Source organism: Petromyzon marinus, chromosome 49 (genome assembly GCF_048934315.1).
Source record: "Petromyzon marinus isolate PM22_M1 ecotype Great Lakes invasive population chromosome 49, UKy_Petmar_22M1.pri1.0, whole genome shotgun sequence".
NCBI classification, from domain to species: Eukaryota; Metazoa; Chordata; class Hyperoartia; order Petromyzontiformes; family Petromyzontidae; genus Petromyzon; species Petromyzon marinus.
In genome coordinates this window covers 13,072,937-13,145,025 of record NC_133715.1, presented here as the reverse complement: position 1 = coordinate 13,145,025, position 72,089 = coordinate 13,072,937, and positions in this window count along the sequence as shown.

The following is a 72,089-nucleotide window of genomic DNA, read 5'->3' as shown; positions in this document are numbered from 1 at the left end:
GGGAGTCTCATTGATTAACACTGAACCCTATGGGAGTCTCACTGATTAACACATGAACCCTGTGCGAGTCTCACTGATTAACACTGAACCCTATGGGAGTCTCACTGATTAACACTGAACCCTATGGGAGTCTCACTGATTAACACCGAACCCTATGGGAGTCTCACTGATTAACACTGAACCCTATGGGAGTCTCACTGATTAACACCGAACCCTATGGGAGTCTCACTGATTAACATTGAACCCTATGGGAGTCTCACCGATTAATACTGAACCCTGTGGGAGTCTCATTGATTAAAACTGAACCCTGTGGGAGTCTCACTGATTAACACTGAACCCTGTGGGAGTCTCACTGATTAACACTGAACCCTATGGGAGTCTCACTGATTAACACTGAACCCTATAGGAGTCTCATTGATTAACACTGAACCCTGTGGGAGTCTCACTGATTAACACTGAACCCTGTGGGAGTCTCACTGATTAACACTGAACCCTATGGGAGTCTCACTGATTAACACTGAACACTATGGGAGTCTCACTGATTAACACCGAACCCTATGGGAGTCTCACTGATTAACACTGAACCCTATGGGAGTCTCACTGATTAACACCGAACCCTATGGGAGTCTCACTGATTAACATTGAACCCTATGGGAGTCTCACCGATTAATACTGAACCCTGTGGGAGTCTCATTGATTAAAACTGAACCCTGTGGGAGTCTCACTGATTAACACTGAACCCTGTGGTAGTCTCACTGATTAACACTGAACCCTATGGGAGTCTCACTGATTAACACTGAACCCTATAGGAGTCTCATTGATTAACACTGAACCCTGTGGGAGTCTCACTGATTAACACTGAACCCTGTGGGAGTCTCACTGATTAACACTGAACCCTATGGGAGTCTCACTGATTAACACTGAACACTATGGGAGTCTCACTGATTAACACTGAACCCTGTGGGAGTCTCACTGATTAACACTGAACCCTATGGGAGTCTCACTGATTAACACTGAACCCTGTGGGAGTCTCACTGATTAACACTGAACCCTGTGGGAATTTCACTGATTAACACTGAACCCTATGGGAGTCTCACTGATTAACACTGAACCCTATGGGAGTCTCACCGATTAATACTGACCCAATGGGAGTCTCACTGATTAACACTGAACCCTGTTGGAGTCTCACTGATTAACACTGAACCCTGTGGGAGTCTCACTGATTAACAATGAACCATGTGGGAGTCTCACTGATTAACACTGAACCCCATGGGAGTCTCACTGATTCACACTGAACCCTGTGGGAGTCTCACTGATTAACACTGAACCCTGTGGGAGTCTCACTGATTAACACTGAACCCTGTGGGAGTCTCACTGATTAACACTGAACCATGTGGGAGTCTCACTGATTAACACTGAACCCTGTCGGAATCTCACTGATTAATACTGGACCCTGTGGGAGTCTCACTGATTAACACTGAACCCTGTGGGAGTCTCACTGATTAACACTGAACCCTATGGGAATTTCACTGATTAACACTGAACCCTGTGGTAGTCTCACTGATTAACACTGAACCCTATGGGAGTCTCACTAATTAACACTGAACCCTATGGGAGTCTCACCGATTAATACTGACCCAATGGGAGTCTCACTGATTAACACTGAACCCTGTGGGAGTCTCACTGATTAACACCGAAACCTATGGGAATCTCGCTGATTAACACTGAACCCTGTGGGAGTCTCACTGATTAACACTGAACCCTATGGGAGTCTCACTGATTAACACTGATCCCTGTGAGAGTCTCACTGATTAACACTGAACCCTATGGGAGTCTCACTGATTAACACTGAACCCTGTGGGAGTCTCACTGATTAACACTGAACCCTATGGGGTCTCACTGATTAACACAGAACCCTGTGGGTGTCTCACTGATTAACAATGAACCCTGTGGGAGTTTCACTGATTAACACTGAACCCTATGGGAGTCTCACTGATTAACACTGAACCCTATGGGAGTCTCACTGATTAACACTGAACCCTATGGGAGTCTCCCTGATTAAGCTATGGGAGTGGGAGTCTCACTGATTAAAACTGAACCCTATGGGAGTCTCACTGATTAAAACTGAACCCTATGGAAGTCTCACTGATTAACACCGAACCCTGTGGGAATCTCACTGATTAACACTGAACCCTGTTGGAGTCTCACTGATTAATACTGAACCCTGTTGGAGTCTCACTGATTAACACTGAACCCTATGGGAGTCTCATTGATTAACACTGAACCCTATGGGAGTCTCACTGATTAACACATGAACCCTGTGGGAGTCTCACTGATTAACACTGAACCCTATGGGAGTCTCACTGATTAACACTGAACCCTATGGGAGTCTCACTGATTAACACCGAACCCTATGGGAGTCTCACTGATTAACACTGAACCCTATGGGAGTCTCACTGATTAACACCGAACCCTATGGGAGTCTCACTGATTAACATTGAACCCTATGGGAGTCTCACCGATTAATACTGAACCCTGTGGGAGTCTCATTGATTAAAACTGAACCCTGTGGGAGTCTCACTGATTAACACTGAACCCTGTGGGAGTCTCACTGATTAACACTGAACCCTATGGGAGTCTCACTGATTAACACTGAACCCTATAGGAGTCTCATTGATTAACACTGAACCCTGTGGGAGTCTCACTGATTAACACTGAACCCTGTGGGAGTCTCACTGATTAACACTGAACCCTATGGGAGTCTCACTGATTAACACTGAACACTATGGGAGTCTCACTGATAAACACTGAACCCTGTGGGAGTCTCACTGATTAACACTGAACCCTATGGGAGTCTCACTGATTAACACTGAACCCTGTGGGAGTCTCACTGATTAACACTGAACCCTGTGGGAGTCTCACTGATTAACACTGAACCCTATGGGAGTCTCACTGATTAACACTGAACCCTATGGGAGTCTCACTGATTAACACCGAACCCTATGGGAGTCTCACTGATTAACACTGAACCCTATGGGAGTCTCACTGATTAACACCGAACCCTATGGGAGTCTCACTGATTAACATTGAACCCTATGGGAGTCTCACCGATTAATACTGAACCCTGTGGGAGTCTCATTGATTAAAACTGAACCCTGTGGGAGTCTCACTGATTAACACTGAACCCTGTGGGAGTCTCACTGATTAACACTGAACCCTATGGGAGTCTCACTGATTAACACTGAACTCTATAGGAGTCTCATTGATTAACACTGAACCCTGTGGGAGTCTCACTGATTAACACTGAACCCTGTGGGAGTCTCACTGATTAACAGTGAACCCTATGGGAGTCTCACTGATTAACACTGAACACTATGGGAGTCTCACTGATAAACACTGAACCCTGTGGGAGTCTCACTGATTAACACTGAACCCTATGGGAGTCTCACTGATTAACACTGAACCCTGTGGGAGTCTCACTGATTAACACTGAACCCTGTGGGAATTTCACTGATTAACACTGAACCCTGTGGTAGTCTCACTGATTAACACTGAACCCTATGGGAGTCTCACTGATTAACACTGAACCCTGTTGGAGTCTCACTGATTAACACTGAACCCTGTGGGAATCTCACTGATTAACACTGAACCCTGTTGGAGTCTCACTGATTAATACTGAACCCTGTTGGAGTCTCACTGATTAACACTGAACCCTATGGGAGTCTCATTGATTAACACTGAACCCTATGGGAGTCTCACTGATTAACACATGAACCCTGTGGGAGTCTCACTGATTAACACTGAACCCTATGGGAGTCTCACTGATTAACACTGAACCCTATGGGAGTCTCACTGATTAACACCGAACCCTATGGGAGTCTCACTGATTAACACTGAACCCTATGGGAGTCTCACTGATTAACACCGAACCCTATGGGAGTCTCACTGATTAACATTGAACCCTATGGGAGTCTCACCGATTAATACTGAACCCTGTGGGAGTCTCATTGATTAAAACTGAACCCTGTGGGAGTCTCACTGATTAACACTGAACCCTGTGGGAGTCTCACTGATTAACACTGAACCCTATGGGAGTCTCACTGATTAACACTGAACCCTATAGGAGTCTCATTGATTAACACTGAACCCTGTGGGAGTCTCACTGATTAACATGAACCCTGTGGGAGTCTCACTGATTAACACTGAACCCTATGGGAGTCTCACTGATTAACACTGAACCCTATGGGAGTCTCCCTGATTAAGCTATGGGAGTGGGAGTCTCACTGATTAAAACTGAACCCTATGGGAGTCTCACTGATTAAAACTGAACCCTATGGAAGTCTCACTGATTAACACCGAACCCAATGAGAGTCTCAGTGATTTACACTGAACACTATGGGAGTCTCACTGATTAACACTGAACCCTGTGGGAATCTCACTGATTAACACTGAACCCTGTTGGAGTCTCACTGATTAATACTGAACCCTGTTGGAGTCTCACTGATTAACACTGAACCCTATGGGAGTCTCATTGATTAACATTGAACCCTATGGGAGTCTCACTGATTAACACATGAACCCTGTGGGAGTCTCACTGATTAACACTGAACCCTATGGGAGTCTCACTGATTAACACTGAACCCTATGGGAGTCTCACTGATTAACACCGAACCCTATGGGAGTCTCACTGATTAACACTGAACCCTATGGGAGTCTCACTGATTAACACCGAACCCTATGGGAGTCTCACTGATTAACATTGAACCCTATGGGAGTCTCACCGATTAATACTGAACCCTGTGGGAGTCTCATTGATTAAAACTGAACCCTGTGGGAGTCTCACTGATTAACACTGAACCCTGTGGGAGTCTCACTCATTAACACTGAACCCTATGGGAGTCTCACTGATTAACACTGAACCCTATAGGAGTCTCATTGATTAACACTGAACCCTGTGGGAGTCTCACTGATTAACACTGAACCCTATGGGAGTCTCACTGATTAACACCGAACCCTATGGGAGTCTCACTGATTAACACTGAACCCTATGGGAGTCTCACTGATTAACACCGAACCCTATGGGAGTCTCACTGATTAACATTGAACCCTATGGGAGTCTCACCGATTAATACTGAACCCTGTGGGAGTCTCATTGATTAAAACTGAACCCTGTGGGAGTCTCACTGATTAACACTGAACCCTGTGGGAGTCTCACTGATTAACACTGAACCCTATGGGAGTCTCACTGATTAACACTGAACTCTATAGGAGTCTCATTGATTAACACTGAACCCTGTGGGAGTCTCACTGATTAACACTGAACCCTGTGGGAGTCTCACTGATTAACACTGAACCCTATGGGAGTCTCACTGATTAACACTGAACACTATGGGAGTCTCACTGATAAACACTGAACCCTGTGGGAGTCTCACTGATTAACACTGAACCCTATGGGAGTCTCACTGATTAACACTGAACCCTGTGGGAGTCTCACTGATTAACACTGAACCATGTGGGAGTCTCACTGATTAACACTGAACCCTGTCGGAATCTCACTGATTAATACTGGACCCTGTGGGAGTCTCACTGATTAACACTGAACCCTGTGGGAGTCTCACTGATTAACACTGAACCCTATGGGAATTTCACTGATTAACACTGAACCCTGTGGTAGTCTCACTGATTAACACTGAACCCTATGGGAGTCTCACTAATTAACACTGAACCCTATGGGAGTCTCACCGATTAATACTGACCCAATGGGAGTCTCACTGATTAACACTGAACCCTGTGGGAGTCTCACTGATTAACACCGAAACCTATGGGAATCTCGCTGATTAACACTGAACCCTGTGGGAGTCTCACTGATTAACACTGAACCCTATGGGAGTCTCACTGATTAACACTGATCCCTGTGAGAGTCTCACTGATTAACACTGAACCCTATGGGAGTCTCACTGATTAACACTGAACCCTGTGGGAGTCTCACTGATTAACACTGAACCCTATGGGGTCTCACTGATTAACACAGAACCCTGTGGGTGTCTCACTGATTAACAATGAACCCTGTGGGAGTTTCACTGATTAACACTGAACCCTATGGGAGTCTCACTGATTAACACTGAACCCTATGGGAGTCTCACTGATTAACACTGAACCCTATGGGAGTCTCCCTGATTAAGCTATGGGAGTGGGAGTCTCACTGATTAAAACTGAACCCTATGGGAGTCTCACTGATTAAAACTGAACCCTATGGAAGTCTCACTGATTAACACCGAACCCAATGAGAGTCTCAGTGATTTACACTGAACACTATGGGAGTCTCACTGATTAACACTGAACCCTGTGGGAATCTCACTGATTAACACTGAACCCTGTTGGAGTCTCACTGATTAATACTGAACCCTGTTGGAGTCTCACTGATTAACACTGAACCCTATGGGAGTCTCATTGATTAACACTGAACCCTATGGGAGTCTCACTGATTAACACATGAACCCTGTGGGAGTCTCACTGATTAACACTGAACCCTATGGGAGTCTCACTGATTAACACTGAACCCTATGGGAGTCTCACTGATTAACACCGAACCCTATGGGAGTCTCACTGATTAACACTGAACCCTATGGGAGTCTCACTGATTAACACCGAACCCTATGGGAGTCTCACTGATTAACATTGAACCCTATGGGAGTCTCACCGATTAATACTGAACCCTGTGGGAGTCTCATTGATTAAAACTGAACCCTGTGGGAGTCTCACTGATTAACACTGAACCCTGTGGGAGTCTCACTGATTAACACTGAACCCTATGGGAGTCTCACTGATTAACACTGAACCCTATAGGAGTCTCATTGATTAACACTGAACCCTGTGGGAGTCTCACTGATTAACACTGAACCCTGTGGGAGTCTCACTGATTAACACTGAACCCTATGGGAGTCTCACTGATTAACACTGAACACTATGGGAGTCTCACTGATAAACACTGAACCCTGTGGGAGTCTCACTGATTAACACTGAACCCTATGGGAGTCTCACTGATTAACACTGAACCCTGTGGGAGTCTCACTGATTAACACTGAACCCTGTGGGAGTCTCACTGATTAACACTGAACCCTATGGGAGTCTCACTGATTAACACTGAACCCTATGGGAGTCTCACTGATTAACACCGAACCCTATGGGAGTCTCACTGATTAACACTGAACCCTATGGGAGTCTCACTGATTAACACCGAACCCTATGGGAGTCTCACTGATTAACATTGAACCCTATGGGAGTCTCACCGATTAATACTGAACCCTGTGGGAGTCTCATTGATTAAAACTGAACCCTGTGGGAGTCTCACTGATTAACACTGAACCCTGTGGGAGTCTCACTGATTAACACTGAACCCTATGGGAGTCTCACTGATTAACACTGAACTCTATAGGAGTCTCATTGATTAACACTGAACCCTGTGGGAGTCTCACTGATTAACACTGAACCCTGTGGGAGTCTCACTGATTAACAGTGAACCCTATGGGAGTCTCACTGATTAACACTGAACACTATGGGAGTCTCACTGATAAACACTGAACCCTGTGGGAGTCTCACTGATTAACACTGAACCCTATGGGAGTCTCACTGATTAACACTGAACCCTGTGGGAGTCTCACTGATTAACACTGAACCCTGTGGGAATTTCACTGATTAACACTGAACCCTGTGGTAGTCTCACTGATTAACACTGAACCCTATGGGAGTCTCACTGATTAACACTGAACCCTGTTGGAGTCTCACTGATTAACACTGAACCCTGTGGGAATCTCACTGATTAACACTGAACCCTGTTGGAGTCTCACTGATTAATACTGAACCCTGTTGGAGTCTCACTGATTAACACTGAACCCTATGGGAGTCTCATTGATTAACACTGAACCCTATGGGAGTCTCACTGATTAACACATGAACCCTGTGGGAGTCTCACTGATTAACACTGAACCCTATGGGAGTCTCACTGATTAACACTGAACCCTATGGGAGTCTCACTGATTAACACCGAACCCTATGGGAGTCTCACTGATTAACACTGAACCCTATGGGAGTCTCACTGATTAACACCGAACCCTATGGGAGTCTCACTGATTAACATTGAACCCTATGGGAGTCTCACCGATTAATACTGAACCCTGTGGGAGTCTCATTGATTAAAACTGAACCCTGTGGGAGTCTCACTGATTAACACTGAACCCTGTGGGAGTCTCACTGATTAACACTGAACCCTATGGGAGTCTCACTGATTAACACTGAACCCTATAGGAGTCTCATTGATTAACACTGAACCCTGTGGGAGTCTCACTGATTAACACTGAACCCTGTGGGAGTCTCACTGATTAACACTGAACCCTATGGGAGTCTCACTGATTAACACTGAACCCTATGGGAGTCTCCCTGATTAAGCTATGGGAGTGGGAGTCTCACTGATTAAAACTGAACCCTATGGGAGTCTCACTGATTAAAACTGAACCCTATGGAAGTCTCACTGATTAACACCGAACCCAATGAGAGTCTCAGTGATTTACACTGAACACTATGGGAGTCTCACTGATTAACACTGAACCCTGTGGGAATCTCACTGATTAACACTGAACCCTGTTGGAGTCTCACTGATTAATACTGAACCCTGTTGGAGTCTCACTGATTAACACTGAACCCTATGGGAGTCTCATTGATTAACACTGAACCCTATGGGAGTCTCACTGATTAACACATGAACCCTGTGGGAGTCTCACTGATTAACACTGAACCCTATGGGAGTCTCACTGATTAACACTGAACCCTATGGGAGTCTCACTGATTAACACCGAACCCTATGGGAGTCTCACTGATTAACACTGAACCCTATGGGAGTCTCACTGATTAACACCGAACCCTATGGGAGTCTCACTGATTAACATTGAACCCTATGGGAGTCTCACCGATTAATACTGAACCCTGTGGGAGTCTCATTGATTAAAACTGAACCCTGTGGGAGTCTCACTGATTAACACTGAACCCTGTGGGAGTCTCACTGATTAACACTGAACCCTATGGGAGTCTCACTGATTAACACTGAACCCTATAGGAGTCTCATTGATTAACACTGAACCCTGTGGGAGTCTCACTGATTAACACTGAACCCTATGGGAGTCTCACTGATTAACACCGAACCCTATGGGAGTCTCACTGATTAACACTGAACCCTATGGGAGTCTCACTGATTAACACCGAACCCTATGGGAGTCTCACTGATTAACATTGAACCCTATGGGAGTCTCACCGATTAATACTGAACCCTGTGGGAGTCTCATTGATTAAAACTGAACCCTGTGGGAGTCTCACTGATTAACACTGAACCCTGTGGGAGTCTCACTGATTAACACTGAACCCTATGGGAGTCTCACTGATTAACACTGAACTCTATAGGAGTCTCATTGATTAACACTGAACCCTGTGGGAGTCTCACTGATTAACACTGAACCCTGTGGGAGTCTCACTGATTAACACTGAACCCTATGGGAGTCTCACTGATTAACACTGAACACTATGGGAGTCTCACTGATAAACACTGAACCCTGTGGGAGTCTCACTGATTAACACTGAACCCTATGGGAGTCTCACTGATTAACACTGAACCCTGTGGGAGTCTCACTGATTAACACTGAACCCTGTGGGAATTTCACTGATTAACACTGAACCCTGTGGTAGTCTCACTGATTAACACTGAACCCTATGGGAGTCTCACTGATTAACACTGAACCCTGTTGGAGTCTCACTGATTAACACTGAACCCTGTGGGAATCTCACTGATTAACACTGAACCCTGTTGGAGTCTCACTGATTAATACTGAACCCTGTTGGAGTCTCACTGATTAACACTGAACCCTATGGGAGTCTCATTGATTAACACTGAACCCTATGGGAGTCTCACTGATTAACACATGAACCCTGTGGGAGTCTCACTGATTAACACTGAACCCTATGGGAGTCTCACTGATTAACACTGAACCCTATGGGAGTCTCACTGATTAACACCGAACCCTATGGGAGTCTCACTGATTAACACTGAACCCTATGGGAGTCTCACTGATTAACACCGAACCCTATGGGAGTCTCACTGATTAACATTGAACCCTATGGGAGTCTCACCGATTAATACTGAACCCTGTGGGAGTCTCATTGATTAAAACTGAACCCTGTGGGAGTCTCACTGATTAACACTGAACCCTGTGGGAGTCTCACTGATTAACACTGAACCCTATGGGAGTCTCACTGATTAACACTGAACCCTATAGGAGTCTCATTGATTAACACTGAACCCTGTGGGAGTCTCACTGATTAACACTGAACCCTGTGGGAGTCTCACTGATTAACACTGAACCCTAAGGGAGTCTCACTGATTAACACTGAACACTATGGGAGTCTCACTGATAAACACTGAACCCTGTGGGAGTCTCACTGATTAACACTGAACCCTATGGGAGTCTCACTGATTAACACTGAACCCTGTGGGAGTCTCACTGATTAACACTGAACCCTGTGGGAATTTCACTGATTAACACTGAACCCTGTGGTAGTCTCACTGATTAACACTGAACCCTATGGGAGTCTCACTGATTAACACTGAACCCTATGGGAGTCTCACCGATTAATACTGACCCAATGGGAGTCTCACTGATTAACACTGAACCCTGTTGGAGTCTCACTGATTAACACTGAACCCTATGGGAATCTCGCTGATTAACACTGAACCCTGTGGGAGTCTCTCTGATTAACACTGAACCCTATGGGAGTCTCACTGATTAACACTGAACCCTGTGAGAGTCTCACTGATTAACACTGGACCCTATGGGAGTCTCACTGATTAACACTGAACCCTGTGGGAGTCTCACTGATTAACACTGACCCCTATGGGAGTCTCACTGATTAACACAGAACCCTGTGGGTGTCTCACTGATTAACACTGAACCCTGTGGGAGTCTCACTGATTAACACTGAACCCTATGGGAGTCTCACTGATTAACACTGAACCCTATGGGAGTCTCACTGATTAACACTGAACCCTATGGGAGTCTCCCTGATTAACACTGAACCCTATGGGAGTCTCACTGATTAAAACTGAACCCTATGGGAGTCTCACTGATTAAAACTGAACCCTATGGGAGTCTCACTGATTAACACCGAACCCAATGGGAGTCTCAGTGATTTACACTGAACACTATGGGAGTCTCACTGATTAACACTGAACCCTGTGGGAATCTCACTGATTAACACTGAACCCTGTTGGAGTCTCACTGATTAATACTGAACCCTGTTGGAGTCTCACTGATTAACACTGAACCCTATGGGAGTCTCATTGATTAACACTGAACCCTATGGGAGTCTCACTGATTAACACATGAACCCTGTGGGAGTCTCACTGATTAACACATGAAACCTGTGGGAGTCTCACTGATCAACACTGAACCCTATGGGAGTCTCACTGATTAACACTGAACCCTATGGGAGTCTCACTGATTAACACCGAACCCTATGGGAGTCTCACTGATTAACACTGAACCCTATGGGAGTCTCACCGATTAATACTGAACCCTGTGGGAGTCTCATTGATTAAAACTGAACCCTGTGGGAGTCTCACTGATTAACACTGAACCCTGTGGGAGTCTCACTGATGAACACTGAACCCTATGGGAGTCTCACTGATTAACACTGAACCCTATGGGAGTCTCATTGATTAACACTGAACCCTGTGGGAGTCTCACTGATTAACACTGAACCCTGTGGGAGTCTCACTGATTAACACTGAACCCTGTGGGAGTCTCACTGATTAACACTGAACCCTGAGGGAGTCTCACTGATTAACACATGAACCCTGTGGGAGTCTCACTGTTTAACACTGAACCCTATGGGAGTCTCACTGATTAACACTGAACCCTATGGGAGTCTCACTGATTAACACTGAACCCTATGGGAGTCTCACTGATTAACACCGAACCCTATGGGAGTCTCACTGATTAACACTGAACCCTATGGGAGTCTCACCGATTAAACTGAACCCTGTGGGAGTCTCACTGATTAACACTGAACCCTGTGGGAGTCTCACTGATTAACACTGAACCCTGTGGGAGTCCCACTGATTAACACTGAACCCTGTGGGAGTCTCACTGATTAACACTGAACCCTGTGGGAGTCTCACTGATTAACACTGAACCCTGTGGGAGTCTCATTGATTAACACTGAAACCCTGTGGGAGTCTCACTGATTAACACTGAACCTTATGGGAGTCTCAGTGATTAACACTGAACCCTATGGGAGTCTCACTGATTAACACTGAACCCTATGGAAGTCCCACTGATTACCACTGGACCCTGTTGGAGTCTCACTGATTAACACTGAACCCTGTGGAAGTCTCACTGATTAACAATGAACCCTATGGGAGTCTCACTGATTAACACTGAACCCTGTGGGAGCCCCACTGATTAACACTGAACCCTATGGGAGTCTCACTGATTAACACTGAACACTGTGAAAGCCCCACTGATTAACACTGAACCCTATGGGAGTCTCACTGATTAACACTGAACCCGATGGCAGTCTCACTGATTAACACTGAACCCTATGGGAGTCTCTCTGATGAACACTGAACCCTGTGAGAGTCTCACTGATTAACACTGAACCCTATGGGAGTCTCACTGATTAACACTGAACCCTATGGGAGTCTCACCGATTAATACTGAACCCTATGGGAGTCTCACTGATTAACACTGAACCCTGTGGGAGTATCACTGATTAACACTGAACCCTGTGGGAATCTCACTGATTAACACTGAACCCTATGGGAATCTCGCTGATTAACACTGAACCCTGTGCGTGTCTCACTGATTAACACTGAACCCTATGCGAGTCTCACTGATTAACACTGAACCCTGTGGGAGTCTCACTGATTAACACTGAACCCTGTGGGAGTCTCACTGATTAACACTGAACCCTGTGGGAGTCCCACTGATTAACACTGAACCCTGTGGGAGTCTCACTGATTAACACTGAACCCTGTGGGAGTCTCACTGATTAACACTGAACCCTGTGGGAGTCTCATTGATTAACACTGAAACCCTGTGGGAGTCTCACTGATTAACACTGAACCTTATGGGAGTCTCAGTGATTAAAACTGAACCCTATGGGAGTCTCACTGATTAACACTGAACCCTATGGAAGTCCCACTGATTACCACTGGACCCTGTTGGAGTCTCACTGATTAACACTGAACCCTGTGGGAGTCTCACTGATTAACAATGAACCCTATGGGAGTCTCACTGATTAACACTGAACCCTGTGGGAGCCCCACTGATTAACACTGAACTCTATGGGAGTCTCACTGATTAACACTGAACACTGTGAAAGCCCCACTGATTAACACTGAACCCTATGGGAGTCTCACTGATTAACACTGAACCTGATGGCAGTCTCACTGATTAACACTGAACCCTATGGGAGTCTCTCTGATGAACACTGAACCCTGTGAGAGTCTCACTGATTAACACTGAACCCTATGGGAGTCTCACTGATTAACACTGAACCCTATGGGAGTCTCACCGATTAATACTGAACCCTATGGGAGTCTCACTGATTAACACTGAACCCTGTGGGAGTATCACTGATTAACACTGAACCCTGTGGGAATCTCACTGATTAACACTGAACCCTATGGGAATCTCGCTGATTAACACTGAACCCTGTGCGTGTCTCACTGATTAACACTGAACCCTATGCGAGTCTCACTGATTAACACTGAACCCTGTGGGAGTCTCACTGATTAACACTGAACCCTGTGGGAGTCTCACTGATTAACACTGAACCCTGTGGGAGTCTCACTGATTAACACTGAACCTTATGGGAGTCTCACTGATTAACACTGAACCCTATGGGAGTCTCCCTGATTAACACTGAACCCTATGGGAGTCTCACTGATTAAAACTGAACCCTATGGGAGTCTCACTGATTAAAACTGAACCCTATGGGAGTCTCACTGATTAACACCGAACCCAATGAGAGTCTCAGTGATTTACACTGAACACTATGGGAGTCTCACTGATTAACACTGAACCCTGTGGGAATCTCACTGATTAACAATGAACCCTGTTGGAGTCTCACTGATTAATACTGAACCCTGTTGGAGTCTCACTGATTAACACTGAACCCTATGGGAGTCTCACTGATTAACACATGAACCCTGTGGGAGTCTCACTGATTAACACTGAACCCTATGGGAGTCTCACTGATTAACACTGAACCCTATTGGAGTCTCACTGATTAACACCGAACCCTATGGGAGTCTCACTGATTAACACTGAACCCTATGGGAGTCTCACTGATTAACACCGAACCCTATGGGAGTCTCACTGATTTACATTGAACCCTATGGGAGTCTCACCGATTAATACTGAACCCTGTGGGAGACTCATTGATTAAAACTGAACCCTGTGGGAGTCTCACTGATTAACACTGAACCCTGTGGGAGTCTCACTGATTAACACTGAACCCTATGGGAGTCTCACTGATTAACACTGAACCCTATGGGAGTCTCATTGATTAACACTGAACCCTGTGGGAGTCTCACTGATTAACACTGAACCCTGTGGGAGTCTCATTGATTAACACTGAAACCCTGTGGGAGTCTCACTGATTAACACTGAACCTTATGGGAGTCTCAGTGATTAAAACTGAACCCTATGGGAGTCTCACTGATTAACACTGAACCCTATGGAAGTCCCACTGATTACCACTGGACCCTGTTGGAGTCTCACTGATTAACACTGAACCCTGTGGGAGTCTCACTGATTAACAATGAACCCTATGGGAGTCTCACTGATTAACACTGAACCCTGTGGGAGCCCCACTGATTAACACTGAACCCTATGGGAGTCTCACTGATTAACACTGAACACTGTGAAAGCCCCACTGATTAACACTGAACCCTATGGGAGTCTCACTGATTAACACTGAACCTGATGGCAGTCTCACTGATTAACACTGAACCCTATGGGAGTCTCTCTGATGAACACTGAACCCTGTGAGAGTCTCACTGATTAACACTGAACCCTATGGGAGTCTCACTGATTAACACTGAACCCTATGGGAGTCTCACCGATTAATACTGAACCCTATGGGAGTCTCACTGATTAACACTGAACCCTGTGGGAGTATCACTGATTAACACTGAACCCTGTGGGAATCTCACTGATTAACACTGAACCCTATGGGAATCTCGCTGATTAACACTGAACCCTGTGCGTGTCTCACTGATTAACACTGAACCCTATGCGAGTCTCACTGATTAACACTGAACCCTGTGGGAGTCTCACTGATTAACACTGAACCCTGTGGGAGTCTCACTGATTAACACTGAACCCTGTGGGAGTCTCACTGATTAACACTGAACCTTATGGGAGTCTCACTGATTAACACTGAACCCTATGGGAGTCTCCCTGATTAACACTGAACCCTATGGGAGTCTCACTGATTAAAACTGAACCCTATGGGAGTCTCACTGATTAAAACTGAACCCTATGGGAGTCTCACTGATTAACACCGAACCCAATGAGAGTCTCAGTGATTTACACTGAACACTATGGGAGTCTCACTGATTAACACTGAACCCTGTGGGAATCTCACTGATTAACACTGAACCCTGTTGGAGTCTCACTGATTAATACTGAACCCTGTTGGAGTCTCACTGATTAACACTGAACCCTATGGGAGTCTCATTGATTAACACTGAACCCTATGGGAGTCTCACTGATTAACACATGAACCCTGTGGGAGTCTCACTGATTAACACTGAACCCTATGGGAGTCTCACTGATTAACACTGAACCCTATGGGAGTCTCACTGATTAACACCGAACCCTATGGGAGTCTCACTGATTAACACTGAACCCTATGGGAGTCTCACTGATTAACACCGAACCCTATGGGAGTCTCACTGATTTACATTGAACCCTATGGGAGTCTCACCGATTAATACTGAACCCTGTGGGAGACTCATTGATTAAAACTGAACCCTGTGGGAGTCTCACTGATTAACACTGAACCCTGTGGGAGTCTCACTGATTAACACTGAACCCTATGGGAGTCTCACTGATTAACACTGAACCCTATGGGAGTCTCATTGATTAACACTGAACCCTGTGGGAGTCTCACTGATTAACACTGAACCCTGTGGGAGTCTCACTGATTAACACTGAACCCTATGGGAGTCTCACTGATTAACACTGAACCCTATGGGAGTCTCACTGATAAACACTGAACCCTGTGGGAGTCTCACTGATTAACACTGAACCCTATGGGAGTCTTACTGATTAACACTGAACCCTGTGGGAGTCTCACTGATTAACACTGAACCCTGTGGGAATTTCACTGATTAACACTGAACCCTGTGGTAGTCTCACTGATTAACACTGAACCCTGTGGGAGTCTCACTGATTAACACTGAACCCTATGGGAATCTCGCTGATTAACACTGAATCCTGTGGGAGTCTCTCTGATTGACACTGAACCCTATGGGAGTCTCACTGATTAACACTGAACCCTGTGAGAGTCTCACTGATTAACACTGGACCCTATGGGAGTCTCACTGATTAACACTGAACCCTGTGGGAGTCTCACTGATTAACACTGACCCCTATGGGAGTCTCACTGATTAACACAGAACCCTGTGGGTGTCTCACTGATTAACACTGAACCCTGTGGGAGTCTCACTGATTAACACCGAACCCTATGGGAGTCTCACTGATTAACACTGAACCCTATGGGAGTCTCACTGATTAACACTGAACCCTATGGGAGTCTCCCTGATTAACACTGAACCCTATGGGAGTCTCACTGATTAAAACTGAACCCTATGGGTGTCTCACTGATTAACACTGAACCCTGTGGGAGTCTCACTGATTAACACCGAACCCTATGGGAGTCTCACTGATTAACACTGAACCCTATGGGAGTCTCACTGATTAACACTGAACCCTATGGGAGTCTCCCTGATTAACACTGAACCCTATGGGAGTCTCACTGATTAAAACTGAACCCTATGGGAGTCTCACTGATTAAAACTGAACCCTCTGGGAGTCTCACTGATTAACACCGAACCCAATGGGAGTCTCAGTGATTTACACTGAACCCTGTGGGAGTCTCATTGATTAAAACTGAACCCTGTGGGAGTCTCACTGATTAACACTGAACCCTGTGGGAGTCTCACTGATTAACACTGAACCCTATGGGAGTCTCACTGATTAACACTGAACCCTATGGGAGTCTCATTGATTAACACTGAACCCTGTGGGAGTCTCACTGATTAACACTGAACCCTGTGGGAGTCTCACTGATTAACACTGAACCCTGTGGGAGTCTCACTGATTAACACTGAACCCTGAGGGAGTCTCACTGATTAACACATGCACCCTGTGGGAGTCTCACTGTTTAACACTGAACCCTATGGGAGTCTCACTGATTAACACTGAACCCTATGGGAGTCTCACTGATTAACACTGAACCCTATGGGAGTCTCACTGATTAACACCGAACCCTATGGGAATCTCACTGATTAACACTGAACCCTATGGGAGTCTCACCGATTAAACTGAACCCTGTGGGAGTCTCACTGATTAACACTGAACCCTGTGGGAGTCTCACTGATTAACACTGAACCCTGTGGGAGTCCCACTGATTAACACTGAACCCTGTGGGAGTCTCACTGATTAACACTGAACCCTGTGGGAGTCTCACTGATTAACACTGAACCCTGTGGGAGTCTCATTGATTAACACTGAAACCCTGTGGGAGTCTCACTGATTAACACTGAACCTTATGGGAGTCTCAGTGATTAACACTGAACCCTATGGGAGTCTCACTGATTAACACTGAACCCTATGGAAGTCCCACTGATTACCACTGGACCCTGTTGGAGTCTCACTGATTAACACTGAACCCTGTGGGAGTCTCACTGATTAACAATGAACCCTATGGGAGTCTCACTGATTCACACTGAACCCTGTGGGAGCCCCACTGATTAACACTGAACCCTATGGGAGTCTCACTGATTAACACTGAACACTGTGAAAGCCCCACTGATTAACACTGAACCCTATGGGAGTCTCACTGATTAACACTGAACCCGATGGCAGTCTCACTGATTAACACTGAACCCTATGGGAGTCTCTCTGATGAACACTGAACCCTGTGAGAGTCTCACTGATTAACACTGAACCCTATGGGAGTCTCACTGATTAACACTGAACCGTATGGGAGTCTCACCGATTAATACTGAACCCTATGGGAGTCTCACTGATTAACACTGAACCCTGTGGGAGTATCACTGATTAACACTGAACCCTGTGGGAATCTCACTGATTAACACTGAACCCTATGGGAATCTCGCTGATTAACACTGAACCCTGTGCGTGTCTCACTGATTAACACTGAACCCTATGCGAGTCTCACTGATTAACACTGAACCCTGTGGGAGTCCCACTGATTACCACTGAACCCTGTGGGAATCTCACTGATTAACACTGAACCCTGTTGGAGTCTCACTGATTAATACTGAACCCTGTTGGAGTCTCACTGATTAACACTGAACCCTATGGGAGTCTCATTGATTAACACTGAACCCTATGGGAGTCTCACTGATTAACACATGAACCCTGTGGGAGTCTCACTGATTAACACTGAACCCTATGGGAGTCTCACTGATTAACACTGAACCCTATGGGAGTCTCACTGATTAACACCGAACCCTATGGGAGTCTCACTGATTAACACTGAACCCTATGGGAGTCTCACTGATTAACACCGAACCCTATGGGAGTCTCACTGATTTACATTGAACCCTATGGGAGTCTCACCGATTAATACTGAACCCTGTGGGAGACTCATTGATTAAAACTGAACCCTGTGGGAGTCTCACTGATTAACACTGAACCCTGTGGGAGTCTCACTGATTAACACTGAACCCTATGGGAGTCTCACTGATTAACACTGAACCCTATGGGAGTCTCATTGATTAACACTGAACCCTGTGGGAGTCTCACTGATTAACACTGAACCCTGTGGGAGTCTCACTGATTAACACTGAACCCTATGGGAGTCTCACTGATTAACACTGAACCCTATGGGAGTCTCACTGATAAACACTGAACCCTGTGGGAGTCTCACTGATTAACACTGAACCCTATGGGAGTCCTACTGATTAACACTGAACCCTGTGGGAGTCTCACTGATTAACACTGAACCCTGTGGGAATTTCACTGATTAACACTGAACCCTGTGGTAGTCTCACTGATTAACACTGAACCCTGTGGGAGTCTCACTGATTAACACTGAACCCTATGGGAATCTCGCTGATTAACACTGAATCCTGTGGGAGTCTCTCTGATTGACACTGAACCCTATGGGAGTCTCACTGATTAACACTGAACCCTGTGAGAGTCTCACTGATTAACACTGGACCCTATGGGAGTCTCACTGATTAACACTGAACCCTGTGGGAGTCTCACTGATTAACACTGACCCCTATGGGAGTCTCACTGATTAACACAGAACCCTGTGGGTGTCTCACTGATTAACACTGAACCCTGTGGGAGTCTCACTGATTAACACCGAACCCTATGGGAGTCTCACTGATTAACACTGAACCCTATGGGAGTCTCACTGATTAACACTGAACCTTATGGGAGTCTCAGTGATTAACACTGAACCCTATGGGAGTCTCACTGATTAACACTGAACCCTATGGAAGTCCCACTGATTACCACTGGACCCTGTTGGAGTCTCACTGATTAACACTGAACCCTGTGGGAGTCTCACTGATTAACAATGAACCCTATGGGAGTCTCACTGATTAACACTGAACCCTGTGGGAGCCCCACTGATTAACACTGAACCCTATGGGAGTCTCACTGATTAACACTGAACACTGTGAAAGCCCCACTGATTAACACTGAACCCTATGGGAGTCTCACTGATTAACACTGAACCCGATGGCAGTCTCACTGATTAACACTGAACCCTATGGGAGTCTCTCTGATGAACACTGAACCCTGTGAGAGTCTCACTGATTAACACTGAACCCTATGGGAGTCTCACTGATTAACACTGAACCGTATGGGAGTCTCACCGATTAATACTGAACCCTATGGGAGTCTCACTGATTAACACTGAACCCTGTGGGAGTATCACTGATTAACACTGAACCCTGTGGGAATCTCACTGATTAACACTGAACCCTATGGGAATCTCGCTGATTAACACTGAACCCTGTGCGTGTCTCACTGATTAACACTGAACCCTATGCGAGTCTCACTGATTAACACTGAACCCTGTGGGAGTCCCACTGATTACCACTGAACCCTGTGGGAATCTCACTGATTAACACTGAACCCTGTTGGAGTCTCACTGATTAATACTGAACCCTGTTGGAGTCTCACTGATTAACACTGAACCCTATGGGAGTCTCATTGATTAACACTGAACCCTATGGGAGTCTCACTGATTAACACATGAACCCTGTGGGAGTCTCACTGATTAACACTGAACCCTATGGGAGTCTCACTGATTAACACTGAACCCTATGGGAGTCTCACTGATTAACACCGAACCCTATGGGAGTCTCACTGATTAACACTGAACCCTATGGGAGTCTCACTGATTAACACCGAACCCTATGGGAGTCTCACTGATTTACATTGAACCCTATGGGAGTCTCACCGATTAATACTGAACCCTGTGGGAGACTCATTGATTAAAACTGAACCCTGTGGGAGTCTCACTGATTAACACTGAACCCTGTGGGAGTCTCACTGATTAACACTGAACCCTATGGGAGTCTCACTGATTAACACTGAACCCTATGGGAGTCTCATTGATTAACACTGAACCCTGTGGGAGTCTCACTGATTAACACTGAACCCTGTGGGAGTCTCACTGATTAACACTGAACCCTATGGGAGTCTCACTGATTAACACTGAACCCTATGGGAGTCTCACTGATAAACACTGAACCCTGTGGGAGTCTCACTGATTAACACTGAACCCTATGGGAGTCTTACTGATTAACACTGAACCCTGTGGGAGTCTCACTGATTAACACTGAACCCTGTGGGAATTTCACTGATTAACACTGAACCCTGTGGTAGTCTCACTGATTAACACTGAACCCTGTGGGAGTCTCACTGATTAACACTGAACCCTATGGGAATCTCGCTGATTAACACTGAATCCTGTGGGAGTCTCTCTGATTGACACTGAACCCTATGGGAGTCTCACTGATTAACACTGAACCCTGTGAGAGTCTCACTGATTAACACTGGACCCTATGGGAGTCTCACTGATTAACACTGAACCCTGTGGGAGTCTCACTGATTAACACTGACCCCTATGGGAGTCTCACTGATTAACACAGAACGCTGTGGGTGTCTCACTGATTAACACTGAACCCTGTGGGAGTCTCACTGATTAACACCGAACCCTATGGGAGTCTCACTGATTAACACTGAACCCTATGGGAGTCTCACTGATTAACACTGAACCCTATGGGAGTCTCCCTGATTAACACTGAACCCTATGGGAGTCTCACTGATTAAAACTGAACCCTATGGGTGTCTCACTGATTAACACTGAACCCTGTGGGAGTCTCACTGATTAACACCGAACCCTATGGGAGTCTCACTGATTAACACTGAACCCTATGGGAGTCTCACTGATTAACACTGAACCCTATGGGAGTCTCCCTGATTAACACTGAACCCTATGGGAGTCTCACTGATTAAAACTGAACCCTATGGGAGTCTCACTGATTAAAACTGAACCCTCTGGGAGTCTCACTGATTAACACCGAACCCAATGGGAGTCTCAGTGATTTACACTGAACCCTGTGGGAGTCTCATTGATTAAAACTGAACCCTGTGGGAGTCTCACTGATTAACACTGAACCCTGTGGGAGTCTCACTGATTAACACTGAACCCTATGGGAGTCTCACTGATTAACACTGAACCCTATGGGAGTCTCATTGATTAACACTGAACCCTGTGGGAGTCTCACTGATTAACACTGAACCCTGTGGGAGTCTCACTGATTAACACTGAACCCTGTGGGAGTCTCACTGATTAACACTGAACCCTGAGGGAGTCTCACTGATTAACACATGAACCCTGTGGGAGTCTCACTGTTTAACACTGAACCCTATGGGAGTCTCACTGATTAACACTGAACCCTATGGGAGTCTCACTGATTAACACTGAACCCTATGGGAGTCTCACTGATTAACACCGAACCCTATGGGAATCTCACTGATTAACACTGAACCCTATGGGAGTCTCACCGATTAAACTGAACCCTGTGGGAGTCTCACTGATTAACACTGAACCCTGTGGGAGTCTCACTGATTAACACTGAACCCTGTGGGAGTCCCACTGATTAACACTGAACCCTGTGGGAGTCTCACTGATTAACACTGAACCCTGTGGGAGTCTCACTGATTAACACTGAACCCTGTGGGAGTCTCATTGATTAACACTGAAACCCTGTGGGAGTCTCACTGATTAACACTGGACCCTATGGGAGTCTCACTGATTAACACTGAACCCTGTGGGAGTCTCACTGATTAACACTGACCCCTATGGGAGTCTCACTGATTAACACAGAACGCTGTGGGTGTCTCACTGATTAACACTGAACCCTGTGGGAGTCTCACTGATTAACACCGAACCCTATGGGAGTCTCACTGATTAACACTGAACCCTATGGGAGTCTCACTGATTAACACTGAACCCTATGGGAGTCTCCCTGATTAACACTGAACCCTATGGGAGTCTCACTGATTAAAACTGAACCCTATGGGTGTCTCACTGATTAACACTGAACCCTGTGGGAGTCTCACTGATTAACACCGAACCCTATGGGAGTCTCACTGATTAACACTGAACCCTATGGGAGTCTCACTGATTAACACTGAACCCTATGGGAGTCTCCCTGATTAACACTGAACCCTATGGGAGTCTCACTGATTAAAACTGAACCCTATGGGAGTCTCACTGATTAAAACTGAACCCTCTGGGAGTCTCACTGATTAACACCGAACCCAATGGGAGTCTCAGTGATTTACACTGAACCCTGTGGGAGTCTCATTGATTAAAACTGAACCCTGTGGGAGTCTCACTGATTAACACTGAACCCTGTGGGAGTCTCACTGATTAACACTGAACCCTATGGGAGTCTCACTGATTAACACTGAACCCTATGGGAGTCTCATTGATTAACACTGAACCCTGTGGGAGTCTCACTGATTAACACTGAACCCTGTGGGAGTCTCACTGATTAACACTGAACCCTGTGGGAGTCTCACTGATTAACACTGAACCCTGAGGGAGTCTCACTGATTAACACATGAACCCTGTGGGAGTCTCACTGTTTAACACTGAACCCTATGGGAGTCTCACTGATTAACACTGAACCCTATGGGAGTCTCACTGATTAACACTGAACCCTATGGGAGTCTCACTGATTAACACCGAACCCTATGGGAATCTCACTGATTAACACTGAACCCTATGGGAGTCTCACCGATTAAACTGAACCCTGTGGGAGTCTCACTGATTAACACTGAACCCTGTGGGAGTCTCACTGATTAACACTGAACCCTGTGGGAGTCCCACTGATTAACACTGAACCCTGTGGGAGTCTCACTGATTAACACTGAACCCTGTGGGAGTCTCACTGATTAACACTGAACCCTGTGGGAGTCTCATTGATTAACACTGAAACCCTGTGGGAGTCTCACTGATTAACACTGAACCTTATGGGAGTCTCAGTGATTAACACTGAACTCTATGGGAGTCTCACTGATTAACACTGAACCCTATGGAAGTCCCACTGATTACCACTGGACCCTGTTGGAGTCTCACTGATTAACACTGAACCCTGTGGGAGTCTCACTGATTAACAATGAACCCTATGGGAGTCTCACTGATTAACACTGAACCCTGTGGGAGCCCCACTGATTAACACTGAACCCTATGGGAGTCTCACTGATTAACACTGAACACTGTGAAAGCCCCACTGATTAACACTGAACCCTATGGGAGTCTCACTGATTAACACTGAACCCGATGGCAGTCTCACTGATTAACACTGAACCCTATGGGAGTCTCTCTGATGAACACTGAACCCTGTGAGAGTCTCACTGATTAACACTGAACCCTATGGGAGTCTCACTGATTAACACTGAACCGTATGGGAGTCTCACCGATTAATACTGAACCCTATGGGAGTCTCACTGATTAACACTGAACCCTGTGGGAGTATCACTGATTAACACTGAACCCTGTGGGAATCTCATTGATTAACACTGAACCCTATGGGAATCTCGCTGATTAACACTGAACCCTGTGCGTGTCTCACTGATTAACACTGAACCCTATGCGAGTCTCACTGATTAACACTGAACCCTGTGGGAGTCTCACTGATTAACACTGAACCCTGTGGGAGTCTCACTGATTAACACTGAACCCTGTGGGAGTCTCACTGATTAACACTGAACCTTATGGGAGTCTCACTGATTAACACTGAACCCTATGGGAGTCTCCCTGATTAACACTGAACCCTATGGGAGTCTCACTGATTAAAACTGAACCCTATGGGAGTCTCACTGATTAAAACTGAACCCTATGGGAGTCTCACTGAATAACACCGAACCCAATGAGAGTCTCAGTGATTTACACTGAACACTATGGGAGTCTCACTGATTAACACTGAACCCTGTGGGAATCTCACTGATTAACACTGAACCCTGTTGGAGTCTCACTGATTAATACTGAACCCTGTTGGAGTCTCACTGATTAACACTGAACCCTATGGGAGTCTCATTGATTAACACTGAACCCTATGGGAGTCTCACTGATTAACACATGAACCCTGTGGGAGTCTCACTGATTAACACTGAACCCTATGGGAGTCTCACTGATTAACACTGAACCCTATGGGAGTCTCACTGATTAACACCGAACCCTAAGGGAGTCTCACTGATTAACACTGAACCCTATGGGAGTCTCACTGATTAACACCGAACCCTATAGGAGTCTCACTGATTTACATTGAACCCTATGGGAGTCTCACCGATTAATACTGAACCCTGTGGGAGACTCATTGATTAAAACTGAACCCTGTGGGAGTCTCACTGATTAACACTGAACCCTGTGGGAGTCTCACTGATTAACACTGAACCCTATGGGAGTCTCACTGATTAACACTGAACCCTATGGGAGTCTCCCTAATTAACACTGAACCCTATGGGAGTCTCACTGATTAAAACTGAACCCTATGGGAGTCTCACTGATTAAAACTGAACCCTATGGGAGTCTCACTGAATAACACCGAACCCAATGAGAGTCTCAGTGATTTACACTGAACACTATGGGAGTCTCACTGATTAACACTGAACCCTGTGGGAATCTCACTGATTAACACTGAACCCTGTTGGAGTCTCACTGATTAATACTGAACCCTGTTGGAGTCTCACTGATTAACACTGAACCCTATGGGAGTCTCATTGATTAACACTGAACCCTATGGGAGTCTCACTGATTAACACATGAACCCTGTGGGAGTCTCACTGATTAACACTGAACCCTATGGGAGTCTCACTGATTAACACTGAACCCTATGGGAGTCTCACTGATTAACACCGAACCCTATGGGAGTCTCACTGATTAACACTGAACCCTATGGGAGTCTCATTGATTAACACCGAACCCTATGGGAGTCTCACTGATTTACATTGAACCCTATGGGAGTCTCACCGATTAATACTGAACCCTGTGGGAGACTCATTGATTAAAACTGAACCCTGTGGGAGTCTCACTGATTAACACTGAACCCTGTGGGAGTCTCACTGATTAACACTGAACCCTATGGGAGTCTCACTGATTAACACTGAACCCTATGGGAGTCTCATTGATTAACACTGAACCCTGTGGGAGTCTCATTGATTAACACTGAGCCCTGTGGGAGTCTCACTGATTAACACTGAACCCTATGGGAGTCTCACTGATTAACACTGAACCCTATGGGAGTCTCACTGATAAACACTGAACCCTGTGGGAGTCTCACTGATTAACACTGAACCCTATGGGAGTCTCACTGATTAACACTGAACCCTGTGGGAGTCTCACTGATTAACACTGAACCCTGTGGGAATTTCACTGATTAACACTGAACCCTGTGGTAGTCTCACTGATTAACACTGAACCCTGTGGGAGTCTCACTGATTAACACTGAACCCTATGGGAATCTCGCTGATTAACACTGAACCCTGTGGGAGTCTCTCTGATTAACACTGAACCCTATGGGAGTCTCACTGATTAACACTGAACCCTGTGAGAGTCTCACTGATTAACACTGGACCCTATGGGAGTCTCACTGATTAACACTGAACCCTGTGGGAGTCTCACTGATTAACACTGACCCCTATGGGAGTCTCACTGATTAACACAGAACCCTGTGGGTGTCTCACTGATTAACACTGAACCCTGTGGGAGTCTCACTGATTAACACCGAACCCTATGGGAGTCTCACTGATTAACACTGAACCCTATGGGAGTCTCACTGATTAACACTGAACCCTATGGGAGTCTCCCTGATTAACACTGAACCCTATGGGAGTCTCACTGATTAAAACTGAACCCTATGGGAGTCTCACTGATTAAAACTGAACCCTCTGGGAGTCTCACTGATTAACACCGAACCCAATGGGAGTCTCAGTGATTTACACTGAACACTATGGGAGTCTCACTGATTAACACTGAACCCTGTGGGAATCTCACTGATTAACACTGAACCCTGTTGGAGTCTCACTGATTAATACTGAACCCTGTTGGAGTCTCACTGATTAACACTGAACCCTATGGGAGTCTCATTGATTAACACTGAACCCTATGGGAGTCTCACTGATTAACACTGAACCCTATGGGAGTCTCATTGATTAACACTGAACCCTGTGGGAGTCTCACTGATTAACACTGAACCCTGTGGGAGTCTCACTGATTAACACTGAACCCTATGGGAGTCTCACTGATTAACACTGAACCCTATGGGAGTCTCACTGATAAACACTGAACCCTGTGGGAGTCTCACTGATTAACACTGAACCCTATGGGAGTCTCACTGATTAACACTGAACCCTGTGGGAGTCTCACTGATTAACACTGAACCCTGTGGGAATTTCACTGATTAACACTGAACCCTGTGGTAGTCTCACTGATTAACACTGAACCCTGTGGGAGTCTCACTGATTAACACTGAACCCTATGGGAATCTCGCTGATTAACACTGAACCCTGTGGGAGTCTCTCTGATTAACACTGAACCCTATGGGAGTCTCACTGATTAACACTGAACCCTGTGAGAGTCTCACTGATTAACACTGGACCCTATGGGAGTCTCACTGATTAACACTGAACCCTGTGGGAGTCTCACTGATTAACACTGACCCCTATGGGAGTCTCACTGATTAACACAGAACCCTGTGGGTGTCTCACTGATTAACACTGAACCCTGTGGGAGTCTCACTGATTAACACCGAACCCTATGGGAGTCTCACTGATTAACACTGAACCCTATGGGAGTCTCACTGATTAACACTGAACCCTATGGGAGTCTCCCTGATTAACACTGAACCCTATGGGAGTCTCACTGATTAAAACTGAACCCTATGGGAGTCTCACTGATTAAAACTGAACCCTCTGGGAGTCTCACTGATTAACACCGAACCCAATGGGAGTCTCAGTGATTTACACTGAACACTATGGGAGTCTCACTGATTAACACTGAACCCTGTGGGAATCTCACTGATTAACACTGAACCCTGTTGGAGTCTCACTGATTAATACTGAACCCTGTTGGAGTCTCACTGATTAACACTGAACCCTATGGGAGTCTCATTGATTAACACTGAACCCTATGGGAGTCTCACTGATTAACACATGAACCCTGTGGGAGTCTCACTGATTAACACATGAACCCTGTGGGAGTCTCACTGATCAACACTGAACCCTATGGGAGTCTCACTGATTAACACTGAACCCTATGGGAGTCTCACTGATTAACACCGAACCCTATGGGAGTCTCACTGATTAACACTGAACCCTATGGGAGTCTCACTGATTAACACTTAACCCTATGGGAGTCTCACTGATTAACACTGAACCCTGTGGGAGTCTCTCTGATTAACACTGAACCCTATGGGAGTCTCACTGATTAACACTGAACCCTGTGAGAGTCTCACTGATTAACACTGGACCCTATGGGAGTCTCACTGATTAACACTGAACCCTGTGGGAGTCTCACTGATTAACACTGACCCCTATGGGAGTCTCACTGATTAACACAGAACCCTGTGGGTGTCTCACTGATTAACACTGAACCCTGTGGGAGTCTCACTGATTAACACCGAACCCTATGGGAGTCTCACTGATTAACACTGAACCCTATGGGAGTCTCACTGATTAACACTGAACCCTATGGGAGTCTCCCTGATTAACACTGAACCCTATGGGAGTCTCACTGATTAAAACTGAACCCTATGGGAGTCTCACTGATTAAAACTGAACCCTCTGGGAGTCTCACTGATTAACACCGAACCCAATGGGAGTCTCAGTGATTTACACTGAACACTATGGGAGTCTCACTGATTAACACTGAACCCTGTGGGAATCTCACTGATTAACACTGAACCCTGTTGGAGTCTCACTGATTAATACTGAACCCTGTTGGAGTCTCACTGATTAACACTGAACCCTATGGGAGTCTCATTGATTAACACTGAACCCTATGGGAGTCTCACTGATTAACACATGAACCCTGTGGGAGTCTCACTGATTAACACATGAACCCTGTGGGAGTCTCACTGATCAACACTGAACCCTATGGGAGTCTCACTGATTAACACTGAACCCTATGGGAGTCTCACTGATTAACACCGAACCCTATGGGAGTCTCACTGATTAACACTGAACCCTATGGGAGTCTCACTGATTAACACCGAACCCTATGGGAGTCTCACTGATTAACACTGAACCCTATGGGAGTCTCACCGATTAATACTGAACCCTGTGGGAGTCTCATTGATTAAAACTGAACCCTGTGGGAGTCTCACTGATTAACACTGAACCCTATGGGAGTCTCACTGATTAACACTGAACCCTGTTGGAGTCTCACTGATTAACACTGAACCCTATGGGAGTCTCATTGATTAACACTGAACCCTATGGGAGTCTCACTGATTAACACATGAACCCTGTGGGAGTCTCACTGATTAACACTGAACCCTATGGGAGTCTCACTGATTAACACTGAACCCTATGGGAGTCTCACTGATTAACACCGAACCCTATGGGAGTCTCACTGATTAACACTGAACCCTATGGGAGTCTCACTGATTAACACCGAACCCTGTTGGAGTCTCACTGATTAACACTGAACCCTATGGGAGTCTCATTGATTAACACTGAACCCTATGGGAGTCTCACTGATTAACACATGAACCCTGTGGGAGTCTCACTGATTAACACATGAACCCTGTGGGAGTCTCACTGATCAACACTGAACCCTATGGGAGTCTCACTGATTAACACTGAACCTTATGGGAGTCTCACTGATTAACACCGAACCCTATGGGAGTCTCACTGATTAACACTGAACCCTATGGGAGTCTCACTGATTAACACTGAACCCTATGGGAGTCTCACTGATTAACACTGAACCCTATGGGAGTCTCACCGATTAATACTGAACCCTGTGGGAGTCTCATTGTTTAAAACTGAACCCTGTGGGAGTCTCACTGATTAACACTGAACCCTGTGGGAGTCTCACTGATTAACATTGAACCCTATGGGAGTCTCACCGATTAATACTGAACCCTGTGGGAGTCTCATTGATTAAAACTGAACCCTGTGGGAGTCTCACTGATTAACACTGAACCTTGTGGGAGTCTCACTGATTAACACTGAACCCTATGGGAGTCTCACTGATTAACATTGAACCCTATAGGAGTCTCATTGATTAACACTGAACCCTGTGGGAGTCTCACTGATTAACACTGAACCCTGTGGGAGTCTCACTGATTAACACTGAACCCTATGGGAGTCTCACTGATTAACACTGAACACTATGGGAGTCTCACTGATAAACACTGAACCCTGTGGGAGTCTCACTGATTAACACTGAACCCTATGGGAGTCTCACTGATTAACACTGAACCCTATGGGAGTCTCACTGATTAACACTGAACCCTATGGGAGTCTCCCTGATTAACACTGAACCCTATGGGAGTCTCACTGATTAAAACTGAACCCTATGGGAGTCTCACTGATTAAAACTGAACCCTATGGGAGTCTCACTGATTAACACCGAACCCAATGGGAGTCTCAGTGATTTACACTGAACACTATGGGAGTCTCACTGATTAACACTGAACCCTGTGGGAATCTCACTGATTAACACTGAACCCTGTTGGAGTCTCACTGATTAATACTGAACCCTGTTGGAGTCTCACTGATTAACACTGAACCCTATGGGAGTCTCATTGATTAACACTGAACCCTATGGGAGTCTCACTGATTAACACATTAACCCTGAGGGAGTCTCACTGATTAACACATGAACCCTGTGGGAGTCTCACTGATCAACACTGAACCCTATCGGAGTCTCACTGATTAACACTGAACCCTATGGGAGTCTCACTGATTAACACCGAACCCTATGGGAGTCTCACTGATTAACACTGAACCCTATGGGAGTCTCACTGATTAACACCGAACCCTATGGGAGTCTCACTGATTAACACTGAACCCTATGGGAGTCTCACCGATTAATACTGAACCCTGTGGGAGTCTCATTGATTAAAACTGAACCCTGTGGGAGTCTCACTGATTAACACTGAACCCTGTGGGAGTCTCACTGATTAACACTGAACCCTGTGGGAATCTCACTGATTAACACTGAACCCTGTTGGAGTCTCACTGATTAATACTGAACCCTGTTGGAGTCTCACTGATTAACACTGAACCCTATGGGAGTCTCATTGATTAACACTGAACCCTATGGGAGTCTCACTGATTAACACATGAACCCTGTGGGAGTCTCACTGATTAACACTGAACCCTATGGGAGTCTCACTGATTAACACTGAACCCTATGGGAGTCTCACTGATTAACACCGAACCCTATGGGAGTCTCACTGAATAACACTGAACCCTATGGGAGTCTCACTGATTAACACCGAACCCTATGGGAGTCTCACTGATTAACATTGAACCCTATGGGAGTCTCACCGATTAATACTGAACCCTGTGGGAGTCTCATTGATTAAAACTGAACCCTGTGGGAGTCTCACTGATTAACACTGAACCCTGTGGGAGTCTCACTGATTAACACTGAACCCTATGGGAGACTCACTGATTAACACTGAACCCTATAGGAGTCTCATTGATTAACACTGAACCCTGTGGGAGTCTCACTGATTAACACTGAACCCTGTGGGAGTCTCACTGATTAACACTGAACCCTATGGGAGTCTCACTGATTAACACTGAACACTATGGGAGTCTCACTGATAAACACTGAACCCTGTGGGAGTCTCACTGATTAACACTGAACCCTATGGGAGTCTCACTGATTAACACTGAACCCTGTGGGAGTCTCACTGATTAACACTGAACCCTGTGGGAATTTCACTGATTAACACTGAACCCTGTGGTAGTCTCACTGATTAACACTGAACCCTATGGGAGTCTCACTGATTAACACTGAACCCTATGGGAGTCTCACCGATTAATACTGACCCAATGAGAGTCTCACTGATTAACACTGAACCCTGTGGGAGTCTCACTGATTAACACTGAACCCTGTGGGAGTCTCACTGATTAACACTGAACCCTGTGGGAGTCTCATTGATTAAAACTGAACCCTGTGGGAGTCTCACTGATTAACACTGAACCCTGTGGGAGTCTCACTGATTAACACTGAACCCTATGGGAGACTCACTGATTAACACTGAACCCTATAGGAGTCTCATTGATTAACACTGAACCCTGTGGGAGTCTCACTGATTAACACTGAACCCTGTGGGAGTCTCACTGATTAACACTGAACCCTATGGGAGTCTCACTGATTAACACTGAACACTATGGGAGTCTCACTGATAAACACTGAACCCTGTGGGAGTCTCACTGATTAACACTGAACCCTATGGGAGTCTCACTGATTAACACTGAACCCTGTGGGAGTCTCACTGATTAACACTGAACCCTGTGGGAATTTCACTGATTAACACTGAACCCTGTGGTAGTCTCACTGATTAACACTGAACCCTATGGGAGTCTCACTGATTAACACTGAACCCTATGGGAGTCTCACCGATTAATACTGACCCAATGAGAGTCTCACTGATTAACACTGAACCCTGTGGGAGTCTCACTGATTAACACTGAACCCTATGGGAATCTCGCTGATTAACACTGAACCCTGTGGGAGTCTCTCTGATTAACACTGAACCCTATGGGAGTCTCACTGATTAACACTGAACCCTGTGAGAGTCTCACTGATTAACACTGGACCCTATGGGAGTCTCACTGATTAACACTGAACCCTGTGGGAGTCTCACTGATTAACACTGACCCCTATGGGAGTCTCACTAATTAACACAGAACCCTGTGGGTGTCTCACTGATTAACACTGAACCCTGTGGGAGTCTCACTGATTAACACTGAACTCTATGGGAGTCTCACTGATTAACACTGAACCCTATGGGAGTCTCACTGATTAACACTGAACCCTATGGGAGTCTCCCTGATTAACACTGAACCCTATGGGAGTCTCACTGATTAAAACTGAACCCTATGGGAGTCTCACTGATTAAAACTGAACCCTATGGGATTCTCACTGATTAACACCGAACCCAATGGGAGTCTCAATGATTTACACTGAACACTATGGGAGTCTCACTGATTAACACTGAACCCTGTGGGAATCTCACTGATTAACACTGAACCCTGTTGGAGTCTCACTGATTAATACTGAACCCTGTTGGAGTCTCACTGATTAACACTGAACCCTATGGGAGTCTCATTGATTAACACTGAACCCTATGGGAGTCTCACTGATTAACACATGAACCCTGTGGGAGTCTCACTGATTAACACATGAAACCTGTGGGAGTCTCACTGATCAACACTGAACCCTATGGGAGTCTCACTGATTAACACTGAACCCTATGGGAGTCTCACTGATTAACACCGAACCCTATGGGAGTCTCAATGATTAACACTGAACCCTATGGGAGTCTCACCGATTAATACTGAACCCTGTGGGAGTCTCATTGATTAAAACTGAACCCTGTGGGAGTCTCACTGATTAACACTGAACCCTGTGGGAGTCTCACTGATTAACACTGAACCCTATGGGAGTCTCACTGATTAACACTGAACCCTATGGGAGTCTCATTGATTAACACTGAACCCTGTGGGAGTCTCACTGATTAACACTGAACCCTGTGGGAGTCTCACTGATTAACACTGAACCCTGTGGGAGTCTCACTGATTAACACTGAACCCTGAGGGAGTCTCACTGATTAACACATGAACCCTGTGGGAGTCTCACTGTTTAACACTGAACCCTATGGGAGTCTCACTGATTAACACTGAACCCTATGGGAGTCTCACTGATTAACACTGAACCCTATGGGAGTCTCACTGATTAACACCGAACCCTATGGGAGTCTCACTGATTAACACTGAACCCTATGGGAGTCTCACCGATTAAACTGAACCCTGTGGGAGTCTCACTGATTAACACTGAACCCTGTGGGAGTCTCACTGATTAACACTGAACCCTGTGGGAGTCCCACTGATTAACACTAAACCCTGTGGGAGTCTCACTGATTAACACTGAACCCTGTGGGAGTCTCACTGATTAACACTGAACCCTGTGGGAGTCTCATTGATTAACACTGAAACCCTGTGGGAGTCTCACTGATTAACACTGAACCTTATGGGAGTCTCAGTGATTAACACTGAACCCTATGGGAGTCTCACTGATTAACACTGAACCCTATGGAAGTCCCACTGATTACCACTGGACCCTGTTGTAGTCTCACTGATTAACACTGAACCCTGTGGGAGTCTCACTGATTAACAATGAACCCTATGGGAGTCTCACTGATTAACACTGAACCCTGTGGGAGCCCCACTGATTAACACTGAACCCTATGGGAGTCTCACTGATTAACACTGAACACTGTGAAAGCCCCACTGATTAACACTGAACCCTATGGGAGTCTCACTGATTAACACTGAACCCGATGGCAGTCTCACTGATTAACACTGAACCCTATGGGAGTCTCTCTGATGAACACTGAACCCTGTGAGAGTCTCACTGATTAACATGGAACCCTATGGGAGTCTCACTGATTAACACTGAACCCTATGGGAGTCTCACCGATTAATACTGAACCCTATGGGAGTCTCACTGATTAACACTGAACCCTGTGGGAATCTCACTGATTAACACTGAACCCTATGGGAATCTCGCTGATTAACACTGAACCCTGTGCGTGTCTCACTGATTAACACTGAACCCTATGGGAGTCTCACTGATTAACACTGAACCCTATGGGAGTCTCACTGATTAACACCAAACCCTATGGGAGTCTCACTGATTAACACTGAACCCTATGGGAGTCTCACTGATTAACACCGAACCCTATGGGAGTCTCACTGATTAACATTGAACCCTATGGGAGTCTCACCGATTAATACTGAACCCTGTGGGAGACTCATTGATTAAAACTGAACCCTGTGGGAGTCTCACTGATTAACACTGAACCCTGTGGGAGTCTCACTGATTAACACTGAACCCTATGGGAGTCTCACTGATTAACAATGAACCCTATGGGAGTCTCACCGATTAATACTGAACCCTATGGGAGTCTCACTGATTAACACTGAACCCTGTTGGAGTCTCACTGATTAATACTGAACCCTGTGGGAGTCTCACTGATTAACACTGAACCCTATGGGAGTCTCACTGATTAACACTGAACCCTATGGGAGTCTCGCTGATTAACACTGAACCCTGTGCGTGTCTCACTGATTAACACTGAACCCTATGCGAGTCTCACTGATTAACACTGAACCCTGTGGGAGTCTCACTGATTAACACTGAACCCTGTGGGAGTCTCACTGATTAACACTGAACCCTGTGGGAGTCTCACTGATTAACACTGAACCTTATGGGAGACTCACTGATTAACATTGAACCCTATGGGAGTCTCACCGATTAATACTGAACCCTATGGGAGTCTCACTGATTAAAACTGAACCCTGTGGGAGTCTCACTGATTAACACTGAACCCTGTGGGAGTCTCACTGATTAACACTGAACCCTATGGGAGTCTCACTGATTAACACTGAACCCTATGGGAGTCTCACCGATTAATACTGAACCCTGTGGGAGACTCATTGATTAAAACTGAACCCTGTGGGAGTCTCACTGATTAACACTGAACCCTGTGGGAGTCTCACTGATTAACACTGAACCCTATGGGAGTCTCACTGATTAACACTGAACCCTATGGGAGTCTCATTGATTAACACTGAACCCTGTGGGAGTCTCACTGATTAACACTGAACCCTGTGGGAGTCTCACTGATTAACACTGAACCCTATGGGAGTCTCACTGATTAACACTGAACCCTATGGGAGTCTCACTGATAAACACTGAACCCTGTGGGAGTCTCACTGATTAACACTGAACCCTATGGGAGTCTCACTTATTAACACTGAACCCTGTGGGAGTCTCACTGATTAACACTGAACCCTATGGGAATCTCACTGATTAACACTGAACCCTGTGGGAGTCTCACTGATTAACACTGAACCCTGTGGGAATTTCACTGATTAACACTGAACCCTGTGGTAGTCTCACTGATTAACACTGAACCCTATGGGAGTCTCACTGATTAACACTGAACCCTGTGGGAGTCTCACTGATTAACACTGAACCCTATGGGAATCTCGCTGATTAACACTGAACCCTGTGGGAGTCTCTCTGATTAACACTGAACCCTATGGGAGTCTCACTGATTAACACTGAACCCTGTGAGAGTCTCACTGATTAACACTGGACCCTATGGGAGTCTCACTGATTAACACTGAACCCTGTGGGAGTCTCACTGATTAACACTGACCCCTATGGGAGTCTCACTGATTAACACAGAACCCTGTGGGTGTCTCACTGATTAACACTGAACCCTGTGGGAGTCTCACTGATTAACACTGAACCCTATGGGAGTCTCACTGATTAACACTGAACCCTATGGGAGTCTCACTGATTAACACTGAACCCTATGGGAGTCTCCCTGATTAACACTGAACCCTATGGGAGTCTCACTGATTAAAACTGAACCCTATGGGAGTCTCACTGATTAAAACTGAACCCTATGGGAGTCTCACTGATTAACACTGAACCCTATGGGAGTCTCACTGATTAACACTGAACCCTGTGGGAGTCTCACTGATTAACACTGAACCCTGTGGGAATTTCACTGATTAACACTGAACCCTGTGGTAGTCTCACTGATTAACACTGAACCCTGTGGGAGTCTCACTGATTAACACTGAACCCTATGGGAATCTCGCTGATTAACACTGAACCCTGTGGGAGTCTCTCTGATTAACACTGAACCCTATGGGAGTCTCACTGATTAACACTGAACCCTGTGAGAGTCTCACTGATTAACACTGGACCCTATGGGAGTCTCACTGATTAACACTGAACCCTGTGGGAGTCTCACTGATTAACACTGACCCCTATGGGAGTCTCACTGATTAACACAGAACCCTGTGGGTGTCTCACTGATTAACACTGAACCCTGTGGGAGTCTCACTGATTAACACCGAACCCTATGGGAGTCTCACTGATTAACACTGAACCCTATGGGAGTCTCACTGATTAACACTGAACCCTATGGGAGTCTCCCTGATTAACACTGAACCCTATGGGAGTCTCACTGATTAACACTGAACCCTGTGAGAGTCTCACTGATTAACACTGGACCCTATGGGAGTCTCACTGATTAACACTGAACCCTGTGGGAGTCTCACTGATTAACACTGACCCCTATGGGAGTCTCACTGATTAACACAGAACCCTGTGGGTGTCTCACTGATTAACACTGAACCCTGTGGGAGTCTCACTGATTAACACTGAACCCTATGGGAGTCTCACTGATTAACACTGAACCCTATGGGAGTCTCACTGATTAACACTGAACCCTATGGGAGTCTCCCTGATTAACACTGAACCCTATGGGAGTCTCACTGATTAAAACTGAACCCTATGGGAGTCTCACTGATTAAAACTGAACCCTATGGGAGTCTCACTGATTAACACTGAACCCTATGGGAGTCTCACTGATTAACACTGAACCCTGTGGGAGTCTCACTGATTAACACTGAACCCTGTGGGAATTTCACTGATTAACACTGAACCCTGTGGTAGTCTCACTGATTAACACTGAACCCTGTGGGAGTCTCACTGATTAACACTGAACCCTATGGGAATCTCGCTGATTAACACTGAACCCTGTGGGAGTCTCTCTGATTAACACTGAACCCTATGGGAGTCTCACTGATTAACACTGAACCCTGTGAGAGTCTCACTGATTAACACTGGACCCTATGGGAGTCTCACTGATTAACACTGAACCCTGTGGGAGTCTCACTGATTAACACTGACCCCTATGGGAGTCTCACTGATTAACACAGAACCCTGTGGGTGTCTCACTGATTAACACTGAACCCTGTGGGAGTCTCACTGATTAACACCGAACCCTATGGGAGTCTCACTGATTAACACTGAACCCTATGGGAGTCTCACTGATTAACACTGAACCCTATGGGAGTCTCCCTGATTAACACTGAACCCTATGGGAGTCTCACTGATTAAAACTGAACCCTATGGGAGTCTCACTGATTAAAACTGAACCCTCTGGGAGTCTCACTGATTAACACCGAACCCAATGGGAGTCTCAGTGATTTACACTGAACACTATGGGAGTCTCACTGATTAACACTGAACCCTGTGGGAATCTCACTGATTAACACTGAACCCTGTTGGAGTCTCACTGATTAATACTGAACCCTGTTGGAGTTTCACTGATTAACACTGAACCCTATGGGAGTCTCATTGATTAACACTGAACCCTATGGGAGTCTCACTGATTAACACATGAACCCTGTGGGAGTCTCACTGATTAACACATGAACCCTGTGGGAGTCTCACTGATCAACACTGAACCCTATGGGAGTCTCACTGATTAACACTGAACCCTATGGGAGTCTCACTGATTAACACCGAACCCTATGGGAGTCTCACTGATTAACACTGAACCCTATGGGAGTCTCACTGATTAACACCGAACCCTATGGGAGTCTCACTGATTAACACTGAACCCTATGGGAGTCTCACCGATTAATACTGAACCCTGTGGGAGTCTCATTGATTAAAACTGAACCCTGTGGGAGTCTCACTGATTAACACTGAACCCTATGGGAGTCTCACTGATTAACACTGAACCCTGTTGGAGTCTCACTGATTAACACTGAACCCTATGGGAGTCTCATTGATTAACACTGAACCCTATGGGAGTCTCACTGATTAACACATGAACCCTGTGGGAGTCTCACTGATTAACACTGAACCCTATGGGAGTCTCACTGATTAACACTGAACCCTATGGGAGTCTCACTGATTAACACCGAACCCTATGGGAGTCTCACTGATTAACACTGAACCCTATGGGAGTCTCACTGATTAACACCGAACCCTGTTGGAGTCTCACTGATTAACACTGAACCCTATGGGAGTCTCATTGATTAACACTGAACCCTATGGGAGTCTCACTGATTAACACATGAACCCTGTGGGAGTCTCACTGATTAACACATGAACCCTGTGGGAGTCTCACTGATCAACACTGAACCCTATGGGAGTCTCACTGATTAACACTGAACCCTATGGGAGTCTCACTGATTAACACCGAACCCTATGGGAGTCTCATTGATTAACACTGAACCCTATGGGAGTCTCACTGATTAACACTGAACCCTATGGGAGTCTCACTGATTAACACTGAACCCTATGGGAGTCTCACCGATTAATACTGAACCCTGTGGGAGTCTCATTGTTTAAAACTGAACCCTGTGGGAGTCTCACTGATTAACACTGAACCCTGTGGGAGTCTCACTGATTAACATTGAACCCTATGGGAGTCTCACCGATTAATACTGAACCCTGTGGGAGTCTCATTGATTAAAACTGAACCCTGTGGGAGTCTCACTGATTAACACTGAACCCTGTGGGAGTCTCACTGATTAACACTGAACCCTATGGGAGTCTCACTGATTAACACTGAACCCTATAGGAGTCTCATTGATTAACACTGAACCCTGTGGGAGTCTCACTGATTAACACTGAACCCTGTGGGAGTCTCACTGATTAACACTGAACCCTATGGGAGTCTCACTGATTAACACTGAACACTATGGGAGTCTCACTGATAAACACTGAACCCTGTGGGAGTCTCACTGATTAACACTGAACCCTATGGGAGTCTCACTGATTAACACTGAACCCTATGGGAGTCTCACTGATTAACACTGAACCCTATGGGAGTCTCCCTGATTAACACTGAACCCTATGGGAGTCTCACTGATTAAAACTGAACCCTATGGGAGTCTCACTGATTAAAACTGAACCCTATGGGAGTCTCACTGATTAACACCGAACCCAATGGGAGTCTCAGTGATTTACACTGAACACTATGGGAGTCTCACTGATTAACACTGAACCCTGTGGGAATCTCACTGATTAACACTGAACCCTGTTGGAGTCTCACTGATTAATACTGAACCCTGTTGGAGTCTCACTGATTAACACTGAACCCTATGGGAGTCTCATTGATTAACACTGAACCCTATGGGAGTCTCACTGATTAACACATTAACCCTGTGGGAGTCTCACTGATTAACACATGAACCCTGTGGGAGTCTCACTGATCAACACTGAACCCTATCGGAGTCTCACTGATTAACACTGAACCCTATGGGAGTCTCACTGATTAACACCGAACCCTATGGGAGTCTCACTGATTAACACTGAACCCTATGGGAGTCTCACTGATTAACACCGAACCCTATGGGAGTCTCACTGATTAACACTGAACCCTATGGGAGTCTCACCGATTAATACTGAACCCTGTGGGAGTCTCATTGATTAAAACTGAACCCTGTGGGAGTCTCACTGATTAACACTGAACCCTGTGGGAGTCTCACTGATTAACACTGAACCCTGTGGGAATCTCACTGATTAACACTGAACCCTGTTGGAGTCTCACTGATTAATACTGAACCCTGTTGGAGTCTCACTGATTAACACTGAACCCTATGGGAGTCTCATTGATTAACACTGAACCCTATGGGAGTCTCACTGATTAACACATGAACCCTGTGGGAGTCTCACTGATTAACACTGAACCCTATGGGAGTCTCACTGATTAACACTGAACCCTATGGGAGTCTCACTGATTAACACCGAACCCTATGGGAGTCTCACTGAATAACACTGAACCCTATGGGAGTCTCACTGATTAACACCGAACCCTATGGGAGTCTCACTGATTAACATTGAACCCTATGGGAGTCTCACCGATTAATACTGAACCCTGTGGGAGTCTCATTGATTAAAACTGAACCCTGTGGGAGTCTCACTGATTAACACTGAACCCTGTGGGAGTCTCACTGATTAACACTGAACCCTATGGGAGACTCACTGATTAACACTGAACCCTATAGGAGTCTCATTGATTAACACTGAACCCTGTGGGAGTCTCACTGATTAACACTGAACCCTGTGGGAGTCTCACTGATTAACACTGAACCCTATGGGAGTCTCACTGATTAACACTGAACACTATGGGAGTCTCACTGATAAACACTGAACCCTGTGGGAGTCTCACTGATTAACACTGAACCCTATGGGAGTCTCACTGATTAACACTGAACCCTGTGGGAGTCTCACTGATTAACACTGAACCCTGTGGGAATTTCACTGATTAACACTGAACCCTGTGGTAGTCTCACTGATTAACACTGAACCCTATGGGAGTCTCACTTATTAACACTGAACCCTATGGGAGTCTCACCGATTAATACTGACCCAATGAGAGTCTCACTGATTAACACTGAACCCTGTGGGAGTCTCACTGATTAACACTGAACCCTGTGGGAGTCTCACTGATTAACACTGAACCCTGTGGGAGTCTCATTGATTAAAACTGAACCCTGTGGGAGTCTCACTGATTAACACTGAACCCTGTGGGAGTCTCACTGATTAACACTGAACCCTATGGGAGACTCACTGATTAACACTGAACCCTATAGGAGTCTCATTGATTAACACTGAACCCTGTGGGAGTCTCACTGATTAACACTGAACCCTGTGGGAGTCTCACTGATTAACACTGAACCCTATGGGAGTCTCACTGATTAACACTGAACACTATGGGAGTCTCACTGATAAATACTGAACCCTGTGGGAGTCTCACTGATTAACACTGAACCCTATGGGAGTCTCACTGATTAACACTGAACCCTGTGGGAGTCTCACTGATTAACACTGAACCCTGTGGGAATTTCTCTGATTAACACTGAACCCTGTGGTAGTCTCACTGATTAACACTGAACCCTATGGGAGTCTCACTGATTAACACTGAACCCTATGGGAGTCTCACCGATTAATACTGACCCAATGAGAGTCTCACTGATTAACACTGAACCCTGTGGGAGTCTCACTGATTAACACTGAACCCTATGGGAATCTCGCTGATTAACACTGAACCCTGTGGGAGTCTCTCTGATTAACACTGAACCCTATGGGAGTCTCACTGATTAACACTGAACCCTGTGAGAGTCTCACTGATTAACACTGGACCCTATGGGAGTCTCACTGATTAACACTGAATCCTGTGGGAGTCTCACTGATTAACACTGACCCCTATGGGAGTCTCACTAATTAACACAGAACCCTGTGGGTGTCTCACTGATTAACACTGAACCCTGTGGGAGTCTCACTGATTAACACTGAACTCTATGGGAGTCTCACTGATTAACACTGAACCCTATGGGAGTCTCACTGATTAACACTGAACCCTATGGGAGTCTCCCTGATTAACACTGAACCCTATGGGAGTCTCACTGATTAAAACTGAACCCTATGGGAGTCTCACTGATTAAAACTGAACCCTATGGGATTCTCACTGATTAACACCGAACCCAATGGGAGTCTCAATGATTTACACTGAACACTATGGGAGTCTCACTGATTAACACTGAACCCTGTGGGAATCTCACTGATTAACACTGAACCCTGTTGGAGTCTCACTGATTAATACTGAACCCTGTTGGAGTCTCACTGATTAACACTGAACCCTATGGGAGTCTCATTGATTAACACTGAACCCTATGGGAGTCTCACTGATTAACACATGAACCCTGTGGGAGTCTCACTGATTAACACATGAAACCTGTGGGAGTCTCACTGATCAACACTGAACCCTATGGGAGTCTCACTGATTAACACTGAACCCTATGGGAGTCTCACTGATTAACACCGAACCCTATGGGAGTCTCAATGATTAACACTGAACCCTATGGGAGTCTCACCGATTAATACTGAACCCTGTGGGAGTCTCATTGATTAAAACTGAACCCTGTGGGAGTCTCACTGATTAACACTGAACCCTGTGGGAGTCTCACTGATTAACACTGAACCCTATGGGAGTCTCACTGATTAACACTGAACCCTATGGGAGTCTCATTGATTAACACTGAACCCTGTGGGAGTCTCACTGATTAACACTGAACCCTGTGGGAGTCTCACTGATTAACACTGAACCCTGTGGGAGTCTCACTGATTAACACTGAACCCTGAGGGAGTCTCACTGATTAACACATGAACCCTGTGGGAGTCTCACTGTTTAACACTGAACCCTATGGGAGTCTCACTGATTAACACTGAACCCTATGGGAGTCTCACTGATTAACACTGAACCCTATGGGAGTCTCACTGATTAACACCGAACCCTATGGGAGTCTCACTGATTAACACTGAACCCTATGGGAGTCTCACCGATTAAACTGAACCCTGTGGGAGTCTCACTGATTAACACTGAACCCTGTGGGAGTCTCACTGATTAACACTGAACCCTGTGGGAGTCCCACTGATTAACACTAAACCCTGTGGGAGTCTCACTGATTAACACTGAACCCTGTGGGAGTCTCACTGATTAACACTGAACCCTGTGGGAGTCTCATTGATTAACACTGAAACCCTGTGGGAGTCTCACTGATTAACACTGAACCTTATGGGAGTCTCAGTGATTAACACTGAACCCTATGGGAGTCTCACTGATTAACACTGAACCCTATGGAAGTCCCACTGATTACCACTGGACCCTGTTGTAGTCTCACTGATTAACACTGAACCCTGTGGGAGTCTCACTGATTAACAATGAACCCTATGGGAGTCTCACTGATTAACACTGAACCCTGTGGGAGCCCCACTGATTAACACTGAACCCTATGGGAGTCTCACTGATTAACACTGAACACTGTGAAAGCCCCACTGATTAACACTGAACCCTATGGGAGTCTCACTGATTAACACTGAACCCGATGGCAGTCTCACTGATTAACACTGAACCCTATGGGAGTCTCTCTGATGAACACTGAACCCTGTGAGAGTCTCACTGATTAACATGGAACCCTATGGGAGTCTCACTGATTAACACTGAACCCTATGGGAGTCTCACCGATTAATACTGAACCCTATGGGAGTCTCACTGATTAACACTGAACCCTGTGGGAATCTCACTGATTAACACTGAACCCTATGGGAATCTCGCTGATTAACACTGAACCCTGTGCGTGTCTCACTGATTAACACTGAACCCTATGGAAGTCTCACTGATTAACACTGAACCCTATGGGAGTCTCACTGATTAACACCAAACCCTATGGGAGTCTCACTGATTAACACTGAACCCTATGGGAGTCTCACTGATTAACACCGAACCCTATGGGAGTCTCACTGATTAACATTGAACCCTATGGGAGTCTCACCGATTAATACTGAACCCTGTGGGAGACTCATTGATTAAAACTGAACCCTGTGGGAGTCTCACTGATTAACACTGAACCCTGTGGGAGTCTCACTGATTAACACTGAACCCTATGGGAGTCTCACTGATTAACACTGAACCCTATGGGAGTCTCACCGATTAATACTGAACCCTGTGGGAGACTCATTGATTAAAACTGAACCCTGTGGGAGTCTCACTGATTAACACTGAACCCTGTGGGAGTCTCAATGATTAACACTGAACCCTATGGGAGTCTCACTGATTAACACTGAACCCTATGGGAGTCTCACGGATTAACACATGAACCCTGTGGGAATCTCACTGATTAACACTGAACCCTGTTGGAGTCTCACTGATTAATACTGAACCCTGTGGGAGTCTCACTGATTAACACTGAACCCTATGGGAGTCTCACTGATTAACACTGAACCCTATGGGAGTCTCGCTGATTAACACTGAACCCTGTGCGTGTCTCACTGATTAACACTGAACCCTATGCGAGTCTCACTGATTAACACTGAACCCTGTGGGAGTCTCACTGATTAACACTGAACCCTGTGGGAGTGTCACTGATTAACACTGAACCCTGTGGGAGTCTCACTGATTAACACTGAACCTTATGGGAGTCTCACTGATTAACATTGAACCCTATGGGAGTCTCACCGATTAATACTGAACCCTATGGGAGTCTCACTGATTAAAACTGAACCCTGTGGGAGTCTCACTGATTAACACTGAACCCTGTGGGAGTCTCACTGATTAACACTGAACCCTATGGGAGTCTCACTGATTAACACTGAACCCTATGGGAGTCTCACCGATTAATACTGAACCCTGTGGGAGACTCATTGATTAAAACTGAACCCTGTGGGAGTCTCACTGATTAACACTGAACCCTGTGGGAGTCTCACTGATTAACACTGAACCCTATGGGAGTCTCACTGATTAACACTGAACCCTATGGGAGTCTCATTGATTAACACTGAACCCTGTGGGAGTCTCACTGATTAACACTGAACCCTGTGGGAGTCTCACTGATTAACACTGAACCCTATGGGAGTCTCACTGATTAACACTGAACCCTATGGGAGTCTCACTGATAAACACTGAACCCTGTGGGAGTCTCACTGATTAACACTGAACCCTATGGGAGTCTCACTTATTAACACTGAACCCTGTGGGAGTCTCACTGATTAACACTGAACCCTATGGGAATCTCACTGATTAACACTGAACCCTGTGGGAGTCTCACTGATTAACACTGAACCCTGTGGGAATTTCACTGATTAACACTGAACCCTGTGGTAGTCTCACTGATTAACACTGAACCCTATGGGAGTCTCACTGATTAACACTGAACCCTGTGGGAGTCTCACTGATTAACACTGAACCCTATGGGAATCTCGCTGATTAACACTGAACCCTGTGGGAGTCTCTCTGATTAACACTGAACCCTATGGGAGTCTCACTGATTAACACTGAACCCTGTGAGAGTCTCACTGATTAACACTGGACCCTATGGGAGTCTCACTGATTAACACTGAACCCTGTGGGAGTCTCACTGATTAACACTGACCCCTATGGGAGTCTCACTGATTAACACAGAACCCTGTGGGTGTCTCACTGATTAACACTGAACCCTGTGGGAGTCTCACTGATTAACACTGAACCCTATGGGAGTCTCACTGATTAACACTGAACCCTATGGGAGTCTCACTGATTAACACTGAACCCTATGGGAGTCTCCCTGATTAACACTGAACCCTATGGGAGTCTCACTGATTAAAACTGAACCCTATGGGAGTCTCACTGATTAAAACTGAACCCTATGGGAGTCTCACTGATTAACACCGAACCCAATGGGAGTCTCAGTGATTTACACTGAACACTATGGGAGTCTCACTGATTAACACTGAACCCTGTGGGAATCTCACTGATTAACACTGAACCCTGTTGGAGTCTCACTGATTAATACTGAACCCTGTTGGAGTCTCACTGATTAACACTGAACCCTATGGGAGTCTCATTGATTAACACTGAACCCTATGGGAGTCTCACTGATTAACACATGAAGCCTGTGGGAGTCTCACTGATTAACACATGAACCCTGTGGGAGTCTCACTGATCAACACTGAACCCTATGGGAGTCTCACTGATTAACACTGAACCCTATGGGAGTCTCACTGATTAACAACGAACCCTATGGGAGTCTCACTGATTAACACTGAACCCTATGGGAGTCTCACTGATTAACACCGAACCCTATGGGAGTCTCACTGATTAACACTGAACCCTATGGGAGTCTCACCGATTAATACTGAACCCTGTGGGAGTCTCATTGATTAAAACTGAACCCTGTGGGAGTCTCACTGATTAACACTGAACCCTGTGGGAGTCTCACTGATTAACACTGAACCCTATGGGAGTCTCACTGATTAACACTGAACCCTATGGGAGTCTCATTGATTAACACTGAACCCTGTGGGAGTCTCACTGATTAACACTGAACCCTGTGGGAGTCTCACTGATTAACACTGAACCCTGTGGGAGTCTCACTGATTAACACTGAACCCTGAGGGAGTCTCACTGATTAACACATGAACCCTGTGGGAGTCTCACTGTTTAACACTGAACCCTATGGGAGTCTCACTGATTAACACTGAACCCTATGGGAGTCTCACTGATTAACACTGAACCCTATGGGAGTCTCACTGATTAACACCGAACCCTATGGGAGTCTCACTGATTAACACTGAACCCTATGGGAGTCTCACCGATTAAACTGAACCCTGTGGGAGTCTCACTGATTAACACTGAACCCTGTGGGAGTCTCACTGATTAACACTGAACCCTGTGGGAGTCTCACTGATTAACACTGAACCCTGTGGGAGTCTCACTGATTAACACTGAACCCTGTGGGAGTCTCACTGATTAACACTGAACCCTGTGGGAGTCTCATTGATTAACACTGAAACCCTGTGGGAGTCTCACTGATTAACACTGAACCTTATGGGAGTCTCAGTGATTAACACTGAACCCTATGGGAGTCTCACTGATTAACACTGAACACTGTGAAAGCCCCACTGATTAACACTGAACCCTATGGGAGTCTCACTGATTAACACTGAACCCGATGGCAGTCTCACTGATTAACACTGAACCCTATGGGAGTCTCTCTGATGAACACTGAACCCTGTGGGAGTCTCACTGATTAACACTGAACCCTATGGGAGTCTCACTGATTAACACTGAACCCTATGGGAGTCTCACCGATTAATACTGAACCCTATGGGAGTCTCACTGATTAACACTGAACCCTGTGGGAATCTCACTGATTAACACTGAACCCTATGGGAATCTCGCTGATTAACACTGAACCCTGTGCGTGTCTCACTGATTAACACTGAACCCTATGCGAGTCTCACTGATTAACACTGAACCCTGTGGGAGTCTCACTGATTAACACTGAACCCTGTGGGAGTCTCACTGATTAACACTGAACCCTGTGGGAGTCTCACTGATTAACACTGAACCCTGTGGGAGTCTCACTGATTAACACTGAACCATATGGGAGTCTCACTGATTAACACAGAACCCTGTGGGTGTCTCACTGATTAACACTGAACCCTGTGGGAGTCTCACTGATTAACACTGAACCCTATGGGAGTCTCACTGATTAACAATGAACCCTGTTGGAGTGTCACTGATTAACACTGAACCCTGTGGGAGTCTCACTGATTAACACTGAACCCTATGGGAGTCTCACTGATTAAGAATGAAACCTGTGGGAGTCTCACTGATTAACACTGAACCCTGTGGGAGTCTAACTGATTAACACTGAACCCTGTGGGAGTCTCACTGATTAACACTGAACCCTATGGGAGTCTCACTGATTAACACTGAACCCTATGGGAGTCTCACTGATTAACACTGAACCCTATTGGAGTCTCCCTGATTAACACTGCACCCTATGGGAGTCTCACTGATTAAAACTGAACCCTATGGGAGTCTCACTGATTAACACCGAACCCAATGGGAGTCTCAGTGATTTACACTGAACACTATGGGAGTCTCACTGATTAACACTGAACCCTGTGGGAATCTCACTGATTAACACTGAACCCTGTTGGAGTCTCACTGATTAATACTGAACCCTGTTGGAGTCTCACTGATTAACACTGAACCCTGTGGGAGTCTCACTGATTAACACTGAACCCTGTGGGAGTCTCACTGATTAACACTGAACCCTATGGGAGTCTCACTGATTAACACAGAACCCTGTGGGTGTCTCACTGATTAACACTGAACCCTGTGGGAGTCTCACTGATTAACACTGAACCCTATGGGAGTCTCACTGATTAACAATGAACCCTGTGGGAGTGTCACTGATTAACACTGAACCCTGTGGGAGTCTCACTGATTAACACTGAACCCTATGGGAGTCTCACTGATTAAGAATGAAACCTGTGGGAGTCTCACTGATTAACACTGAACCCTGTGGGAGTCTAACTGATTAACACTGAACCCTGTGGGAGTCTCACTGATCAACACTGAACCCTATAGGAGTCTCACTGATTAACACTGAACCCTATGGGAGTCTCACTGATTAACACTGAACCCTATTGGAGTCTCCCTGATTAACACTGCACCCTATGGGAGTCTCACTGATTAAAACTGAACCCTATGGGAGTCTCACTGATTAAAACTGAACCCTATGGGAGTCTCACTGATTAACACCGAACCCAATGGGAGTCTCAGTGATTTACACTGAACACTATGGGAGTCTCACTGATTAACACTGAACCCTGTGGGAATCTCACTGATTAACACTGAACCCTGTTGGAGTCTCACTGATTAATACTGAACCCTGTTGGAGTCTCACTGATTAACACTGAACCCTATGGGAGTCTCATTGATTAACACTGAACCCTATGGGAGTCTCACTGATTAACACATGAACCCTGTGGGAGTCTCACTGATTAACACATGAACCCTGTGGGAGTCTCACTGATTAACACTGAACCCTATGGGGGTCTCACTGATTAACACTGAACCCTATGGGAGTCTCACTGATTAACACCGAACCCTATGGGAGTCTCACTGATTAGCACTGAACCCTATGGGAGTCTCACTGATTAACACCGAACCCTATGGGAGTCTCACTGAATAACACTGAACCCTGTGGGAATCTCACTGATTAACACTGAACCCTGTTGGAGTCTCACTGATTAATACTGAACCCTGTTGGAGTCTCACTGATTAACACTGAACCCTATGGGAGTCTCATTGATTAACACTGAACCCTATGGAAGTCTCACTGATTAACACATGAACCCTGTGGGAGTCTCACTGATTAACACATGAACCCTGTGGGAGTCTCACTGATTAACACTGAACCCTATGGGGGTCTCACTGATTAACACTGAACCCTATGGGAGTCTCACTGATTAACACCGAACCCTATGGGAGTCTCACTGATTAACACTGAACCCTATGGGAGTCTCACTGATTAACACCGAACCCTATGGGAGTCTCACTGATTAACACTGAACCCTATGGGAGTCTCACCGATTAATACTGAACCCTGTGGGAGTCTCATTGATTAAAACTGAACCCTGTGGGAGTCTCACTGATTAACACTGAACCCTGTGGGAGTCTCACTGATTAACACTGAACCCTATGGGAGTCTCACTGATTAACACTGAACCCTATGGGAGTCTCATTGATTAACACTGAACCCTGTGGGAGTCTCACTGATTAACAATGAACCCTGTGGGAGTCTCACTGATTAACACTGAACCCTGTGGGAGTCTCACTGATTAACACTGAACCCTGAGGGAGTCTCACTGATTAACACATGAACCCTGTGGGAGTCTCACTGATTAACACTGAACCCTATGGGAGTCTCACTGATTAACACTGAACCCTATGGGAGTCTCACTGATTAACACCGAACCCTATGGGAGTCTCACTGATTAACACTGAACCCTATGGGAGTCTCACTGATTAACACCGAACCCTATGGGAGTCTCACTGATTAACACTGAACCCTATGGGAGTCTCACCGATTAATACTGAACCCTGTGGGAGTCTCATTGATTAAAACTGAACCCTGTGGGAGTCTCACTGATTAACACTGAACCCTGTGGGAGTCTCACTGATTAACACTGAACCCTGTGGGAGTATCACTGATTAACACTGAACCCTGTGGGAGTCTCACTGATTAACACTGAACCCTGTGGGAGTCTCACTGATTAACACTGAACCCTGTGGGAGTCTCATTGATTAACACTGAAACCCTGTGGGAGTCTCACTGATTAACACTGAACCTTATGGGAGTCTCAGTGAGTAACACTGAACCCTATGGGAGTCTCACTGATTAACACTGAACCCTATGGGAGTCTCTCTGATGAACACTGAACCCTGAGGTAGTCTCACTGATTAACACTGAACCCTATGGGAGTCTCACTGATTAACACTGAACCCTATGGGAGTCTCACCGATTAATACTGAACCCTATGGGAGTCTCACTGATTAACACTGAACCCTGTGGGAATCTCACTGATTAACACTGAACCCTATGGGAATCTCGCTGATTAACACTGAACCCTGTGCGTGTCTCACTGATTAACACTGAACCCTATGCGAGTCTCACTGATTAACACTGAACCCTGTGGGAGTCTCACTGATTAACACTGAACCCTGTGGGAGTCTCACTGATTAACACTGAACCCTGTGGGAGTCTCACTGATTAACACTGAACCCTGTGGGAGTCTCACTGATTAACACTGAACCCTGTGGGAGTCTCACTGATTAACACTGAACCCTGTGGGAGTCTCACTGATTAACACTGAACCCTATGGGAGTCTCACTGATTAACACAGAACCCTGTGGGTGTCTCACTGATTAACACTGAACCCTGTGGGAGTCTCACTGATTAACACTGAACCCTATGGGAGTCTCACTGATTTACACTGAACCCTATGGGAGTCTCACTGATTAACAATGAACCCTGTGGGAGTGTCACTGATTAACACTGAACCCTGTGGGAGTCTCACTGATTAACACTGAACCCTATGGGAGTCTCACTGATTAAGAATGAAACCTGTGGGAGTCTCACTGATTAACACTGAACCCTGTGGGAGTCTAACTGATTAACACTGAACCCTGTGGGAGTCTCACTGATTAACACTGAACCCTATGGGAGTCTCACTGATTAACACTGAACCCTATGGGAGTTTCACTGAATAACACTGAACCCTATGGGAGTCTCCCTGATTAACACTGAACCCTATGGGAGTCTCACTGATTAAAACTGAACCCTATGGGAGTCTCACTGATTAAAACTGAACCCTATGGGAGTCTCACTGATTAACACCGAACCCAATGGGAGTCTCAGTGATTTACACTGAACACTATGGGAGTCTCACTGATTAACACTGAACCCTGTGGGAATCTCACTGATTAACACTGAACCCTGTTGGAGTCTCACTGATTAATACTGAACCCTGTTGGAGTCTCACTGATTAACACTGAACCCTATGGGAGTCTCATTGATTAACACTGAACCCTATGGGAGTCTCACTGATTAACACATGAACCCTGTGGGAGTCTCACTGATTAACACATGAACCCTGTGGGAGTCTCACTGATTAACACTGAACCCTATGGGGGTCTCACTGATTAACACTGAACCCTATGGGAGTCTCACTGATTAACACCGAACCCTATGGGAGTCTCACTGATTAACACTGAACCCTATGGGAGTCTCACTGATTAACACCGAACCCTATGGGAGTCTCACTGATTAACACTGAACCCTATGGGAGTGTCCCCGATTAATACTGAACCCTGTGGGAGTCTCATTGATTAAAACTGAACCCTGTGGGATTCTCACTGATTAACACTGAACCCTGTGGGAGTCTCACTGATTAACACTGAACCCTATGGGAGTCTCACTGATTAACACTGAACCCTATGGGAGTCTCATTGATTAACACTGAACCCTGTGGGAGTCTCACTGATTAACAATGAATCTTGTGGGAGTCTCACTGATTAACACTGAACCCTGTGGGAGTCTCACTGATTAACACTGAACCCTGAGGGAGTCTCACTGATTAACACATGAACCCTGTGGGAGTCTCACTGATTAACACTGAACCCTATGGGAGTCTCACTGATTAAAACTGAACCCTATGGGAGTCTCACTGATTAACACCGAACCCAATGGGAGTCTCAGTGATTTACACTGAACACTATGGGAGTCTCACTGATTAACACTGAACCCTGTGGGAATCTCACTGATTAACACTGAACCCTGTTGGAGTCTCACTGATTAATACTGAACCCTGTTGGAGTCTCACTGATTAACACTGAACCCTATGGGAGTCTCATTGATTAACACTGAACCCTATGGGAGTCTCACTGATTAACACATGAACCCTGTGGGAGTCTCACTGATTAACACATGAACCCTGTGGGAGTCTCACTGATTAACACTGAACCCTATTGGGGTCTCACTGATTAACACTGAACCCTATGGGAGTCTCACTGATTAACACCGAACCCTATGGGAGTCTCACTGATTAACACTGAACCCTATGGGAGTCTCACTGATTAACACCGAACCCTATGGGAGTCTCACTGATTAACACTGAACCCTATGGGAGTCTCACCGATTAATACTGAACCCTGTGGGAGTCTCATTGATTAAAACTGAACCCTGTGGGAGTCTCACTGATTAACACTGAACCCTGTGGGAGTCTCACTGATTAACACTGAACCCTATGGGAGTCTCACTGATTAACACTGAACCCTATGGGAGTCTCATTGATTAACACTGAACCCTGTGGGAGTCTCACTGATTAACAATGAACCCTGTGGGAGTCTCACTGATTAACACTGAACCCTGTGGGAGTCTCACTGATTAACACTGAACCCTGAGGGAGTCTCACTGATTAACACATGAACCCTGTGGGAGTCTCACTGATTAACACTGAACCCTATGGGAGTCTCACTGATTAACACTGAATCCTATGGGAGTCTCACTGATTAACACCGAACCCTATGGGAGTCTCACTGATTAACACTGAACCCTATGGGAGTCTCACTGATTAACACTGAACCCTATGGGAGTCTCATTGATTAACACTGAACCCTGTGGGAGTCTCACTGATTAACAATGAACCCTGTGGGAGTCTCACTGATTAACACTGAACCCTGTGGGAGTCTCACTGATTAACACTGAACCCTGAGGGAGTCTCACTGATTAACACATGAACCCTGTGGGAGTCTCACTGATTAACACTGAACCCTATGGGAGTCTCACTGATTAAAACTGAACCCTATGGGAGTCTCACTGATTAACACCGAACCCAATGGGAGTCTCAGTGATTTACACTGAACACTATGGGAGTCTCACTGATTAACACTGAACCCTGTGGGAATCTCACTGATTAACACTGAACCCTGTTGGAGTCTCACTGATTAACACTGAACCCTGTGGAAGTCTCACTGATTAACAGTGAACACTGGGGGAGTCTCACTGATTAACACTGCACACTGTGGGAGTCTCACTGATTAACACATGAACCCTGAGGGAGTCTCACTGATTAACATTGAACCCTATGGGAGTCTCACTGATTAACACATGAACCCTGTGGGAGTCTCACTAATTTACACTGAACCCTGTGGGAGTCTCACTGATTAACACATGAACCCTGAGGGACTCTCACTGATTAACACTGAACCCTGTGGGAGTCTTACTGATTAACACTGAACCCTGTGGGAGTCTCACTGATTAACACTGAAACCTGTGGGAGTCTCACTGATTAACACTGAACCCTATGGCAGTCTCACTGATTAACACTGAACCCTATGAGAGTCTCACTGATTAAGACTTAACCCTATGGGAGTCTCACTGATTAACACTGAACTCTATGGGATTCTCACTGATTAACACTGAACCCTATGGGAGTCTCACGGATTAACACTGAACCCTGTGGGAGTCTCACTGATTAACACTGAACCCTATGGGAGTCTCACTGATTAACACATGAACCCTGTGGGAGTCTCACTGATTTACACTGAACCCTGTGGGAGCCTCACTGATTAACACTGAACCCTATGGGAGTCTCACTGATTAACACATTAACCCTGAGGGAGTCTCACTGATTAACACTGAACCCTGTGGGAGTCTCACTCATTAACACTGAACCCTGTGGGAGTCTCACTGATTAACACTGAACCCTGTGGGAGTCTCAGTTATTAACACTGAACCCTGAGGGAGTCTCACTGATTAACACTGAACACTGGGGGAGTCTCACTGATTAACACTGCACACTGTGGGAGTCTCACTGATTAACACTGTATCCTGTGGGAGTCTCACTGATTAACACTGAACCCTATGGGAGTCTCATTGATTAACACTGAACCCTGTGGGAGTCTCACTGATTAACACTGAACCCTGTGGGAGTCTCAGTTATTAACACTGAACCCTGAGGGAGTCTCACTGATTAACACTGAACACTGGGGGAGTCTCACTGATTAACACTGCACACTGTGGGAGTCTCACTGATTAACACTGTATCCTGTGGGAGTCTCACTGATTAACACTGAACCCTATGGGAGTCTCATTGATTAACACTGAACCCTGTGGGAGTCTCACTGATTAACACTGAACCCTGTGGGAGTCTCACTGATTAACACTGAACCATATGGGAGTCTCACTGATCAACACTGAACCCTGTGGGAGTCTCACTGATTAACACTGCACCCTATGGGAGTTTCACTGATTAACACTGAACCCTGTGGGAGTCTCACTCATTAACACTGAACCCTGTGGGAGTCTCACTGATTAACACTGAACCCTATGGGAGTCTCATTGATTAACACTGAACCCTGTGGGAGTCTCACTGATTAACACATGAACCCTGTGGGAGTCTCACTGATTTACACAAAACCTATGGGAGTCTCACTGATTAACACTGAACCCTATGGGAGTCTCACTGATTAAAACTGAACCCTGTGGGAGTCTCACTGATTAACACTGAACCATATGGGAGTCTCACTGATTAACACTGAACCCTGTGGGAGTCTCACTGATTAACACTGCACCCTATGGGAGTTTCACTGATTAACACTGAACCCTGTGGGAGTCTCACTGATTAACACTGAACCCTGTGGGAGTCTCACTGATTAACACTGATCCCTGTGGGAGTCTCACTGCTTAACACTGAACCCTATGGGAGTCTCACTGATTAACACTGAACCCTATGGGAGTCTCACTGATTAACACATGAACCCTGAGGGAGTCTCACTGATTAACACTGAACCTGTGGGAGTCTCACTGATTAACACTGAACCCTATGGGAGTCTCACTGATTAACACATGCACCCTGTGGGAGTCTCACTAATTTACACTGAACCCTGTGGGAGTCTCACTGATTAACACATGAACCCTGAGGGAGTCTCACTGATTAACACTGAACCCTGTGGGTGTCTTACTGATTAACACTGAACCCTGTGGGAGTCTCTCTGATTAACACTGAAACCTGTGGGAGTCTCACTGATTAACACTGAACCCTATGGGAGTCTCACTGATTAACACTGAACCCTGTGGGAGTCTCACTGATTAAGACTGAACCCTATGGGAGTCTCACTGATTAACACTGAACTCTATGGGATTCTCACTGATTAACACTGAACCCTATGGGAGTCTCACTAATTAACACTGAACCCTGTGGGAGTCTCACTGATTAAGACTGAACCCTATGGGAGTCTCACTGATTAACACTGAACTCTATGGGATTCTCACTGATTAACACTGAACCCTATGGGAGTCTCACTGATTAACACTGAACCCTGTGGGAGTCTCACTGATTAACACTGAACCCTAAGGGAGTCTCACTGATTAACACATGAACCCTGTGGGAGTCTCACTGATTTACACTGAACCCTGTGGGAGCCTCACTGATTAACACTGAACCCTATGGGAGTCTCACTGATTAACACATTAACCATGAGGGAGTCTCACTGATTAACACTGAACCCTGTGGGAGTCTCACTCATTAACACTAAACCCTGTGGGAGTCTCACTGATGAACACTGAACCCTGTGGGAGTCTCAGTTATTAACACTGAACCCTGAGGGAGTCTCACTGATTAACACTGAACACTGGGGGAGTCTCACTGATTAACACTGCACACTGTGGGAGTCTCACTGATTAACACTGAATCCTGTGGGAGTCTCACTGATTAACACTAAACCCTATGGGAGTCTCATTGATTAACACTGAACCCTGTGGGAGTCTCACTGATTAACACTGAACCCTGTGGGAGTCTCACTGATTAACACTGAACCATATGGGAGTCTCACTGATTAACACTGAACCCTGTGGGAGTCTCACTGATTAACACTGCACCCTATGGGAGTTTCACTGATTACCACTGAACCCTGTGGGAGTCTCACTCATTAACACTGAACCCTGTGGGAATCTCACTGATTAACACTGATCCCTGTGGAAGTCTCACTGCTTAACACTGAACCCTATGGGAGTCTCACTAATTAACACTGAACCCTGTGAGAGTCTCACTGATTAAGACTGAACCCTATGGGAGTCTCACTGATTAACACTGAACCCTGTGGGAGTCTCACTGATTAACACTGAACCCTATGGGAGTCTCATTGATTAACACTGAACCCTGTGGGAGTCTCACTGATTAACACATTAACCCTGTGGGAGTCTCACTGATTTACACAAAACCTATGGGAGTCTCACTGATTAACACTGAACCCTATGGGAGTCTCACTGATTAAAACTGAACCCTGTGGGAGTCTCACTGATTAAACTGAACAATATGGGAGTCTCACTGATTAACACTGAACCCTGTGGGAGTCTCACTGATTAACACTGCACCCTATGGGAGTTTCACTGATTAACACTGAACCCTGTGGGAGTCTTACTGATTAACACTGAACCCTGTGGGAGTCTCACTGATTAACACTGAACCCTGTGGGAGTCTCACTGATTAACACTGAACCCTATGGGAGTCTCACTGATTAACACATGAACCATGTGGGAATCTCACTAATTTACACTGAACCCTGTGGGAGTCTCACTGATTAACACATGAACCCTGAGGGAGTCTCACTGATTAACACTGAACCCTGTGGGAGTCTTACTGATTAACACTGAACCCTGTGGAAGTCTCTCTGATTAACACTGAAACCTGTGGGAGTCTCACTGATTAACACTGAACCCTATCGGAGTCTCACTGATTAACACTGAACCCTGTGGGAGTCTCACTGATTAAGACTGAACCCTATGGGAGTCTCACTGATTAACACTGAACTCTATGAGAGTCTAACTGATTAACACTGAACTCTATGGGAGTCTCACTGATTAACACTGAACCCTGTGGGAGTCTCACTGATTTACACTGAACCCTGTGGGAGCCTCACTGATTAACACTGAACCCTATGGGAGTCTCACTGATTAACACATTAACCCTGAGGGAGTCTCACTGATTAACACTGAACCCTGTGGGAGTCTCACTGATTAACACTGAACCCTGTGGGAGTCTCACTGATTAACACTGAACCCTGTGGGAGTCTCAGTTATTAACACTGAACCCTGAGGGAGTCTCACTGATTAACACTGAACACTGGGGGAGTCTCACTGATTAACACTGCACACTGTGGGAGTCTCACTGATTAACACTGAATCCTGTGGGAGTCTCACTGATTAACACTGAACCCTATGGGAGTCTCATTGATTAACACATGAACCCTGAGGGAGTCTCACTGATTAACACTGAACAATGTGGGAGTTTCACTGATAAACACTGAACCCTGTGGGAGTCTCACTGATTAATACTGAACCCTATGGGAGTCTCACTGATTAAAACTGAACCCTGTGGGAGTCTCACTGATTTACACAAAACCTATGGGAGTCTCACTGATTAACACTGAACCCTATGGGAGTCTCACTGATTAAAACTGAACCCTGTGGGAGTCTCACTGATTAACACTGAACCATATGGGAGTCTCACTGATTAACACTGAACCCTGTGGGAGTCTCACTGATTAACACTGCACCCTATGAGAGTTTCACTGATTAACACTGAACCCTGTGGGAGTCTCACTGATTAACACTGAACCCTGTGGGAGTCTCACTGATTAACACTGATCCCTGTGGGAGTCTCACTGCTTAACACTGAACCCTATGGGAGTCTCACTGATTAACACTGAACCCTATGGGAGTCTCACTGATTAACACATGAACCCTGAGGGAGTCTCACTGATTAACACTGAACCTGTGGGAGTCTCACTGATTAACACTGAACCCTATGGGAGTCTCACTGATTAACACATGAACCCTGTGGGAGTCTCACTAATTTACACTGAACCCTGTGGGAGTCTCACTGATTAACACATGAACCCTGAGGGAGTCTCACTGATTAACACTGAACCCTGTGGGTGTCTTACTGATTAACACTGAACCCTGTGGGAGTCTCTCTGATTAACACTGAAACCTGTGGGAGTCTCACTGATTAACACTGAACCCTATGGGAGTCTCACTGATTAACACTGAACCCTGTGGGAGTCTCACTGATTAAGACTGAACCCTATGGGAGTCTCACTGATTAACACTGAACTCTATGGGATTCTCACTGATTAACACTGAACCCTATGGGAGTCTCACTGATTAACACTGAACCCTGTGGGAGTCTCACTGACTAAGACTGAACCCTATGGGAGTCTCACTGATTAACACTGAACTCTATGGGATTCTCACTGATTAACACTGAACCCTATGGGAGTCTCACTGATTAACACTGAACCCTGTGGGAGTCTCACTGATTAACACTGAACCCTAAGGGAGTCTCACTGATTAACACATGAACCCTGTGGGAGTCTCACTGGTTTACACTGAACCCTGTGGGAGCCTCACTGATTAACACTGAACCCTATGGGAGTCTCACTGATTAACACATTAACCATGAGGGAGTCTCACTGATTAACACTGAACCCTGTGGGAGTCTCACTCATTAACACTAAACCCTGTGGGAGTCTCACTGATTAACACTGAACCCTGTGGGAGTCTCAGTTATTAACACTGAACCCTGAGGGAGTCTCACTGATTAACACTGAACACTGGGGGAGTCTCACTGATTAACACTGCACACTGTGGGAGTCTCACTGATTAACACTGAATCCTGTGGGAGTCTCACTGATTAACACTAAACCCTATGGGAGTCTCATTGATTAACACTGAACCCTGTGGGAGTCTCACTGATTAACACTGAACCCTGTGGGAGTCTCACTGATTAACACTGAACCATATGGGAGTCTCACTGATTAACACTGAACCCTGTGGGAGTCTCACTGATTAACACTGCACCCTATGGGAGTTTCACTGATTACCACTGAACCCTGTGGGAGTCTCACTCATTAACACTGAACCCTGTGGGAATCTCACTGATTAACACTGATCCCTGTGGGAGTCTCACTGCTTAACACTGAACCCTATGGGAGTCTCACTAATTAACACTGAACCCTGTGAGAGTCTCACTGATTAAGACTGAACCCTATGGGAGTCTCACTGATTAACACTGAACCCTGTGGGAGTCTCACTGATTAACACTGAACCCTATGGGAGTCTCATTGATTAACACTGAACCCTGTGGGAGTCTCACTGATTAACACATTAACCCTGTGGGAGTCTCACTGATTTACACAAAACCTATGGGAGTCTCACTGATTAACACTGAACCCTATGGGAGTCTCACTGATTAAAACTGAACCCTGTGGGAGTCTCACTGATTAAACTGAACAATATGGGAGTCTCACTGATTAACACTGAACCCTGTGGGAGTCTCACTGATTAACACTGCACCCTATGGGAGTTTCACTGATTAACACTGAACCCTGTGGGAGTCTCACTGATTAACACTGAACCCTGTGGGAGTCTCACTGATTAACACTGAACCCTGTGGGAGTCTCACTGATTAACACTGAACCCTATGGGAGTCTCACTGATTAACACATGAACCATGTGGGAGTCTCACTAATTTACACTGAACCCTGTGGGAGTCTCACTGATTAACACATGAACCCTGAGGGAGTCTCACTGATTAACACTGAACCCTGTGGGAGTCTTACTGATTAACACTGAACCCTGTGGGAGTCTCTCTGATTAACACTGAAACCTGTGGGAGTCTCACTGATTAACACTGAACCCTATCGGAGTCTCACTGATTAACACTGAACCCTGTGGGAGTCTCACTGATTAAGACTGAACCCTATGGGAGTCTCACTGATTAACACTGAACTCTATGAGAGTCTAACTGATTAACACTGAACTCTATGGGAGTCTCACTGATTAACACTGAACCCTGTGGGAGTCTCTCTGATTAACACTGAAACCTGTGGGAGTCTCACTGATTAACACTGAACCCTATCGGAGTCTCACTGATTAACACTGAACCCTGTGGGAGTCTCACTGATTAAGACTGAACCCTATGGGAGTCTCACTGATTAACACTGAACTCTATGAGAGTCTAACTGATTAACACTGATCCCTGTGGGAGTCTCACTGCTTAACACTGAACCCTATGGGAGTCTCACTAATTAACACTGAACCCTGTGAGAGTCTCACTGATTAAGACTGAACCCTATGGGAGTCTCACTGATTAACACTGAACCCTGTGGGAGTCTCACTGATTAACACTGAACCCTATGGGAGTCTCATTGATTAACACTGAACCCTGTGGGAGTCTCACTGATTAACACATTAACCCTGTGGGAGTCTCACTGATTTACACAAAACCTATGGGAGTCTCACTGATTAACACTGAACCCTATGGGAGTCTCACTGATTAAAACTGAACCCTGTGGGAGTCTCACTGATTAAACTGAACAATATGGGAGTCTCACTGATTAACACTGAACCCTGTGGGAGTCTCACTGATTAACACTGCACCCTATGGGAGTTTCACTGATTAACACTGAACCCTGTGGGAGTCTCACTGATTAACACTGAACCCTGTGGGAGTCTCACTGATTAACACTGAACCCTGTGGGAGTCTCACTGATTAACACTGAACCCTATGGGAGTCTCACTGATTAACACATGAACCATGTGGGAGTCTCACTAATTTACACTGAACCCTGTGGGAGTCTCACTGATTAACACATGAACCCTGAGGGAGTCTCACTGATTAACACTGAACCCTGTGGGAGTCTTACTGATTAACACTGAACCCTGTGGGAGTCTCTCTGATTAACACTGAAACCTGTGGGAGTCTCACTGATTAACACTGAACCCTATCGGAGTCTCACTGATTAACACTGAACCCTGTGGGAGTCTCACTGATTAAGACTGAACCCTATGGGAGTCTCACTGATTAACACTGAACTCTATGAGAGTCTAACTGATTAACACTGAACTCTATGGGAGTCTCACTGATTAACACTGAACCCTGTGGGAGTCTCACTGATTTACACTGAACCCTGTGGGAGCCTCACTGATTAACACTGAACCCTATGGGAGTCTCACTGATTAACACATTAACCCTGAGGGAGTCTCACTGATTAACACTGCACCCTATGGGAGTTTCACTGATTAACACTGAACCCTGTGGGAGTCTCACTGATTAACACTGAACCCTGTGGGAGTCTCAGTTATTAACACTGAACCCTGAGGGAGTCTCACTGATTAACACTGAACACTGGGGGAGTCTCACTGATTAACACTGCACACTGTGGGAGTCTCACTGATTAACACTGAATCCTGTGGGAGTCTCACTGATTAACACTGAACCCTATGGGAGTCTCATTGATTAACACATGAACCCTGAGGGAGTCTCACTGATTAACACTGAACAATGTGGGAGTTTCACTGATAAACACTGAACCCTGTGGGAGTCTCACTGATTAATACTGAACCCTGTGGGCGTCTCACTGATTAACACTGATCCCTGTGGGAGTCTCACTGCTTAACACTGAACCCTTAGGGAGTCTCACTGAATAACATTGAACCCTGTGAGAGTCTCACTGATTTAGACTGAACCCTATGGGAGTCTCACTGATTAACACTGAACCCTGTGGGAGTCTCACTGATTAACACTGAACTCTATGGGAGTCTCATTGATTAACACTGAACCCTGTGGCAGTCTCACTGATTAACACATGAACCCTGTGGGAGTCTCACTGATTTACACAAAACCTATGGGAGTCTCACTGATTAACACTGAACCCTATGGGAGTCTCACTGATTAACACTGAACCATGTGGGAGTCTCACTGATTAACACTGAACCATATGGGAGTCTCACTGATTAACACTGAACCCTGTGGGAGTCTCACTGATTAACACTGCACCCTATGGGAGTTTCACTGATTAACACTGAACCCTGTGGGAGTCTCACTGATTAACACTGAACCCTGTGGGAGTCTCACTGATTAACACTGATCCCTGTGGGAGTCTCACTGCTTAACACTGAACCCTATGGGAGTCTCACTGATTAACACTGAACCCTATGGGAGTCTCACTGATTAACACATGAACCCTGAGGGAGTCTCACTGATTAACACTGAACCCTGTGGGAGTCTCACTGATTAACACTGAACCCTATGGGAGTCTCACTGATTAACACATGAACCCTGTGGGAGTCTCATTAATTTACACTGAACCCTGTGGGAGTCTCACTGATTAACACATGAACCCTGAGGGAGTCTCACTGATTAAGACTGAACCCTGTGGGAGTCTCACTGATTAACACTGAACCCTGTGGGAGTCTCACTGATTAACACTGAAACCTGTGGGAGTCTCACTGATTAACACTGAACCCTATGGGAGTCTCACTGATTAACACTGAACCCTGTGGGAGTCTCACTGATTAAGACTGAACCCTGTGGGAGCCTCACTGATTAACACTGAACCCTATGGGAGTCTCACTGATTAACACATTAACCCTGAGGGAGTCTCACTGATTAACACTGAACCCTGTGGGAGTCTCACTCATTAACATTGAACCCTGTGGGAGTCTCACTGATTAACACTGAACCCTGTGGGAGTCTCAGTTATTAACACTGAACCCTGAGGGAGTCTCACTGATTAACACTGAACACTGGGGGAGTCTCACTGATTAACACTGCACACTGTGGGAGTCTCTCTGATTAACACTGTATCCTGTGGGAGTCTCACTGATTAACACTGAACCCTATGGGAGTCTCATTGATTAACACTGAACCCTGTGGGAGTCTCACTGATTAACACTGAACCCTGTGGGAGTCTCACTGATTAACACTGAATCATATGGGAGTCTCACTGATTAACACTGAACCCTGTGGGAGTCTCACTGATTAACACTGCACCCTATGGGAGTTTCACTGATTAACACTGAACCCTGTGGGAGTCTCACTCATTAACACTGAACCCTGTGGGAGTCTCACTGATTAACACTGATCCCTGTGGGAGTCTCACTGCTTAAAACTGAACCCTATGGGAGTCTCACTGATTAACACTGAACCCTGTGAGAGTCTCACTGATTAAGACTGAACCCTATGGGAGTCTCACTGATTAACACTGAACCCTGTGGGAGTATCACTGATTAACACTGAACCCTATGGGAGTCTCATTGATTAACACTGAACCCTGTGGGAGTCTCACTGATTAACACATGAACCCTGTGGGAGTCTCACTGATTTACACAAAACCTATGGGAGTCTCACTGATTAACACTGAACCCTATGGGAGTCTCACTGATTAAAACTGAACCCTGTGGGAGTCTCACTGATTAACACTGAACCCTGTCGGAGTCTCACTGATTAACACTGAACCCTATGGGAGTCTCATTGATTAACACTGAACCATATGGGAGTCTCACTGATTAACACTGAACCCTGTGGGAGTCTCACTGATTAACACTGCATCCTATGGGAGTTTCACTGATTAACACTGAACCCTGTGGGAGTCTCACTGATTAACACTGAACCCTGTGGGAGTCTCACTGATTAACACTGATCCCTGTGGGAGTCTCACTGCTTAACACTGAACCCTATGGGAGTCTCACTGATTAACACTGAACCCTATGGGAGTCTCACTGATTAACACATGAACCCTGAGGGAGTCTCACTGATTAACACTGAACCCTGTTGGAGTCTCACTGATTAACACTGAACCCTATGGGAGTCTCACTGATTAACACATGAACCCTGTGGGAGTCTCACTAATTTACACTGAACCCTGTGGGAGTCTCACTGATTAACACATGAACCCTGAGGGAGTCTCACTGATTAACACTGAACCCTGTGGGAGTCTTACTGATTAACACTGAACCCTGTGGGAGTCTCTCTGATTAACACTGAAACCTGTGGGAGTCTCACTGATTAACACTGAACCCTATGGGAGTCTCACTGATTAACACTGAACCCTGTGGGAGTCTCACTGATTACGACTGAACCCTATGGGAGTCTCACTGATTAACACTGAACTCTATGGGATTCTCACTGATTAACACTGAACCCTATGGGAGTCTCACTGATTAACACTGAACCCTGTGGGAGTCTCACTGATTAAGACTGAACCCTATGGGAGTCTCACTGATTAACACTGAACTCTATGGGATTCTCACTGATTAACACTGAACCATATGGGAGTCTCACTGATTAACACTGAACCCTGTGGGAGTCTCACTGATTAACACTGAACCCTATGGGAGTCTCACTGATTAACACATGAACCCTGTGGGAGTCTCACTGATTTACACTGAACCCTGTGGGAGCCTCACTGATTAACACTGAACCCTATGGGAGTCTCACTGATTAACACATTAACCCTGAGGGAGTCTCACTGATTAACACTGAACCCTGTGGGAGTCTCACTCATTAACACTGAACCCTATGGGAGTCTCACTGATTAACACTGAACCATGTGGGAGTCTCACTGATTAATACTGAACCATATGGGAGTCTCACTGATTAACACTGAACCCTGTGGGAGTCTCACTGATTAACACTGCACCCTATGGGAGTTTCACTGATTAACACTGAACCCTGTGGGAGTCTCACTGATTAACACTGAACCCTGTGGGAGTCTCACTGATTAACACTGATCCCTGTGGGAGTCTCACTGCTTAACACTGAACCCTATGGGAGTCTCACTGATTAACACTGAACCCTATGGGAGTCTCACTGATTAACACATGAACCCTGAGGGAGTCTCACTGATTAACACTGAACCCTGTGGGAGTCTCACTGATTTACACTGAACCCTGTGGGAGCCTCACTGATTAACACTGAACCCTATGGGAGTCTCACTGATTAACACATTAACCCTGAGGGAGTCTCACTGATTAACACTGAACCCTGTGGGAGTCTCACTCATTAACACTGAACCCTATGGGAGTCTCACTGATTAACACTGAACCATGTGGGAGTCTCACTGATTAATACTGAACCATATGGGAGTCTCACTGATTAACACTGAACCCTGTGGGAGTCTCACTGATTAACACTGCACCCTATGGGAGTTTCACTGATTAACACTGAACCCTGTGGGAGTCTCACTGATTAACACTGAACCCTGTGGGAGTCTCACTGATTAACACTGATCCCTGTGGGAGTCTCACTGCTTAACACTGAACCCTATGGGAGTCTCACTGATTAACACTGAACCCTATGGGAGTCTCACTGATTAACACATGAACCCTGAGGGAGTCTCACTGATTAACACTGAACCCTGTGGGAGTCTCACTGATTAACACTGAACCCTATCGGAGTCTAATTGATTAACACATGAACCCTGTGGGAATCTCATTAATTTACACTGAACCCTGTGGGAGTCTCACTGATTAACACATGAACCCTGAGGGAGTCTCACTGATTAAGACTGAACCCTGTGGGAGTTTCACTGATTAACACTGAACCCTGTGGGAGTCTCACTGATTAACACTGAACCCTGTGGGAGTCTCACTGATTAATACTGATCCCTGTGGGAGTCTCACTGCTTAACACTGAACCCTATGGGAGTCTCACTGATTAACACTGAACCCTATGGGAGTCTCACTGATTAACACATGAACCCTGAGGGAGTCTCACTGATTAACACTGAACCCTGTGGGAGTCTCACTGATTAACACTGAACCCTATGGGAGTCTCACTGATTAACACATGAACCCTGTGGGAGTCTCATTAATTTACACTGAACCCTGTGGGAGTCTCACTGATTAACACATGAACCCTGAGGGAGTCTCACTGATTAAGACTGAACCCTGTGGGAGTCTCACTGATTAACACTGAACCCTGTGGGAGTCTCACTGATTAACACTGAAACCTGTGGGAGTCTCACTGATTAACACTGAACCCTATGGGAGTCTCACTGATTAACACTGAACCCTGTGGGAGTCTCACTGATTAAGACTGAACCCTGTGGGAGCCTCACTGATTAACACTGAACCCTATGGGAGTCTCACTGATTAACACATTAACCCTGAGGGAGTCTCACTGATTAACACTGAACCCTGTGGGAGTCTCACTCATTAACATTGAACCCTGTGGGAGTCTCACTGATTAACACTGAACCCTGTGGGAGTCTCAGTTATTAACACTGAACCCTGAGGGAGTCTCACTGATTAACACTGAAGACTGGGGGAGTCTCACTGATTAACACTGCACACTGTGGGAGTCTCACTGATTAACACTGTATCCTGTGGGAGTCTCACTGATTAACACTGAACCCTATGGGAGTCTCATTGATTAACACTGAACCCTGTGGGAGTCTCACTGATTAACACTGAACCCTGTGGGAGTCTCACTGATTAACACTGAATCATATGGGAGTCTCACTGATTAACACTGAACCCTGTGGGAGTCTCACTGATTAACACTGCACCCTATGGGAGTTTCACTGATTAACACTGAACCCTGAGGGAGTCTCACTCATTAACACTGAACCCTGTGGGAGTCTCACTGATTAACACTGATCCCTGTGGGAGTCTCACTGCTTAACACTGAACCCTATGGGAGTCTCACTGATTAACACTGAACCCTGTGAGAGTCTCACTGATTAAGACTGAACCCTATGGGAGTCTCACTGATTAACACTGAACCCTGTGGGAGTCTCACTGATTAACACTGAACCCTATGGGAGTCTCATTGATTAACACTGAACCCTGTGGGAGTCTCACTGATTAACACATGAACCCTGTGGGAGTCTCACTGATTTACACAAAACCTATGGGAGTCTCACTGATTAACACTGAACCCTATGGGAGTCTCACTGATTAAAACTGAACCCTGTGGGAGTCTCACTGATTAACACTGAACCCTGTCGGAGTCTCACTGATTAACACTGAACCCTATGGGAGTCTCATTGATTAACACTGAACCATATGGGAGTCTCACTGATTAACACTGAACCCTGTGGGAGTCTCACTGATTAACACTGCATCCTATGGGAGTTTCACTGATTAACACTGAACCCTGTGGGAGTCTCACTGATTAACACTGAACCCTGTGGGAGTCTCACTGATTAACACTGATCCCTGTGGGAGTCTCACTGCTTAACACTGAACCCTATGGGAGTCTCACTGATTAACACTGAACCCTATGGGAGTCTCACTGATTAACACATGAACCCTGAGGGAGTCTCACTGATTAACACTGAACCCTGTGGGAGTCTCACTGATTAACACTGAACCCTATGGGAGTCTCACTGATTAACACATGAACCCTGTGGGAGTCTCACTAATTTACACTGAACCCTGTGGGAGTCTCACTGATTAACACATGAACCCTGAGGGAGTCTCACTGATTAACACTGAACCCTGTGGGAGTCTTACTGATTAACACTGAACCCTGTGGGAGTCTCTCTGATTAACACTGAAACCTGTGGGAGTCTCACTGATTAACACTGAACCCTATGGGAGTCTCACTGATTAACACTGAACCCTGTGGGAGTCTCACTGATTAAGACTGAACCCTATGGGAGTCTCACTGATTAACACTGAACTCTATGGGATTCTCACTGATTAACACTGAACCCTATGGGAGTCTCACTGATTAACACTGAACCCTGTGGGAGTCTCACTGATTAAGACTGAACCCTATGGGAGTCTCACTGATTAACACTGAACTCTATGGGATTCTCACTGATTAACACTGAACCCTATGGGAGTCTCACTGATTAACACTGAACCCTGTGGGAGTCTCACTGATTAACACTGAACCCTATGGGAGTCTCACTGATTAACACATGAACCCTGTGGGAGTCTCACTGATTTACACTGAACCCTGTGGGAGCCTCACTGATTAACACTGAACCCTATGGGAGTCTCACTGATTAACACATTAACCCTGAGGGAGTCTCACTGATTAACACTGAACCCTGTGGGAGTCTCACTCATTAACACTGAACCCTATGGGAGTCTCACTGATTAACACTGAACCATGTGGGAGTCTCACTGATTAATACTGAACCATATGGGAGTCTCACTGATTAACACTGAACCCTGTGGGAGTCTCACTGATTAACACTGCACCCTATGGGAGTTTCACTGATTAACACTGAACCCTGTGGGAGTCTCACTGATTAACACTGAACCCTGTGGGAGTCTCACTGATTAACACTGATCCCTGTGGGAGTCTCACTGCTTAACACTGAACCCTATGGGAGTCTCACTGATTAACACTGGACCCTATGGGAGTCTCACTGATTAACACATGAACCCTGAGGGAGTCTCACTGATTAACACTGAACCCTGTGGGAGTCTCACTGATTAACACTGAACCCTATCGGAGTCTAATTGATTAACACATGAACCCTGTGGGAATCTCATTAATTTACACTGAACCCTGTGGGAGTCTCACTGATTAACACATGAACCCTGAGGGAGTCTCACTGATTAAGACTGAACCCTGTGGGAGTCTCACTGATTAACACTGAACCCTGTGGGAGTCTCACTGATTAACACTAAAACCTGTGGGAGTCTCACTGATTAACACTGAACCCTATGGGAGTCTCACTGATTAAGACTGAACCCTGTGGGAGCCTCACTGATTAACACTGAACCCTATGGGAGTCTCACTGATTAACACATTAACCCTGAGGGAGTCTCACTGATTAACACTGAACCCTGTGGGAGTCTCACTCATTAACATTGAACCCTGTGGGAGTCTCACTGATTAACACTGAACCCTGTGGGAGTCTCAGTTATTAACACTGAACCCTGAGGGAGTCTCACTGATTAACACTGAACACTGGGGGAGTCTCACTGATTAACACTGCACACTGTGGGAGTCTCACTGATTAACACTGTATCCTGTGGGAGTCTCAATGATTAACACTGAACCCTATGGGAGTCTCATTGATTAACACTGAACCCTGTGGGAGTCTCACTGATTAACACTGAACCCTGTGGGAGTCTCACTGATTAACACTGAATCATATGGGAGTCTCACTGATTAACACTGAACCCTGTGGGAGTCTCACTGATTAACACTGCACCCTATGGGAGTTTCACTGATTAACACTGAACCCTGTGGGAGTCTCACTCATTAACACTGAACCCTGTGGGAGTCTCACTGATTAACACTGATCCCTGTGGGAGTCTCACTGCTTAACACTGAACCCTATGGGAGTCTCACTGATTAACACTGAACCCTGTGAGAGTCTCACTGATTAAGACTGAACCCTATGGGAGTCTCACTGATTAACACTGAACCCTGTGGGAGTCTCACTGATTAACACTGAATCCTATGGGAGTCTCATTGATTAACACTGAACCCTGTGGGAGTCTCACTGATTAACACATGAACCCTGTGGGAGTCTCACTGATTTACACAAAACCTATGGGAGTCTCACTGATTAACAATGAACCCTATGGGAGTCTCACTGATTAAAACTGAACCCTGTGGGAGTCTCACTGATTAACACTGAACCCTGTGGGAGTCTCACTGATTAACACTGAACCCTATGGGAGTCTCATTGATTAACACTGAACCATATGGGAGTCTCAATGATTAACACTGAACCCTGTGGGAGTCTCACTGATTAACACTGCACCCTATGGGAGTTTCACTGATTAACACTGAACCCTGTGGGAGTCTCACTGATTAACACTGAACCCTGTGGGAGTCTCACTGATTAACACTGATCCCTGTGGGAGTCTCACTGCTTAACACTGAACCCTATGGGAGTCTCACTGATTAACACTGAACCCTATGGGAGTCTCACTTATTAACACATGAACCCTGAGGGAGTCTCACTGATTAACACTGAACCCTGTGGGAGTCTCACTGATTAACACTGAACCCTATGGGAGTCTCACTGATTAACACATGAACCCTGTGGGAGTCTCACTAATTTACACAGAACCCTGTGGGAGTCTCACTGATTAACACATGAACCCTGAGGGAGTCTCACTGATTAACACTGAACCCTGTGGGAGTCTTACTGTTTAACACTGAACCCTGTGGGAGTCTCTCTGATTAACACTGAAACCTGTGGGAGTCTCACTGATTAACACTGAACCCTATGGGAGTCTCACTGATTAACACTGAACCCTGTGGGAGTCTCACTGATTAAGACTGAACCCTATGGGAGTCTCACTGATTAACACTGAACTCTATGGGATTCTCACTGATTAACACTGAACCCTATGGGAGTCTCACTGATTAACACTGAACCCTGTGGGAGTCTCACTGATTAAGACTGAATCCTATGGGAGTCTCACTGATTAACACTGAACTCTATGGGATTCTCACTGATTAACACTGAACCCTATGGGAGTCTCACTGATTAACACTGAACCCTGTGGGAGTCTCACTGATTAACACTGAACCCTATGGGAGTCTCACTGATTAACACATGAACCCTGAGGGAGTCTCACTGATTAACACTGAACCCTGTGGGAGTCTCACTGATTAACACTGAACCCTATGGGAGTCTCACTGATTAACACATGAACCCTGTGGGAGTCTCACTAATTTACACTGAACCCTGTGGGAGTCTCACTGATTAACACATGAACCCTGAGGGAGTCTCACTGATTAACACTGAACCCTATGGGAGTCTTACTGATTAACACTGAACCCTGTGGGAGTCTCTCTGATTAACACTGAAACCTGTGGGAGTCTCACTGATTAACACTGAACCCTATGGGAGTCTCACTGATTAACACATGAACCCTGAGGGAGTCTCACTGATTAAGACTGAACCCTGTGGGAGTCTCACTGATTAACACTGAACCCTGTGGGAGTCTCACTGATTAACACTAAAACCTGTGGGAGTCTCACTGATTAACACTGAACCCTATGGGAGTCTCACTGATTAAGACTGAACCCTGTGGGAGCCTCACTGATTAACACTGAACCCTATGGGAGTCTCACTGATTAACACATTAACCCTGAGGGAGTCTCACTGATTAACACTGAACCCTGTGGGAGTCTCACTCATTAACATTGAACCCTGTGGGAGTCTCACTGATTAACACTGAACCCTGTGGGAGTCTCAGTTATTAACACTGAACCCTGAGGGAGTCTCACTGATTAACACTGAACACTGGGGGAGTCTCACTGATTAACACTGCACACTGTGGGAGTCTCACTGATTAACACTGTATCCTGTGGGAGTCTCACTGATTAACACTGAACCCTATGGGAGTCTCATTGATTAACACTGAACCCTGTGGGAGTCTCACTGATTAACACTGAACCCTGTGGGAGTCTCACTGATTAACACTGAATCATATGGGAGTCTC